Genomic DNA, 68,524 nt, shown 5'->3' on the forward strand with positions numbered 1-68,524 from the left:
ACTTTCCAGGGACACAGGATCTAATGCTCTGGTTTTATTGGCCAATGAACACAGCCTTGGGTTGCACCCCAGGCCCTGGGTAAAACGTGGCAGCCCCCAGTCTCTGTGCCAGAATGAGAAGTGATGACAAAGGGAGTAGATGTTCCAATCTTCCCAGTGGCAACCCGTGTGAACGCCTTGAATGGGGTTCTGCCTCCACACGTGACCACAAGAGACTCACAAATACGTGGAATGCAAGGCCACGAACACGGAGCTCCACGAAGAATCATGCACATGTTAGTGGCTCTTTGTGGACGTGGTTTCCCTCAATTCCAGGTCATCCCCCAGGGGCTGAAGCTGGTGCTACCAGACCAGAGCTTTGGGCCCCGGCTTCCCGCTGAGGGGACTCCTCAGCAGCTCCGGGGACAATTGCATTCATTGCAGGGCAGCAGGGACGACCTGAGCACAGGAGTGGACCGGGAGGCCCAAACACTCACGCCCAGAAGGGGTGGGTGCGGAGATGGAGGGAAGAGAGTCAGGCAGGGTCTGCACAAAGCTGGGCTGCCTCTTTTCTGTGTGGGAATCACTGCAGATCTAGTAACAGTAACTGAAGAAAGCCCTTGGGGATGGAGGGTTGGGGTCTGGGGCCACATAGGAGCCATGATCAGACACTGACAAGGCCTACACAGGGAGGCTGCAGAGAGTGGTGTTAGGGAAGGTACCAGAATTCTGGATCACTTTCCTCTCTTTTACTTTCGGACATACCTGTGAACTCCCTGGCTTGCTGCTCCAGCTACAAAATGAAATTGTGAGAGACTTGGACCAGAAAAAACTTTTAATTCTGGTCTGGGATTGCCTGCTTCTAGGTAGTCCCACCTGCGGGAGTCCGGAGTCCCACTCAAAGTTTGTTGGATAGCCCCGTCGCCCTCAGCCAGCCCATGCTGGGGCTATGAATGTGTGCCCGGCTGACCCATCTACCCTCGTGGTCCCTGTTGAGACTGCAGCCCTACCCCAGATGTGGAGGGTGTGGGGATCAGGACCGCCTGCATCCCAGACCCACACTGCCCCACACACTCAGGAATAGAACCCAAGTCTCCAACCCTCTACCCACAGCAGGACTTGGGTGTGCTGCTCTCCTCCTGCAATATTCTTCTCTCAGATCTCTGCGGGGCTTCCAACAGGTCTCTGCCCCTGCCCCTCCACCACTCCACTCACATGATGCCTCCAGGTCTCCCCTCTCGCAGCCCCAAGACACAGAGCTGCCAGAGGGCCTCAGGGGCACCAAGGCCATGGCCTCACTGGTGGTGGAAGTGGGAGGCCGCCAGCCTGCCTTCGTGTCTTGAGAACTCTCAGAGTCACCAGAAGCTGGGTCCTAAGGCCTCCTCCTCCCGTGGGAGAAACGGGCTCCAGGGGGCCCATGATGAGGCTTCACAAACCACTAGTGAACCCTGAGTGGTGTCCCACTGCGGCTGATGGGACTTGGAGGCTTTGCTTCATGTCCACACTGATTGTTGTATAAATTACGCAGGCATCCGTGCAATGTTTCAGAGTACTCAGAGTAATTAAAAAGACAAAGGATCTTTTATTGTTTGTGGAGAGAAAAGTAAAATATTAAGTTCTGGCATTAGAAATATTCTGAAATTCCTTAAGGAAAGGAGCCTGACCGCCAGGCAACATCTCTGTGGACTGGTGGGGTGGGCCCGGTCTCTTTCCCAAGGAGGAACCCAGGCTAGCCTTCTTGGGCTCGGGGCTGTCCTCCGCAGTCACAGTGGAGTCTGTGTTTGGGTTTGCTTCGACAGAAGGTGGAGCTGAGTAACCAGGGCATACTTTGGCTGTAAACCCAGCCCCTGCTCTTCTTGTGAGGAGCAAAGGTGTGGCGTTCCTCCCATCCTGTCCTTCCGGGTGGTGAGTTTTCTGGGGAGGGGGAGCTTCACCTGGAGGGGACAGTTTCCTGGGCCAGGCAGGATGGGACGTGTACTGTCCTAAGTGTCAGGGTCCACCCTGTGGGCTGTGGTGGAGACACCCAGGGCAGGAATGAACTTCCCTTGGGCCTTCTCATCTGCCTACCTCAGGTCCTTGTGTTCAGGCCAGTTCTCTGAAGGTAATTCAGGGTCTTCAGGGTCATGTGCAGGGAGGGAGTGGTGACCGGGGGTGGAAGGCATCAGGGTGGCGGGCTCCCAGAGGTGGCTTTGTTGCCTTTGGCCAGTCCTGAAGACAGGGGAGGCATGCAGCATGGCATGGGCATGTTTGGAAGAGCACGCCACTTCTTTTCACATCTCCATTGAGCAGGGTCCCACCTCAAATACATGGGGATAGGGGAGCAAAAACCCCTGCCTCCAGGGAGCTGGCAGTACAGCAGGGAGAAAGTTCAGACAGAAAGGTAATTTCCATACCAGGCAAGAGGGTAAGGAGGGAAGAGCAGGGGAAAGCAGTGGAAATAGCATGTGCAAAGGTCCCTTGGCCAAGGGGAAGAAGGGCCATATAGCTGGAACATAGTAGGCAGGGAGGGACTCCTAACTGAAGGATGAAAGGGAGGTTAGAAGAAGGTTAGGTGGCCCAGACCCAGGGCTCTCTGTGATAAGAAGCTTGGATTTCCTGTTTGGTTCATGAGAAGCCACAAAGGGATTTAAGCAGGGGATGACAGCATCGGTTTTACCTTCTAGGGCCCCTCTTGGGTAAGAAGCCATGCCCTATAACCCTGGTCTGCGTGAGAGTGAGACGGAGGGGATAGGCATTGAGGGGCACCATGGGTCTTAGCACAGGACAGGAGGAGCTGGAGCTGCTAGTCCAGGCCACGCCGAAGGCTCTGGTCCTGAACTCTGTTAAATGAGTGATCACAGCCTGAGGAAGTGAGGGAGATGTGGGTAAGACATGCACCCAGGTCTGGAGTTTTTGATCTGTCCCCTGTGACTCATTTTGAGCCTGCGTTTAGGAAAGTTCTCTGAGACATTTGCTAAATGTTCACTTATACCTGTTTTTTTTTTTTTTTCATTTCCGCGGTGTTCTGGTTAATCCAATTTGAGAGGTATTTTCATAGGTGAGTACGAAATAAGGTTTCAAACCATTTGTTTTGCAAATAGATATCCAGTTCCCTATTACCTTTGATTGAATCCACCCAATAGCAGGATTGATAACAGGATTTCAGGATTGTTCCCCCTGTCCCAGTGAGCAGTACAGTAGGTCAGTGCTAGCTACGCAGTGTCGCGGTATCTTGTGCTAATGTGTTTTCACTTGAGACGACAGTTATGTTGCCTATGCTCACTGTCACCTGAGAACACTCCAGCTCCCAGGATCAGGGTCTGCCAGGGCTGGCCTCAGTCCCTTTTCCATCTCCCCATCATCTCACCCTAGGGGCCTGGCTAGCTCCCACCCCAGGGCAACACTTATGACCCTCCTGCTGGTGCCTTTCTGGGGGGGGCAGCGCTGGGGACCCTGCTTCAGCCACATATGGCCACCTCTGAGGGACCACTGGGATCAGGAAGTCCCTGCTGAGGCTACTTGATGCTGACTTCTGGCCACTGTGTTCTCTGCAGGATCAGGAGGCTTACCCTGGGGCCTCCCAACCAGGGGTGCACCTCCTTCTGAGCCCCAGGAATCCAAGCATAAGGCCAGGTTTGCCCAGAGAACCCCTCTGGGATCCCTGCTGCGGCCTCCTGCGACCCTGCATGGGCCCAGAGCTGGAAGGCCAACAGCTGTGCACCTGCAGTGTCTTCTCGCGGTGGCCCGGGTACATTAAAATGATCCCTGCCCGGAAGCGCTCCGAGGTGTGGGGCAGATGCGAGTCACACACCACGCCCGGGATGCGGGGGTAAGGCAGGTGCGGCCTGGCGGTTCAGGCTCAGCAGGTGTGCAGTAGATGGGGCCTGGTGAATGTGTATGGTTAGTGTTTAGATGGATGGTTGTATGGGTGTGCGAGTCTGCAGCAGGTATGTGTGTGTATATGTGTGCGGGCAGGTGGGCCTGGTGTGGGGCAGATGCGTGTGTACGGGTGCGCGCGCATGGGGAAGGTGGGGCCTGGTGGTTGCAGGGCAAGGGCGTGGCAGGTGCACGTGTGTGTATATGTGTGCGGGCAGGTGGGGCCCGGTGGTGGCGGGGCAGGTGCCTGTGTGTCTGTGTGTGTACGCGCGCGTGCGCGCGTGAGCCCGGGTGCGGGGCAGGGTCGCCTGGTGGGTGCGGGGCAGGATTCTGTGCGGACGCAGGCAGGTGTGGGCAGGCGCGGCCAGCAGGAGAGCCACGCTGCCCGGGCGGGGCGGGCGGGGCGGGCGGGCGCGGCCTGCAGCCGCCCGCGTCGTGCAGCTCGGCGCCCGCGCCTGGAAACAGGAGACTGCTGGGCCGGAAGCCCCGCCCGCGCGCGCGCCGCCTGTCCCCGCCCGGTGGAGCGGCTGCTGGCGCGGCGCGGCGCGGCTCGGAACGGCGGCGCCCCGGCGCAGGCGAGCGGGCGGAGCAGCGGACGGCGCCCAGGCCGCCCCACGCGCCGGGCTCGCGGCGGAGCGCGCCGGACTCGTCGGGGCCCGCGGCCGCCCGCGCCTTTCAATGGGCAGCTCGCACTTGCTCAACAAGGGCCTGCCGCTCGGTAAGGCCGCGCGCGCGCATTTCCGGCCGCGGGGGCGGGGCGGCGGGCGGGGTGGGCGGGGGCGCGCGGGCCCTGGCTTTGTGTGCGAGTGCGCGTGCGTGCCGGCATCCGCGCGCCGTCGGGGGCGGGGTCGGGGCGGGGCTGCAGAAGGCCGTGCGCGTGCGCGAGCCGCGCCGTGTGAATGCGCGTGCGCCGGCGCCGCCGTCACGCCCGCCCCGCCCGCCTGCTCGCCCGCCCTCCGCCGCCGCCGCAGCCGCCCGCGCAGGTGACACAAAGGGGCGCCGCACTCGGGCCCCTGACCCCTGGTCCAGGCCCCGCCACACCCGCGGCGTGCCCCGGCGTCCGGACCCGGCTGACCCACGGCCCCCTCCCGGGCCCGGCCCCCTGCCTCCAGGCCCGCGCGCACCCTGCGGGGGCCGGGCTCCTGGCGGTCGCGTGGGCTCGCCCCGCCTGGGCCTCGGGGGCCTTTGCCGGCGTCCCTGCTCCCCGGGGCCCCGGCGCGCCGGCGTGCGGAGCCACCTCAGGGGCCGGCGTGGGCCGGAGGGGCGCGGGCTGCGTGTGGGCCCCGAGCCCCGCGTGCCCCCGGGCGGCCCCGCACCGCGGTATCTCTCCTTTGCCGCACGTTTACAGTCAGGAGACCGCGCCGGTGGGGAGGGCGGCCCGGGCGCACGTATCCCAGCTCGGCGCCCTGGTCGCCGCGCGCGCCCTTCTCCCGTCGCCCCCGCAGTCCCTCGGAGCGGTGGCCTCGGCTCTGCTGCCCCCACGGCAGCAGTCCCCTTCGGTGTCCTGAAGGGTGACCGGGCTCCTGGCGGCCGCTCCGGACCACACGGGGGGCCTGCGGCCGGGGGCGGCGGGCCAGCGAGGGACGCGCCGGGTGGGTCCTGGCTCGCTGGCCCGCTCCGTGCCTAGTGCCCCTGTCGAGCCCGAGCGTCGGGGGCCATCTTGCAGTTCCTGGTCCACTTCCAGCCGTCCGGGCTGGGGCCTCGTCCACAGGGGCGCTCCCGGGGGCGGCCGGGGAGGGGCCGGCCTGGGTGGGCCCGCGGCCGCCGCTCTTCTTCCTCCCCGCTGCCGGGCCATCGGAGCCTGGGGCTCCCTGCAGCCACACCTGAGGCCTCCGCGTTGGAGATTAGATTTTTCTCTGGCTGGGTGCCCTGCCCAGTCCTCTGCCCGCCTGCTGAGAAATGAGGGCATCACCTCTGGGCATGCCCGGGAGGACGGCCTTCACACTGGCAGCATCTTGGAGAAGCCCGGAATCTGGCCAGCAGCCAGACCCTTTTGTAGCGATCATTTTCCCCGTGGTTTAGGACAGATTAACCTTCTGGATGGGGGAGAGGGCAGCCATTTGCCATCCAGAAGCTGAACAGGATTGGCTTTCTTCCGGGTAATCTGAATGGAGCACTCACAGACATGAAATCCTCACTCAGCTCCCACTTCTTGGGCTGGTTGGAACGTCCACATCCCCTTTTCCAGGATCAGCCTCCCCTTCAAGAGCAGTGACTTCATTTGTATAAAAGCATACACAAGAGAGTTCTTGGGAGCGGCTGGCCTCCAGCAGTGCAGGCCTTGGAGGTACCTGAATCTGTGCACACCCACCCCGGGGTCCTCCCAGGCCATCTGCTCTTGGGGGGGAGGGCATCCCCAAGGTTCTTGGAGGAGTGATCAGAGACGGTCAGAACACAGACTCAAGCCCATCCCTGGGATATCCCAGCCAAGCCGCTGACCAGTGTCTGTAAGGTGGAGATGGCCATGTGAGACCATCTAGGATCACAAGTGAGCATCTGCCAGGTGTTGGGGTCTGGTGTCAGGGCCACGGTGGGGACAGGGTCAGGGTGAGGGGCCTGTGCTTTCCGTAGCTGCTGTGTGTGCTCACCACCATTGTCCTGCTGTCCCTGGAAGACATCCTGGCCACGCGTGGTGTCTGTAGTTCCCCTTCTCTCTGCCCTTCAGAGTTTTACCAAAGTTGGCCACGGGTTCTCTCTGGACCCGGGCTTTGGTCTGTCCCCCCTCCTTGCAGCCGCTGGTGGTGCCTGCTATGTGCTCTGCTCCGTTGGCTTTCTAGGTTTCTTCTCACTTGGGTTTTAGCACCATCTTTGAGCACATGGTTTGCTTTGGGCTTCTCTATGAGATCTTGGGAGAGACGCACACCTGGGGCATCACTTGTGTCTGCTGTGTGCAGGCATGTCCCGTCCAGCCTCCCTGGGGGTGTCTATGTGGTTCCAGCCTGTTCTGCCTGGACGGCGGGTTGCTGCCCCCTCTCTCTGAGAAATGGACTTGTGGCTGTCTCAGCCCTGGGCCCTCTCTCTTGGCTGCATTTGGGGTTTCCCTTATAGCCTCTTCTTGAGTTTTAGGACACACAGGGGTGGGTGCCTGGAAGCCCAGAGCTGCTGAGGTCCTCCTAACTCTTCTGAGAGCCCCATGCCCTGGGAGGCTGGAGCCGCCCTATCTCTATCCGTGTGTACACGTGGCTTGGCTGTGGGGTAAGCTGTCAGATGTTCACTGGGGGGAATCCTGGGGCAGAGTTGAGCACATCCCTGTAGGAGAAGGGCCCTTGGGGCTCAGAAGTGGGTCTGGCCTTGGCACCCTACCAGCCCGGTGGCAGCTGAGATTGGCAGGGACTTCATGTGGCCAGCCAGCCATGAGCAGAGGGCTGGGCCCGTGACATGGCCTTTTTCTGCCCTGGCCTTTCACCTGCCCTGGAGCACCCAGCGCCAGTGCCCTTGGGGTGTTGCCAGGTCTGAGCAGCTGGAGAACGGCTGGTGGCTGGCTGCCTGCAGCTCTTGGGTGTGGAGGAGCTACCCAGTCCAAGGCTTGTATACCGTGAGGCTTTTTATCCTGTGGCAGATGTCTTTCTAGAAGACTCCTGGTTTCCCTGCACTGGTGGTATGAAGGAGGACCCATGGCAGGCTCCGGGGGAGGGGAGGCTGTGTCTGGCCCTGGCACCATTATCTGCATGGGTGGGGGGGCAGGCGGCAATGCACTTGCCTCCAGGTGCCAAACGGGACTTCACATCCCATGTTACTACTATCTGTGGAAGCTCAGCTGTGGATCTGCCCACGGGCTGTGCCCTGGTGTGGGGCCCGTGCTTGTCTGCCCCAATGAGCCCCCAGATGTCTTGAGGGGGGCACCAATGTTCTGCCGAGCCAGAGAGCTCACAGACTTCTCGTCACATGCCAATGCCAGGGGGAGGCCGAGTTTCTTTCTCTGGCCCCTTGGGTGGGGAGGGATCCTTTATGTCCTTGCCAGCCCTGCAGCCTGGCCCTAGCCTGGGGCTGGGAGGATGGTGACCGCCTGGTAGGACTGGAACTTGGAACAGTTGAGAAGAAACCCTAGTGCGGGTGGGGCCGCTTTTTGGACACCCCCAGGCACGGACTCTGGCTTGTCGGACCCCCGCTCCTTACCCCCAGGTCCCTTGTCAGTCTGCCTGCCTTGGGCTGCGGAGCCGTTAACTCTGGTCTTCCTGAGTCTGTGACGTCGGAGTGGTGCAGGGAGGTCCGGCCTTGGGAGATGCGTCCCCACTTGGGGTCTCCTCGCAGCAGCTGTTGAATATCACACGCAGAGGGCAGGAAGGTGACAGTCCTTCAGCCCCAGGTTCTCAGGCGTGGGATTCTGAGGCACCACCAGGCTAGCAGGACATGTGTGCACACATGTAATAGTGTGAGAGAAGAGCATGTGGGAGTCTTGGGATGAGAACATGTGTCTGCAGTAGACTTACTCACATGTGGGGGAGGGAGCGCCTTGCTGGTTCACGATGAGTTAAGGGGACAGCGCTGTGCCAGTGGCCATCAGCTCATCACCTGAGGGAGTGGAGCTCCTGGTCTTCTGGGAAAGGCTCCCACACAGCAGGGAGTGTTGTCTCCCTGCCGCCGGCTCTTCCAGAGCCCCTTCCTGGGAGGCTGTGAGCGATGATGGGAAGCCTGTTGTGGCCGAGGGCCTGGCTTCGTGGAGGTGGAGGGAAGGGCTAGCAGGGGCCAGCCATACTAAGGACTTTGTGTTTATGCTGAGGGTGTGATGAGCTCTGGGTCTCCTTTCTGAAGCCTCTGACTGGGGGTGGGGGGTGGGGTGCTGCTCTGGGGTTTGGGAGACCCGAGTCTGGGGCCCGAGCAGGTGGGAGATAGCCTAGTTTCTGAGGCTGGAGAAGCATCAGGGAGCACTCTAGTGGTGAATTCTGGGTGTTGAGTGTGGATGCTTTCAGAGTTGCAAGGGGGAGGCTTGACCAGCCAGGGATGGGATCCCAAGGTCAGACGGGGCTGGGTTCTCAGCAGCCCCCAGGGGTTCCTGCTGGTGTAGGTGCCACGGAGCTGCTGTGATTGGTCTGGGGAGGGGGAAACTCCTTGGGTGTCCCCAGAGTGTGCCAGCTGCACCCCCAATCCCTCTGGGGGTCGGGGGTGGAGCTGGAGGGGCAGCCTGGAGGTCAGGTGGGTGGGGCTGAGCCAAGGAGAGCTCCGCCCAATCGCCCAATCACCTGTAGGGAGGCCCTGGGGGCTGCGGTCCCTTCCCTTGCCTGTTGTCTTTAAAATGAACTTTGAGACGAGTTGTAGACTGGCAGGAAGATGCTGAAGGCAGCAGCACTGTCTGCAGTCCCTGCAGGCAGCTGCCCCGCCGTGGGACCCCTCCCGCTGCCACCAGACCAGCACCTGCCTGTCTGACCTGGAATTCTGTGCCCACGTTTGGGGTCCTGCAGCTGCCCCGTGCCCCACCTCCCTGCAAGGGCCTCCTGTGTCGCCAGCCATGCTGACTGCTGCATTTCTCCTACCACCTTACTGAGTTGTAGGGGTGCAGGTGTGTGTGCTTGGTCACCTCCCTCCGTGGGCGCCCAGCCCCCCAGGGTCACCACCTCTCAGAGCACAACTTATCATACAGGAATAAAGCCCGTACACGTGTCAAGGCGGTGGTCAGGATTCAGTCACTCCCTGTGAGCTGCGGGTGCTGGAGCTGCTATGTGCCCGGCACCTGCGAGGTGTGGAGCTGGTGCCCATGAGCCCCTTTTCTGGTGAAGCTGTGAGCCACCCAGGTGTCCATCCAGAGTGGGACATCAGAATCGGGCCGAAGGTGGCCAGGGAGGAACCCTGGGGAAGGGCTGGGGCAGCAGCAGCCTGCCACGGGCATGAGACACCCACCCTGCATCCCACCCTCCCAGACCCCCTGGCTGGTTTCTGAGCCCCACCCCTGACACTCAGGCTCATTCCTGGTGGAGGGGCTCTCCGGCCGGCTGTTTGGAGCAGGTGGCTCCCAGGAGCCTCATGTCAGCGGCTGTGGGACAGGCATCCGGGAGATGTGGAGTGGAGCTGAGGGCCACAGGCCAACCCAGGGTCTGCCCATCAACTGTCCCTTTGTAAATGTGGGCCATTCCCTGGGGGCAGACGGTGAGCAGAGAGACCTGGCCTCCCATAGGTGCAGGCATGAGTACCTCGTCCCTAACTGCCTGTCAGGCCTTTTGCTCTGGAAGAAAATGACTGCAGACGCTGTAGCTGTATCGGCTTCCTTGACTGGGGGGCATTTCTGTTTCGTTTCTGGGGGGGACAGGGTGCCCCTTGGATCTTCTGTAATGTGTAGCCCCCAATGGCCTCTTGGGGTGTGGGTCTAAGCCACCATGGCTGTGCTCCCTGTGGGGTTCAGCACAAGGGCAGCACCTGCTGCCTGGGAGGTGGGTGCAGAATGCAACCAGCTGTTGGCTGGGACCACCCGAACCTGCCCTCCACAATTTAAATGTGTTCAAATAGCAAGCATTTTGCAGTAACATCTCTGTGATTTTGCTGTCTGTTTTTTGTGTTTTATTATATTCATTTTAATGAATGTTCTTTAGTTTTTGTGATTTTATCCTTTATGGCAAAGCTGTCTTACAGATGGTTAGGCATGCAGCACAAATGCTTGAGAAAAGATGCTTTCAGTGAAAACCTCAGACCTGGTTGGGCCACGGTGACCAGAGGACCCGTGGCAGGTGCTGGTGGCCTGCTGGCCATGAGGCCCTGTCCCCCCAGCCCTGTCCTTAGCCCCCACACTGCATGCAGAGGCCTTCTCTCTACATCTGGGTGATGGCCACCCCATGTGTTTCCGTTGTCCTTCACTGTACCCCCTCTACCACCTGTGTTCGTGGTCGTTTTGCACCATGAGGTCACCTGGCAGGGCTTCTGTTGGGCGTTTTCCAGGAGCGAGGTGGGGTGTGGTGTTTCCATGCTCCCCAGCATTAGTGCAGATACTTCTTGTTGTCACTCGGTCTCACACTCTCCGGCACAGTCGGGTGGGTGGCAGGGTCCCATGTCACTTGCTGTTGCTGGGCTGGGCTCAGCCTCCCCCACCCTAAGATCCCGTCATGCTGTCTGTGGGGCCCTGGGACCAGGATGGGCAAGAGCCAGGCTCACCTTTGTGTATGTACAACCTGGGCCTGGTATCACCACGCATCTGCACGCTGGGTCCTGCGGCCTGACCTTGGGGCCCCACACCTGCCTGCGCTCCCCTGGGTGGGCACATGTCACCACCCCTGGGAAGGCAGCCTGGGACGCACCCTGGCCTATTAGGCTGCTTGTGCGCTTCTGAACCTCGGTCAGCTGTTGGCAAAGTAGCACTTCCTTTTGAAATCATTTTCACGAGAAAGGTGACCCGGGGACAAGGTCGAGCACGGGATGAGATGCCTCACATGTCCAAGGGGTCTGGATCTCCCTACCCTCAGCGGGAGGGTATGCGTGCAGATGCGAAGAAGGCTGCCATCTGCACACGCACCACTGACCTGTGCTGTCTGCTGGGGCCACGCCGACCATGGAGGACCCAGCGGGGGACTCCCGTTGCTGTCAGGCATGCCTGGTGCTTCCTTCTCTAGGATTTAGGAAGAAAACTGCAGAAAGCCTCGTGACCGCGTGGTTGGTGTGACCCCTTCCAAACTCTCCGTCGCCTGCACGTGCTGAGCATGATTCATGGGGCCCTTCAGGCTGAGGAGGGCTTAGCACCCTGGGCTCTGTGGAGGGGATGGCTGTGGTCTTGCCCAGCGTGAGGCCACTGCTGTCTTGTGGCTGCTGTTGGAGTAGGTGTGGGGCCAGTGCCAGAAAGCCGAGGAGCGTGGAGACCTGGCGAGGTGGAATGGACTTGGCTTGCAGGGCCTGGGGTTTTGTGGCATTCTCTCCTGCCTCTGCCTCGTCGCAGCCCCAGTCTGTCCGCAGCTGGTGTCCACCCTCCCTTACTGTCTGCAGGCGCCTGTCAGCGTGGGGTTACCATGGGGCCTGCTCTAGGGTGCTCTCTGCTGTGCGGGGGCGGGAGGTCCTGAGGAAACCGGGCCAGCCAGCCAGACCAGAGTGCTTTGTTGGGCTGAGATTGGTTGACCCCTGACCTGAGGCCTACATCCTTAGGGTGGCCTGTTTCCTTGGCGGCCAGCTTGCCGCTCCCCGTCCAGACACCTTGCACCCACTGCCACTTCCTACACCCATACAGGCCAGGGCCAGACGGTCCCCAAGGGTCCCTGAGAGCTCTCTGGGGCGTCCCCCTGTCACACAGCACCCCTTCCTGCGTCATGAGGTGTGAGCGACGTGTCTTGTTTCGCTGCTCATCGGGCATGTTCTTTGTGGAACAGAGTTAAAGGAGGGTCCATCACAGACGATTTCCCACATTTTGTATTTTCTTGAACCAGGTGTACTGAAGCTACAAGTTTGTGAGGAGAAGTTCATGTGTATCAGGAGGGGTCAGGCCCTTGGGGCCTTGAGCCCCTTCCTGTCATTGGTGCCTGACCTCAGAGCAGCACTGGCGTGGGTCTGACCTGGGCAGGGCATGTCACGGTCCCCTTCTGGGGGCCCACGCGTTGCCGCCCACCTGCCTTTAAAGGGCTCTTAGCTATGACTGCAGTGACAGGGACAAAAGGGGCTCTGACATCCTCTACTGAGGGAGGGTCCTTCCTCCCACAGAGGGAACAGCTCAGCCCCCAGCATCACAGGATGGAGCCAGTTTGGCCAGGCCTGAGCTGGCCAGTGGTCCCTGCCTGGTGGTCGGCTATGGCAAGCTGTGGCGGGGCATGGGGAGCGGAATGCTGGCCTGGGCAGTTTGGCCAAGCCCGGAGAAGGGCCTAGGCACGCAGCCTCATGGAACTGAGGGTCTTTGCGGATCCTCGGCCACCTGCCTGGACCCTGTCCTGCCATGTTGGAGCTTCAGTGCCCTCTGACCAGGAGGCCCAGTGTGGAGCCCATTGCAGGGATAAAGGCTTGTGAGCCATCCATGCCCTGGCAGAGAGCCAGTGTACTCAGCCACCTGGGAGCTGGTCAGGAGTATGGGTGCTTGAAACCCACAGAAGGAATCGAGGGGAGAAGCACTCAGACTGGCTCCAGCTTGGGCCCGAGACCCCCAGCACACACAGCTGCCCTCCTGCCCCGTACCCCCATACATCCTGGCATTGCTGCCAGCTGCACGTGGCTGGCCTGGCTGTGGCTTCCCCACAGGCCAGTCCGGGTCCTGTGTGGTTGAGCCCAATTGCAGTGTGGGTTCTCAAGCACATGCGCATTGGGGCGGGGACAGAGGAGCTCATTCAGAAATCATGCCTGCAGAAGCCCAGGCTCGCAGGGTAGGACAGCAGGACACCCACTCTTAAGTGTGAACGTGCTGCTTGCAGCAGGGATCTGCCCGGGTTCCGTGGGTTTCAGGCCCGTCCCTGCTGGGGCTTGTCTGCCTGGTTTCCATGTGGCCAGCATTTGGGGGCAGGGTGCAGCTAACCCCCACGTCCATCCATGCAGCCTCCTACCCTTGTGACGTTCCTGCTCTCTGTGGGGCTCCTGAGGTACACACCGGTGGTGTTGTGGGTCCTGGTCAGCGTGATGTCTAGCCTTGCCTTGGGGGCCAGCCCAGGCATGGGGTCCTCATGCTGGGAGCAGGGGTCCCATGTTTGGGGTGGATCTGGAGCGCTCCTGAAACCTCAGCCTATTCCTGTGCATGCGTGTCCTCTGTGCCTTGTCAGGCGAGCTGTGCCTGAGTCGAGTGCCTCTCCCTGGGGTGTGGCCTACAGGGACTGGCCAGGGGGACCTGTGTCCCAGTTGGCCTCCCCTGGTCCTTCCTGGAAGCCTCATCTGCAGTCCCCTTTCTCTGAGCGGTCACCGGCCTGGGAGGCTGTCGGCAGCGAGGTACTAATGTGTGGATCTGACCACCGACCTCACACGTCATGGACAGTGGTGGCACCTGGGGCGGGGTTCCTGAGCCCTTGCAGGGGACGCTGAGGCCAGGCCTCTAGAGGGAGACTTGCACCCTGGCCATGCCCCGCTGTCTGCTCGGACTACCAGGGGTAGCCCCTGTTCACTCGCGGGTCCCAGCCTGGCCACAAAGAGATGTAGCGAGAAGCTTCCCCCTTGTGGACCTTCTGGCGTCTGCAAGTTCCTGTTGGCTCTGGATGGATTTTTAACGTGTCTCTTGTGTTTAATTTTTAGTCAGACTTTGACCCTGGTGCAGGCTTCAGTGGTTGCTGCGGATCAGGAGCCTAAGAGCTTTGGTTCGAGACAATTAAAGACGTGGGATGAGGATCCAGTGACAGGACGCGGTTCTGCCCGGGGATTCTGAAGATAAAACGCTTTGAAAAGTCGAATTCATGGTCGTGGAAGCCGAGCCCATATTAAGAAATGTCAGGTTGGTAGGGGCTCCTGGAGCGTGTAGCCGCTCTACGCCAGTCCCTTGGAGACTGCGCGGCGCTCATGTCCGTGCTGCACGGGGCGGCCTGAGCACGGGGAAGGGGCCGGTGGACTCCAGGGTCTCCCTGTGGTGAGTGCAGTGGGTCAGGGTGGCGACACACCCCGCTGTACGCCGGCCACAGTGAGGCCCTCCCAGGCAGCAGAGCACAGCAGTTCCTTGGGGGTCCCGGACAGAGGCCTGAAGCCGCTGGTGGGCTAGGCCTCACAGGTTGCCGGTAGGTCTATTCTGGTTGTCCTCCCATGAGCTCCGTGTTACCGTGGAAACCTGAGGCCTGTTCTGGCGCCGACTGCGGGGTCAGGAGGTAGCATCCTCTCGTACGCTGCCCAGTGGGTCATGGCGGGTTCTGGCAGGGGGGTCTCTCGTACCTGGCGGCAGCTCCCCTCACATGATACAGCCTTTTTCACGGCCTCGTAGCTGTACCACGAGCTCCCCTCACAGGCGGTCCGTGTTCTCTAGAAAGTGAAGCCGAAGGATGCGGTGGTAGGCATTTTCCAGTTCACTCGGAAGCAGTGATGATCAGCGCGCTCCGAGCACGTAGATAACCCTCCCACAAGAGACATCGCCGTTCTCCAAGGAAGGCCGGGGAGAGGAGTGGCGCGGTCCCCACACACAGGTCTCCTGTGTTGTCTGCCCGGCTGCGGGTGACCTATCACTCTGCAGGGGCAGGAATCACTTTGCTCACCAGGGAGTGGGGGACATGGCCCAGGAGGCGTTCTGGCCTCACAGGGCCCGCATGGGGCCACCAGTGGAGTTGCCAGGTCTGTGCCGCTCACGTGGCGGAGGGGGAACCTCCTGCCCGGGGGGAGGCCACAACTGGGCTCCGGGCCCCAGGCAGCCCACTGTCCCCGCGCCCGTTCTCCTGCGCGGGAGGGCTGCCTGTGCGGTGGTTGGGCTAGTCTTGGTGAGGCCGTGGGTCTGGTCACCTGTGTATCCACTTGGTGCAGGACAAGGCAGGCTTACCTCTCCTACGGAAGGAGCTGTTGGTTGTTGTTATCTTGTTCCAGGCAGGTCGGGGGTTCCAGCTGCGTCCCCCATGTTTTAGCCCTTCCCCACCTCTGCACCTTCTGTGCGTGAGGGGGTGCCGAAGTTGGGGGGTGGTCCCATCAGTGTTTCTGGGCAGCCATGTGGCAGCCGCGGATGGAAAAGGGCCAGTGGGTGCTGTCTGGAAACCGGTGACGTCACAGTCTGCATGTGCCTGGTCAAGACGGTCCAGATCCTGGCGCAGGGCTGCCATGGTACCTCCACATGTGGCTGGGCCCCAAGTCCTGTGGCGGGGGTGCCGGTCGGCTGGGGTCCTTGTACGCTTAGGGTCGGTGAGCCGTAGCTGACACAGCTGGCTTTTAGGAGAGGTGTTTTTACTCAGGTTTGACAAGATCCCGATGGGTGGACACTTGGGACTCATGTGGCCGTGGGTGGTGGTGGGCGGCAGGGGAAGCGAGGTCTCTGCTGGGGCCACCATGGGCACTGAGCATCACTCCTGTCTCTGTAGGCGTCCGACCCCCGATCATGAACGGGCCCATGCACCCCCGGCCCCTGGTGGCCCTGCTCGATGGCCGGGACTGCACGGTGGAGATGCCCATCCTGAAGGACGTGGCCACGGTGGCCTTCTGTGATGCGCAGTCCACGCAGGAGATCCACGAGAAGGTAACTGTGCGGGGTGCTCAGGGGAATGAGGAGGGCAGGGTTTCAAGCATGTGCCTCCGTGGCTCCCAGGCCATCAAGACTTGGGGCCCCTGTCATACCCCCTGCTGACGTGTACCCAGGGCTACTCTGTGGCTCTGTGAGCCACTGCCATTGTAACCACATGTTCCCAGAGCATGGAGCCTGGCGCCATGGATGAGGCCAACAGCAGTGGGGGCCGATGAGCTGTGTCATCTGGTCCCGCCTTGGTCTCCCAGGTTGTCCCTGGCTGGCGGTCAAGTACTTAGGCCTGGGGTGTCTGCCCTTCTGGAAGCGGAGCTGATGCCCTGGGTCTAGGTCCGGGTCCTGGCGCCAGAATGGATGGGACGCAGCTGTGCCCACATACTGCCTACCATGCAGCCTGGTAGCCGCCACAGCAAGCCTTGAACGGGGATCCTGCTGTCCCGGGGGTGCCGGTAGGAGCAACAGACAGTCCTCTGCCCAGGAAAGGCCCGTTGGCTGGGCCTCAGGTCATCCCCAGCACTCGTTTCCTGCTGCATGTCTGTCCTAGGACTGAGGACACGGGCAGAGAGAAAGACTGGGCTTGCAGCCTCACGAGGAGCTGACAGCTCCGGGAGCAGCTTTGGGGAAAGTCTAGAAGACCCAGAGGGTCGGGGACCATGGAGCAGGAGGGGACGGGTCAGGAGGGGGTGGGGTGGGGTAGCTGAGGGTCCAGCCCTGTTGACAGAAACCTTGGGACCTGGTGGGGTTGGGGTTGTGCAGGAATGTGATGAGGTGTTACCCACCGGTCGGCTGTGGTCCCTCTGGAGCAGGCACATGCCGTGACGTGCCTGCCGGTGACACCCCTGGTGTGTGCCCCAGAAAGGCGAAGTTCAGTGTCCACCAAATCCTGCTCTCGAGTGTGGCCACAGCCCTGCTCCCCGGAAGCAGAAGAAGCCGGTGGCCGTGGCAGCGCGGGGGCGCCCAAGTGTCCTGGGCTGTGGGAGTATCCTGTGCGCCACGTGGCTGGCGCCTGGGAGCTCAGTGCTGTGTGCTTCTGCTCATATCAGCGACAAGGTCAGAGATGGAGCAGAGTAGCCGGGGTTCGAGGTTGGGGGTGCTCTCACTGCCGGGGGCTAAAGCTGCTTGTCTGCGCACGTCAGGCACGTTGGACAGACAGGCTGCAGAGTTGGGGAGGGCAGCTTCTGGCAACTTTCTGTGAATTTGAAACAGTTTCGAACTTAAAAAGATACTTAAAAAATCAGAGATAGTAAATGAAAGAGACAGATAGAAATGTTTAAAAATTGTGAGCAATATTAAAACAAGTTCTGTCAATAAATCTGAAAACTAAGACAAAACGGATGTTTTCCTTTAAGATTGTAATTTACCAAAATGATCTTAAGTTAGCATACGATCTAGAGAAGCGAGTCAGAGCCCCGGGGAGGGGCAGGGAGAGCCTCAGTGAGCTGGTGACTCTGCCTCGCGCCAGTGCATGGACGGCGCCCATCTGGAGAATGGGTGAGTGTGCAGGAAGGCCGCCCTGTGAGTGGTGCTCTGGAGATGAGCGGGAGTGAGCCCTTGCAAGACCCGTGCAGCCAGCAATACTGAAAGGGGTCATCCGAGAACTTGAAGGCGCTCTTGGAAATTAAACATGCGAGTGGAAGATTTAATTTTTTTTTTTTTTAATATTTTATCCATCTGACAGAAACCACAACTAGGCAGAGAGGCAGGCAGAGAGAGAGGAGGAAGCAGGCTCCCCGCGGAGCAGAGAGCCCGACGTGGAGCTCGATCCCAGGACCCTGGGATCATGACCTGAGCCGAAGGCAGAGGCTTTAACCCACTGAGCCACCCAGGCGCCCCGGAAGATTTAAATTTTAACAAGGAACCTGGAAGACGCAGTTAAGGGGAGCCTGGGAGGAAGACAAGGAGAGGAGGCTAAAGGGGAGCTCCTTGCTGGGTGTGGCCGAAGGCCTCGGGTAGCCCATGTCCGGGGAAACGCGCTTCCTTTCCTGAGCCTTGCTGCTGCTGTGGCCAAGTGACAGAGTCCAACCAGGGAGAGCACAGCAGAGCTCCTTTCTCTGTGGAAAACCAGACGTGATGGCTGGAGCCTGTGCAACCACCTGGACCATAAGGGGAACCATGTTTGGGATTGGCCGAGCAACAAGACAGAAGCCCTGGCCCTTGCTGGCTGCAGAGCTGACCCAAGGCCCTGGACCACCTGTCTGCAGGCTTTGGCTTAGAGGGAACAATGCATCTCTGTGGACCCTTGTAACTAGCTATACAGCAGACGCTGAGTGTCACAGAGGACAGACCGTGCCATCCTCAACACGTCATGCTGAAGAAATCTTCTAAGGTCAGTGGAGACTAGCTCTCACAGTGTGAACCCAAGACAGGGTTCGCAGGATGCTCTGCTGCCCCAGTGTTCCCGGCAAAGAGATGAGAATCAGACCAGCCCCACGCCAGGTGCTTTATAACTTCCGGGGAAAACAGCTTTCACCTAGTATTGTGTGTCCTACTGAACTGGAGCAGGGTGTTTCCATTTCTCTCTTGGAGAGCTCTTTGAAGACCTTCAGCCGCAAAGGAAGGGGTCCTCATGAGAGAGGGCTGCGTGGGGTGGGAGGGTGCTGTCTGCTGACCTGGAGCAGGGGGCCCCTAGGAGCACATCTGGGAAAGCGGGACAGCTGTTGCAGTGGGCAGTAAGGCAGCACTTCAGGGACATGCCAGGGAAAACCGTGACGAGCCAGTCCTGGGAGGGAAACGTGAGAGGAGCATCCAGGCACATGCAGAAATAAGCTCAGATGTGAGTGGAGGGTGGCAGGAGACCCCCAGCACCTGGGCAGAAAGTTGGACTGTGTCGGTGCCTGTGAACTGATGGGACAGACCCCCTGGGGAAGGGGAGAGGGTGGGGAAGTGAGGCCTGGCACGGCTGCAGGTGTGCACGCGTCACAGCAGATGTATTAGGGGACCTCCTGGAGGGGATGTGCTTCCTACCTGAGTGAGCGAGATACGTGGGTGCACAAAATGGGGCTGTGTACAGGGAAAGTGGTTTGATTCAGAGGCAATCAGAAATAATTGTGGCTAAAGAAAGAACAGAACATATGAGAAGTGGGTGGACAGTGGCAGTCCCTGCAATGGCCAGGGCTTGATGGTGGATGCTCAGACTCCTAGAAGAAGGTGGGTGACAGAGGGAGCATTTGGGCAAAGACAGAGTGACTGCTGGGAAGCAGGTAACACTGTCCCCACCCCATGAGCGCATCTAGAGGCGTGAAGCACCGCTCCTGCTCCGCGGGAGTCATGGCTGTGCAGACCTGAAGGGTGCGGTGTTCTCTGGACCTGCACGTGGCTGTTTGCCACAGGGAAGTGTCTGGAACCATAGAGACGTTTGTTGGAGGCCCTGTGCCACACTTTTCTGAGCTGAAGCCACACAAAATGACCCAGAAAGTAAGTAAAATCTACAGAAGTCACAGGATGCTTATAAATCATGCGTTTGTGTGTGAAGGATGTGAGTGGGGCACCCACCTCTGGGACGGTGTGCTGGGCCCTGGTTAGGGCCTACCAGCAGGCATCCTTCTGGCCAGCCGGACCTGGCTTTCCTCAGGTCCTGCCACTGGATTAATTCTGCAAGGTGGGCCCCATGCACCCCGTTCCGGGGCTAAGGACACAGGTCACCCACCTGATCACACAGCTGGTGGAGGGTGATGTGAATGGACATTTGCTGGTTTCCAGCTTATGGAGATAGACTGGGCCCTGGGGATTCCTGCCGACTTCCTCCCTGGGAGGTCTTTGTGATACCTGGGGCTATCCTGGCCACTTTGCAGTCACAACCAGGAATAAGAGGAACCTGCAAGGACAGTGGACCTAGGGGCTGGCCAGAGCAGTGCGGTGGCCCAGGCCTGCGTCCCTCTGGACAGAGCTGCCCATGCAGTGGGCTTCCAACCTGCAGCTGAGTGGGGCCTCCCTGGTCCAGGGTCAGGTTTGGGCAGCCACCAAGTGGGTTCTAGTCCTGGTTCTGAGAATGCTTCACTGGGTTCCATTGATTAAAAACATGCTTCGCAGAAAAACAACTAGGATGTGAAAAAGTTAATTTATCAAGAGATGTATGTGGGCAAGTCACTCTCAGAAATGCAAATTAAGTTGAAAACAGCGGATGCCAGTTTGTATGCACCACGTGTGGGGTTTTGCTCTCCGGCCCACCCAGGGCTGTGCAGTTCATGCCTGAGGGTGGGTGTACTGCTAGGGGCAGCTGGTGGCCGTCCCTGGAGCCTCACAGATGGATCTCCAGCACACCCGCTAGTTTTCACCCTATGGACTCAGCTCAAGGAAACCATGCATTTTTACCATGGCCCAGCCAACAGTGGAAGCAGTCCAGAAGCCCTAGCAGTAGGGAACATCCGGACGAATCATGGCTTGTCAGTGTCAGGGTGGAGCATGGGACAAAGTTGTGATTTGGAGACCGACTACTGCCATGGCTCAGTGCTCAAGAGAGAGAGAAGGCTGCCATCTGCACGCACACCGCTGGCCTGTGCTCTGAGGCTCTTTCTCCCCGCCTGTTCACAGCTAAGCCTCCTCCCCATGGTCATCTCAGGAGGAGGCCCACATGTGTCCCGCTGCCCAGGCCAGAGACTCAGGCTCACCTCTGGAGAGTCCCTCTCTACAGTCTTTCTGTCTGAGTCCAGGTCTGCTGCTAATCGTGCTGGCCCGGATGCATCTTTCTGTTCCCAGTGCACGGCTCTGTCTGCCCACAGTAGGCACTGATGAATCTGTCCACTTGCCCCCCACTGCCGTGGCCACCTTCCTCTCCAGTCCACGCAGCTCAGCACAGGGTGGCCAGAGGGGTCTTCCTCGGGTCTTGTCAGCAAGGTCTGCTCTCTCCCCTCCATCTCAGGCCCTCACCGTGTCCACTTACTAGCTGCCGTCCCCATGCACTTTGCCCTGTGGGCACTCACCGCCACTCAACTGTCCCATGTGGGCCCGCACCCCACCTATACCAGGTCCAGTCAAGGTACCAGGAGTCTGTGCCTGTGCGGCCTTGATGTCCTCCCAGGAATCCAGGACTGACCTTCCTGGGATCTTTAGTGTGTGGGAACTGGGGTTGAGCTTCCTGGGATCTTCAGTGCAGGATCAGGAGCCGGAGTTGCTGGGACCTTCAGTGAGGGATCAGGAGCTGGGGTTCCTGGGAACTTCGGTGTGGGATTAGGAGCCGGGGTTCCTGGGATCTTTGGTGTAGGATCAGGAGTAGGGATTCCTGAGATCTTCAGTGTGGGATCAGGAGCTGGGGTTCCTGGAGTCTTTGGTGTAGAACAGGAGCTGAGATTTCTAGAATCTTCAGTGTAGGAATTCCTAGCAGGTGCTAGCAACACCCAACCATTCCCTTAATGTCAGGCCCGCCAGTGCTCCCAGGACCAGGGACCTACGTCACCTCTGTCCTGCTATTTAACCGTCTCTTCCTCCACCTATTTTGTGTGTTCCCTAAGGACAAGTGCTCCTGGCCCCATCTGCCATTAGAAGGGGAAGGGAGGTCATGCCAGCCTCAGAGGGAGCTGTCCACATTTTGGGTTGCCATTTGTCTGATAGAGACTCAGCTCTTGGGGAGAAGGGGATGAGAGGGAGAGCGAGCATCTCACTGTAGGCCATGTACCCCACACAAGACACTGCTCTAGGCCACTCAACACATCAACCCACATGTGGGCTGGGAGGGGTGTGGTGCCCCTGGCTCACGCATGGGGCCTGTGGGCCAGCAGCCCGCGCACAGCCCCTGGGGCGGCCTCCCTCACCTGCTGTTGGACGGGCCTCTGTCACCATCCTTGAGACTCCCGAGTGGAGGAGGACGGGGTGGCTCACGCCAGGTTATAGGTGCCCTGTAGCATTTCACTGAATGTGACGTGTCCTCGGCTGTAAGGCTCACTGTTGTATTCGCCAGGAGCGAGTAAAGCCCGCCCCTCAACCATGACAGGTCATGGATTGCGTCCTGGGCCCCTACCCTTGGGCTGGGAGATTGGACAGTGCACGCCCTCTGCCAGCGCCTGGCTGTCGTCAGTGTGTCCCAGGTGCAACACGACAGCCTTTTAAGGCAGTGCTCATTGCCCTGGGGCACAGGCCCACTGCCCTGCTGGACCCGGGACAAGCCCCTGAGAAGCTGGGCATCCCCGACTGGCACCCCAAGGCACCAAGGGTGGGGGAGTGCTGTGCATCCTGGGGACAGTGCAGCAGCAATGTGGGGCGTGGTCTGTACCGACCTGACCTGGCCTGGGGCATGGTGCGTGGTCTGCTCCACCTGGCCCTGTGTGGGGTGTGGGTATGGTCTGCATGGGTCCCGCATGGGTCTGCCTTTTCAGTGCTTGTCCTCACCCATGGAGAATTCAAGTTATGAGTCCTGTGGGGGTGGGGTCATGGGTGGATCCCCAACTTTGGGGAGGGTTTTCCCCACTGGGCAGTTTTACAGAGTGTCCTCAGCGCATGTCATCCAAACCCTGGGGAGACAGGATACCGACCTGCTCGTGGGGCTTCTCGCAAGGTGACCCAGGCCACAGAGACCCATGGACACCAGGGCAGGCGTCCAGGGCTGTCATGGAGCTCACGCCCGTTTGTGGAAGCTGCAGGGGAGCACGTGGGATGGGCGTGGGGGACAGTGGTGTGGGGGACAGTGACCCGGAGGCTGGCCCTTCCCCGGGGGCGCATCTCCGTCTGGGGATCCCGTGTGTGTTTGTGCTGGGACTGTTTGTTGCTGTTCACCCCCTCCACACCCACCGCCCCATAGTGCAACAGCGTGGCCCTCGCAGGGTCTGGGGCTTTTGGATGCTCTCTGTCCTCAGCATCCTGTTTCACTGGTGCCCACAGGGAAGGTGAGCCCACGCCCCTCCCTCCTCCCTCCCCCCACGCACACACACAGTGTTCTCCCCTGGGCGGGACCCTCCGCTGCTTGGGGAGGTGAGCCCAGAGCCAGCAGGGTTGCCCACCCTGATACCCCAGCAGGGGCTCCTGCCCTGGGAAGGCCACCTGCGGTGCAGTTAGGGGAGGAGACCGTGGGAACTATGGGCCTCTCAGGACTGTCCCAGCCTGCCTCCAGGCTGGGGTTGGGGGGAAGCGTTTGAAGCCCCCCCCAGGGGGTTGTCTGGGCTGGTTTGGGGCAGCAGGCACTCCCCCCACCCCCCAGGGGGTTGTCTGGGCTGGTTTGGGGCAGCTGGAGCCTGGGGGCAGCAGGCTAGCCAGCAGGCAGCCAGGCTCTGTCCCTGAGGGCCAGTGTCTGACTGGGTGGCTGCTGTCCTAACGGCAGGTGCTGAACGAGGCAGTGGGAGCATTGATGTACCACACCATCGCGCTGACCCGGGAGGACCTGGAGAAGTTCAAGGCTCTGCGTGTCATTGTCAGGATTGGCAGCGGCTACGACAACATCGACATCAAGTCAGCTGGGGATCTAGGTAGGGCATGCGCAACCTTTCCCTTAGCGGCTGCATCCCAGCTCTTTAGTCTTGTGGGCTGGCTTCGCTTTACACCAAGGATTGCATTGCAGCCCCTCGTTTGGTTGGAGGCGACTTGTGAGCCCGCTGTCGGTGTGTGGCCCGGCCCCCATGCCAGCGCCCAGGTCAGCACAGCTCGCGCAGGAAGCCTTGTGGGGGGCATGCACGTCCTGTGCGTCTGTAGTGGCCGAGGCCTGGTGAGGTGAGCATGTGCCCAGGGCCTGCAACTGCAGGGGGTGCCCCCGGTGCCTGGTTTTGCCCGTCCTTTCAGCCAGAAGGCTGCTGACAGCGCTGGAATCAGAGTGGCCTGGTGTCGGTGTCTGCCACAGACTTGGTTTACTCTGCTTGTGCAGATCCCCCTGCCCAGCACCAGCTCACGCTGTCGCCTGTCCCTGGACAGCCTCCCAAGGAAGGCGCCTGCAGCGTGGGGAGCCATGGCCTGTGTGTTTTCTGCCCTGTGGGCTCCTGGGGGCCTTTGTCCCTGTGCACCAAGTCTGCCTGTTTTGTGATGTTACAAGCCAGGGCTCTGCTCCTGCACCTGGGACAGGCAGGGCCATGCCCTGTGGTCAGCCCTGGTAGGTGGGGACTTAGAAGTCCCAGGACCTGGTCTGCGCTCTCCAACAACAGTTTTGTCCCCAATTCTAGGGGATGGCATAGCATGGTTCTCCTGCTTCCCACCTGTCCTTGCATTTCCCGGCAGGCTGCGTTTTTCTGGAAGGGAGTAGAGGTCCACCCTGGGCCCTCTCATGGAGCCCTGTGGGTGTGTTGAGTATTGTCTTGGCATTTGGAATAGCTCAAGGAGCATCAGAGCTCCTTCTGGCAAGCAGGGAGGTGACTAGTCCCCAGGCAGAGCGAGGAGATGGCAGGACAGGGCAGAACGAGGGTGGAAGGGGCCAGGCTTGGGAGAGGCGCATAGAAACGTGGAGGGGCTGGGTCCACCTCTGGACCATGAGGCCCTGGCGAACTGTTAGCTGCCAGTGGTAACCAGCCCATGCGGGCACGGGACGAGCCAGTGAAGCTCAGTACAGAGGAGAAGCCTGGACCAGCTCTCTGTGAGGCTGCTAGGGCTGATGGGTCTGTGGGAGCTGGGAGAATGGGACCACCCTGTCCAGTTGGCCTGGGAGCCAACGAAGGCAGGTGGGGTGGGGCCTGTGTGGGTGTGTGAGGCTGCGGAACGCTCTGGATGCCAACCAGCTCGTGACCCCTTCCTGGAAGGTCCAGTGGCCAGCAGTTCAGGCAGGGCAGACCCAGGTGTTGGCATTTGCCCAGGCGGCCTCTCTTGTGTTCTATCCTGTCTACTTGCTGGACCTATAGGCAGCTTCTCCTGGTGGCTTGGGGCATGTCCCCTGCATTTGTGTCATGGTCCGATCTTTTGTGAGGAGGGGGGAGTACCAGGACTGGCTTGGATGACCGCCCCCATACGTCTTGTGTTTCCCAGGCATCGCTGTCTGCAATGTGCCGGCGGCATCTGTCGAGGAGACAGCCGACTCGACCATGTGCCATATCCTGAACCTGTACCGCAGGACCACATGGCTGCACCAGGCGCTGCGGGAGGGCACGCGGGTCCAGAGCGTGGAGCAGATCCGGGAAGTGGCTTCTGGAGCTGCCAGGATCCGCGGGGAGACCTTGGGCATCATTGGACTGGGTGAGTTCAGCTCCATCTTCACCCTTTGCAGGGGCTCAGAGCCCGTGAGCCAGGGCTTGGCGGAGCTGCCGGATAGTCCTCCCGCACAGGGCCAGCGTGGGGCTGACCTGTCTGCCCACGAGTGCTGAGTGTGGATCACACGCACACATGAGCGAAAGGGCCACGATCCTATTCCTGTGCATACAGCCGTGCACTCATGCCTGTCACTCATACACTGATGGGTGCTCACCACACTCGGACATGCTCCCCCTGCCTCCCCCACGCCTCACCCCATGGTTGAGGGGAACTGGCTTTCAGGTGAGGGCCAGATGGCCCCAGCCCTGCTGTGGGTGGAGCAAGCTGGTTCACCCGCGGTGAGGACAGCCATCCAGGGTCAGTGACAGCCCTCTCCTCTGCCATGTTTGTGGTCCGTGTCCATCTCTGAACTTGAGATCTGTGCACCTGGGAGGCCCGGGGTGGGTGGGGCGGGAACTCACTAGCATCCCCTTGTCGCACTGCTTCCCGCCCTTTCTCTGGGGAGGCCCCTTGCCTGCTCCTACCCCACTTGTCCCCTACTGGGCCACGTGGGGGACACCTGACAGGGACGCACCTGCCTTAGTATAAGACACCAGGGCCACCGCTGTCCACAACGTGGGTCTCGTCCAGGAGAGCTCACTGTCTTGGTGTCTGTGGGCACACGGCCCCCAGCACTGGTCCCTGGGGGCACCCTGCACCTTGGGGCCTGGGGTGCGGTTGTTGGGGGCTGGTGGGGAGCTGGGATTGCCTGGCTGGCTGGATCTGGGGGCCACCTGGTCTCCTGAAGCAGTGTTGTTGGGAGACTCTGCAGGCCTGACTTCAGTACAGCCCCGACCTGGTGGGGCTGCATCTCCCCTGCCGAGGTCGTGGCCCAAGCCATGGTCAGGAGTCAGACGCTCAGTCTAGTCTGACACCAGGGCACCATTTTACACCATGGTCCGGGTCTGGGTACATGTCAGGTGCCGTCTGCTAGCTTGTGTCAGGAGGTAGACAGGAGGAGACAGCTGGTACTTGACCTCATGGTGCTGTGGGTTCATGTTTTGGGTAGAATTGGCAGGATGGCTCCACTCTGGCCTCACCTGGGGTTACTCACGGGCAAGGCGGTTCCCTGGGGCCTTGGTGACCCTGCCCTTGTGGCAGATGCTCTCTGGCAGGCAGGTGCAGACGGGACCATTCCATCCCCTGCTTGTTTTCTTTGTCAGCATCCTCTTGCTCAGAGCAAGCTCCAGGGGTTGTGGGGAGCCCCCTGAGATGTTAGAACCTTGGCCAACACCCCCCAGCGCTTGGCTACCAGGTGGCCCCTGGTGTCCAGTTTGGCACCTGCCTCCTCAGGCACGGGCCGGTGAGCCCTCTGGCCTGCACCCTCCCAGGGGCCACACCTGCAATGCTGCGGCTGTCACCCCGTACACCCCCCGGAGAGTCCCTCCAGCCCCCTTCCCTCTTCTCCAAATGCCCTGTCCGCCACACGGCTGGGCAGGGGCCCTGGGGCAGACAGGGCCTCGCTCCCCTCGGTGTCAGCCCTGGGTCCATGGGGATGCAGGCTGTGTGGGTGTTGCTCTGTCTGTGGCCATGATGACGCCAAGTCTCGCCCTGTCAGGCCGTGTGGGGCAGGCGGTGGCACTCCGGGCCAAGGCCTTCGGCTTCAACGTGCTCTTCTATGACCCGTATCTGTCGGACGGCACTGAGCGGGCACTGGGGCTGCAGCGAGTGAGCACCTTGCAGGACCTGCTTTTCCACAGTGACTGTGTGACCCTGCACTGCGGCCTCAATGAGCACAATCACCACCTCATCAACGACTTCACCGTGAAGCAGGTGGGTGCACCCACAGGCTGGGGAGCCCACTGCAGACCACCCTGCGCTTGGAGCTGTGCCGAGGCTCCCGGCGTTCCCACGGCTATAGCACATGTCGCGCTCAGGGTCTCGGGCCTCGTCCTGGGTGTAGCCTGTGGGTGTGGGCATGTGTGCACATGCGTGTGCGTGCGTGCACACCGATTGCCAGTTGCCCTGTACTTGTGTGCTGTACACCACGGTCTCTGCCGCCTTGGGGAGCATGAGGCCTGGCGCCTGGGGTCTTATCTGTCTGCCATTGGTGGGTATGGACAGGGGGCCAGGGTGGGTGTGGCCCTGGGGTACCGTTGCCAAGAACCAGCTGTGAAACCAGGATGGGAGAGCTGACCGAGGAGGAGCTGCTCTGAGCCCCACGGCAGGGGCAGCTTACTTGGTCTCTAGGAGTCTGTCCCCTCCATCCCCTCGGTGCAGGGGAAGCCCCCGTTACCACGGAGCCTGAAGGGGAGCGCCTTTAGGGCAGCTCTGAGGGCCTTTAGCAAAGGGAGATGAAGCTGCTATCCAGCTTTGGAAACGGGGGCCTCTGGTGGGGCCGCTGCACTGAGGATGCTGTCTTAGGGCCTGTGTCCCTCACTCCTGGCCACAGTGCGTCTTAGACATGCCGTACCCTTTCTAGGCTCTCCAGTGCATCCTAGGGGCCAGGCCAGGACCCTATGCCCCAGCCCGCACCTCACTGCCAGGAACAGGAGGAGGCAGGCTGCCGATTGGCGCCTGTGCCCCAGCCAGGCGTCCTCAGTGTGGGGCACGGTTCGCACAGACCCCTGAGCCCTCGTCCTGCCGCCAGCCCCTGTCTGCTTCGTGTCCCTGCCAGTCCCGTCCCCTGGGTGTTGGGGGGCTAAGTGCAGAGGCCTGTGTTGATTCACTGCTACGCTGTTTTTGTCTCCTCCCAGATGCGACAAGGCGCCTTCCTGGTGAACACGGCCCGGGGTGGCCTGGTGGATGAGAAGGCTCTGGCCCAGGCCCTGAAGGAGGGGCGGATCCGGGGTGCCGCCCTAGACGTGCACGAGTCTGAGCCCTTCAGGTGCCTCTTGGCAGCACCTGGGTGCTGATTCCTGGCTGCCGCCTCTCTCATGCCAGTCCCTCGTGCTGGCTCACGGCCCAATTTGGCCCCGGTCGGGTGTGAGGCCAGGCCTGATGCTCCCCTGCAGTCTGCGGGCCCCGTCCTAGGGCTTCGGGTCCAGCCTGAGGTCTGGCTGCGGGCAGGGGATGGGGCGGGGGGGCTCGGACCTGTGCTTCATGTAGACTATCTGGGGGTGCCCCGGTGCAGGGGCCCACCGACCCCTGTGCGGCCACGTCTCTAAGGACCCCACCGCTGAAAAACCCGTCTGGGGCAGCAGCCAGTCCTGTTGTCAGGAGCCTGTCACTGTGGGGACTGGTGCCCTCCCTATTGGAGGGCTGGGGTGCTATACCCCAGGCTGGGACTCCTCTCTGCTGCTGACTCCTTCCCCCTGGGCTCATGGCCAGTGTGACCCACCTGGGGTGCCCTGGTCTGACCCCAGGGTGGACTGTGGTGCCGGGCGGGGTTAGGTGCCTTCTGCCCTACCCTGACCTGCTTTGTACCGTCTGTAGCTTCAGCCAGGGGCCCCTAAAGGACGCGCCCAACCTGATCTGCACCCCCCACGCAGCCTGGTACAGCGAGCAGGCATCCATCGAGATGCGAGAGGAGGCCGCCCGGGAAATCCGGAGAGCCATCACAGGTGAGGGGGGCCAGCAGGACCGAGCATCATCGCCAGGCAGCCCTACCGGGGGCCCGTCCCACGCCATCCCCCCAGGGGCGGAGGTCAGCATGTGGTTTACACATGGTCTTCCCACGCAGCCCTTGGTCCCCCTGGTGCATCACACTTAGGACACTTGCTCACGGTCACCCTGTGGGAATCTAGCATGTGTGCCCTTCCTTACCCCAAGTCTGGCTGTGCTGGTGCAGCTGGGCTGGACCTTGTCTGCTGTTCCCTGAAATCCCTGGGCCTGGCAGACATGGGGCCACAGGGGAGCTGAGGGCACTGCTCTGGCCTGGGGGGAGGTCTCTGAGCTGTCAGGGGACTGCATCCAGACAAGGGGAGGAGAGTGAGAGGGAGGGAGGCCCAGCTGTGGGGACCTTGCAGCCCATGCAGCCCCCCCAAGCCACCGCACTCCCAGATGCAGCCGTGTGACATGTCGCATGGTGCTGCCCTTCGCGTCCCCCGCTGCGTCTCCAGGCCGCATCCCTGACAGCCTGAAAAACTGTGTCAACAAGGACCACCTGACTGCTGCCACCCACTGGGCCAGCATGGATCCTGCCGTTGTGCACCCTGAGCTCAATGGTGCCGCCTACAGGTGAGTGGGTGGGGTGGGCTCAGGGGACACAGCACTTCTGTGATGACTAGGTGGAGTCCTGGGGGGTGGTTTCCTGGACATGCGTGCTCCTGTGGGCCCCATGGACCAGAAGGTCTGGGGGTGAGAGCTGGACATGTCAGACCTGGGGGGGTTAAGGCGAGGGAAGAGTAGGGGGGGTGGTCCCACCAGGCAGGGCCTTTGGGAGCAGCCCCCAGCCATCCTGGGCCTGAGCCGCGGCCACAGGAGGAACCCTGCCAGCCTCACACGCCTTCCCTTCTCCCAGCAGGTACCCGCCAGGTGTGGTGGGCGTGGCCCCCAGCGGCATCCCGACAGCAGTGGAAGGCATTGTCCCCAGCGCCATGTCCCTGTCCCACGGCCTGCCCCCCGTGTCCCACCCGCCCCACGCCCCTTCTCCTGGCCAGACCGTCAAGCCCGAGGCAGATAGAGACCACGCAAGCGACCAGTTGTAGCCCGGGCGGAGCGCGGGCCGGGCGGTGCCCTCGGACAGGCGTGTGCAGAGGCAGTGCCTGCGGTGGACGCGGCGCTCCAGAGACTGTCCAGGCACCCGGCGAGCAGAGGTGGTGCCGGCCTCCCCGCGTCAGCCGTAGTCGTCCTGTCCCAAGGGCCAGCCGCTGTCCTGTGTCCTTTGCGTCCTCGTTAAGCAGAAGAAGTTAGTAGTTAACTCTATCATGGATGTTCTTGTCTGTGTACAGTCTTTAGAACATTACAAAGGATTTGTTTGCGTAGCTGTCGACAGAGAAAGCTGAGGGAGCGTTCAGCAGGTTGGTCTCAGACTGTGTCCCTTGTGTGTTGGAACGCGCCCTGAAACGAGGCAGTTGGCAAACTTCTCAGGACAACGAATCCTTCCCGTTTTTCTTTCTACGCCACACAGTGCATTGTTTTTTCTACCTGCTTGTCTTATTTTTAGAATAATTTAGAAAAACAAAACAAAGGCTGTTTTTCCTAATTTTGGCATGAATCCCCTTGTTCCAAACGAAGACGGCATCGAGCGGCTGCCAGAGACAAGGCCGCGCCTGGGCCACAGCGCGCTCCGGCCGTTGGTGTCTGTCCCGGGGACGTGGGGCCCAGCGTCTGGCCTGTGCGGGTGCCGTCCTGCTGATGTGGTAGGCTAGCAATATTTGGGTTAAAATCATGTTTGTGACTGTAACCATTTGTATGAATTATTTTAAAGAAATAAAAATCCCAGAAAGAGCCGGCAGGCCCAGTGTCTGTTTCAGTGGCTTCGCCTTCCAGGGATTCTGGCAGGCCCCAGTCCTGGCTGCCACGGGTGGCCCTGGGGAACCCTGGGTGTCAGTGGTCCTGGTGGGGGTGGTGGGTCCAGGCTCGGAAGCTGCTGCTGTGGGGCAGCGGGCGGTGTGGGTGCAGGTGCGAGCAATGGCGTTTGCCAGGGCGCAGCCCCCTCTCTCCCTCATGTGCCTCCCCGGGGCCTGCCTGGGGCAAGAGCAGATGCCGCGGCCTTGGCAGATGGAAGTTCTGGAAGGCCCGGAAGGCTGCAGGGACCTCTGATCCGCCAGCTCGCAGACATGCGTGAAGCAGAGTGGTCTTTTCCTCACAGCAGCTCGGGACTAAATGGTCATCCTCATCCCAGCCGGCAGTTTTCATGGGTTCTCCTGGAAGGCTCATTGGCGCCCTCAGGTCCTGCACCTCTACCCTGCACTGGCCCATGGTCCGAGGGGCACCCGCAAGGTCCAGGCTTGCTCCCGAGTCTCTGGCTAGATGGCGCCCTAGGGGCAGGGATGGGCCTCTCCCAGGCAGTGTTCCCCCCACCCCTCACCCCCCTGTGCCCTGGCCCAAGCCACCGCTATGCCTCTCGGAGCTCACCCATCAGCGGTCTTTCCCACATGGTTGCACCAGGGGAGGCACTGGGGACAAGTGCCCTTTGAGAGAGCTTATGAGGAAACGCCTTGGTTTTGTCCACATTTGATTAGGCGTCTGAGGGGGACAGGATTCTCGGCTGGGAGCTGCCTTCCCTCTGCGCACATGCCCTTCCATCGTCTTTGGGCCTCTGTCGTCCCACCCGGTGTCCTGGCCGGGTTTCCAGACCCCGTGCTCCTCCATGGGCGTTCTCTCAGAACTCATCATCCTTCTGGAGCTGGGGGCTTTGTGTCTCCACTCAATTCTGGGCTGTTCTTGGCCTTTCTGTCTTCGGTTGTTTGCCTTTGTTCTGTTTCTCCCAGAGGGAGACAGGCAAGGAGAAAGCACAGCCTGAGCAGGAGAGCAGCCCTGAAGAGCAGGACCTGAGCACCTGGACGAAGAATGACAGATTACGTCCGAGGTCGTCGACGGGCAGAAGGAATAAACGAGAGGGAATTAATCAGGTGGCAAAGGACCAACAAAGTCAACAGTTGGTTCTTGGAAAAAATTAATAGAATTGATCAAAGTCTGCCAGACAGATGAAGACAGAGAGGCTGCCCCCAAGGTCATGGACACCGGAAATCTCGGGGAAGTGAAAAGCCACTTGCCCAAACCAACAAGGAACATGCAGAGTCTTAGTATCTATAACCTTAAGGAAATTGAACTTAGAAACACTTCTGTAAAGAAATTGCAAGTCTAGATGGCTTCTATCATTAGCCTCAACAAATGCTTAAGAAAGAAAGAACTCATTTCACACTTCACAGGACAAGGAGGAGGACATCCTCCCAACACAGTTTGTGAAATTGACTCGGACTCTGAATTCCTGAAAGAAAAACCACCATGTAGAATCGTCCTGAAGAGTGTTCCCAAATGGGATGAACTTGCAAAGTGAATCCAGTTGGTGCATGGGGCGGGCTGCCTGGGGCATCTCCGTGGAGTCGTGTCCTCCCTGGGAGCAAGGGCAGGCTGCCTGGGGCACCTCCATGGGGTCGTGTTCCCCCCAGGAGCAGGGGCAGGCTGCCTGGGACAACTCTGTGGGGTCATGTCCCCCACCCTTGCCCCCCGGGAGCAGGGGCAGGCTACCTGGGGCACCTTGGTTCCCAGCTGCATCTGCTCTGGTATCCAGGTTTCATTTCCCAGCTGCTAGTAGTGTTGTCTGCTCATGGCTCACAGCTGGGTCCGCTCTGGGTGTGGTCCTCAGCTGGGGAGATCTGCCTGTCCCCTGGGAAGCCCACCTGTGGACATTGGTAGAAAGATCTGCTGTTTGGCTCAGTTCAGTACAGTTCTGAAGGTCTGCCAACTCTGATCACCTGTGGACCCAACTTCTCCCCCTGCAGTAATAGTCCCTGTTTCCCCCTCTGCAGCCATTCCCTTTCCTTCTCCCTCTGTGGCCGTGCTCCCAGCTTCTCCCTCTGCAGTGATGCTCCCCTGCTTCTCCCTCTGCAGCCACTCCCCTGCTTATCCCTCTGTGGCTGTGCTCCCAGCTTCTCCCTCTTCAGTGATGCTCCCCTGCTTCTCCCTCTGCAGCCACTCCCCTGCTTCTCCCTCTGCAGCCACTCCCCTGCTTATCCCTCTGTGGCTGTGCTCCCAGCTTCTCCCTCTTCAGTGATGCTCCCCTGCTTCTCCCTCTGCAGCCACTCCCCTGCTTATCCCTCTGTAGCTGTGCTCCCAGCTTTTCCCTCTACATCCGTGCTCCCAGCTTCTCTCTCTGCAGTGATGCTTCCTGTTTCTCCCTCTGTGGCCATTCCCCACCACTTATGGGAAGCTGTGCTCCCAGCTTCTCCCTCTGAGGCCGTGCTCCTAGCTTTTCCCTCTGCAGTGATGCTCCCTCTGTGGCCATGCTCCCAGTGCCCATAGGGTGCTGCTGGGACAGTCTGTGGTCCACTGTGTGCAGATGCCTGTCTGATGAGCCTTTCCCGGGCAGGTGGACTCCCTTGTAGCCACAGTACCCCCGCTTCAGCCCCCCTCCCCCAGCACAGATGTAGACCCACAAGGAAGGAGCAGGCAGGTTGGCAGCAGCTCTCCTGATGATCAGAGACTGGAAACATCGTCTTGTGAACGCTCAGGGGGAGCTGGTGTGTCTTACACAATGAACCAACCCACAGCAACAGAAACCAACAGGGCAAACCCACTAGCAGCAAGGAGGAAAGGGGTCTAGTCACCAGTCCCTAAAGTGAACCCCCCCACCCAGTCCCCTTGCCCCTAGCCCTGCCCTTGCCTGGTCGCAGTAGGGTGCAGCTCCCAGCCCAGGTGCCCGCCCTTGGGGTCCCCCACTGGGCTCCTGGCTCTCAAGTGCTGCGCAGGTCACTGGAGGTGCAGCCAGTGGCCTGTGGTCTTGGGGGTAACCCCATGGGTGGTCCCTGCCTCACTGTGCTTGAGACCACTACCCTTGGCCCCGCCCAGCAGGTGGGTTCGCTTCCCTGCTGAAGGCCACCCAGCCCATCTCTGTCCAGAGGGCCACCCCATGAGGCCAGCCAGCTGCCTCCTGGAGCCCCCTTGGAAGGCTCCAGGGCCCAAACCAGGAGGCTGAGATTGCCAGACCCCACGTCTCCCCCCAAACCCCCACAACCAAGTCCTGTGGATCGCTTCCATGAGCCCACCCGGCATCTGCTCAGGGACCCACCCCCTGACAGTCAGAGGAGCCTCTGCCTCTGGGCCCCGGGAGCACACAGAGGGGCTAGACCACAACGGGAAGGGAGTGGGATGCATTGGGAGGAAACTGCAGCCCGCTTTGCTGGTGCCAAGGCTGTGGGTGTGGCTGGAGGAGCTGGAGAGGGGACTTCCAGGGTTGGGGCTGTGGGGGAGGTCTGTGGGAGATGCCATGCTCTGCTCTGGCCTCCGGCCCACTCAGCAGCCCTTAGACCAAGGCCCCTGGCTTGGGGGCAGGAGGCAGAGCGTGTGGGTCCCCACTCTTCATGGCCCTGTGCCTTGGTTTCCCCATCTGTGCAGTGGAGACCGTGACCACAGCACGAGACCGGAGCATGAGGAGAAGGTTGGAAGGGAAGAGGCAAGCTCCCAACACTCGCCAGCAGGCGTCGGTGTAGGAAACCCAGCATCAACCGACCGCAGGTGCCAATAGGCTGATGGGCAGCCTGTGTACGACTCCGCACAGGCGCTCGGGCCCCTGGCAGACTCTGGGCCATGGCAACAGCCACAAGGCTGTGCGGGGGCGGGGAAGACTGACAAGATAAAAGACTCCTTCTCTCCAACCGCACAGAAGTTCCTTACAATTCCAGCCGCAATTCCACCATCTTATCCCCAAACGGGTTTGGAAACACAGGGGTCTGGGCACAGCTTTCCAGAAGTTCAAGTCCGCCCTTTTCTTTTATGAAAGACCCACATTAGTCTGGGGAAGGCTTTTGGATAAATGTGGAAAACCCTCTGGATGTGTTTCGGTGAGCAAGCGTGGGCACTGATGTGGATGTTCTGTTCACGGACTGGCAGGACTCCCACTATAGGCCGCGGCGGCTGCTTCACTCACGCTGCTTGGACCCGCAGGAGGGCTCACACAGGGAGCAGCCAAGGCAGTCCTCAGGGGAGTCAGGGCCTGGAGCCAGTGTGCTGCCCATATGCATGTGCGTGTGTTTGTGTATGTATGCGACTGTGCCCCTCCCGTGCTGAGCCCGGCTGGCTGAGCGTGGATGGGGCTCCGGGGTGGGCAGGGCAGAGGTCCCCACTGGGAGGGGGTCTGCTGCCCTCAGCCCCCTGTCCTCTCTGACAGGGCTGGAAGGGGATGTCTGAGGGCCGCTTTGGGGGCTCAGGATAGTGGATGGACACACAGCAAGGGCTCTGTGAGCACCGGCTGGGCCCTGGGCAGGATGTGGGGCTGGGGGGTGACCTGAGCAGGGACCAGGCAGGGAGGCAGCCTCCCTCCCTGCAACCTCAGCCTTCCCCAGGCTGGCCCAGTCCTGCTCCCGCCGCCCCCTCACTAGGGCAGGACGGTGGGTGTCGGGGCCACATCTGCTAGAGCGTTGGCTGCACCGTCCCCAGCTGCTCCCAGCCAGCGCCAGCTGGGTTTCCAGAATTGATTTTTCAGCAAAAAGCATCAGGGAGAAAACGGAGACAAGGGCCAGCTGTATGGCTCTTCTGGGCTTGCTGCCCGGGTGGCCAGCGCTCTGTGCATAAAGGAAAGCACCTGGTCCACTGGGCCAGGGGCTGGTGCCAAGCACTCGGAGGGGGACCTTGGGTCCCCGTGACCAGCACCCCTCCCCCACGCTACCTTACAGACCTCTGCCCTTGGCACAGGACGTTCAGACAAGCTGGGGTTACCAGCCAGCGATGGCCCAGCCGGTGGCCACAACCCTGGCCCAAGCCTGAGCACTCACTGAGACAGCGTGAGCACCTGCTGCCCCTCCAGTCCACCCCTCAGGAACAGCCAGAGGGGTGCCATGGGCACAAATGACTCAGAATGATATTTGAGAGGCAGAAAAAGATGGGGTGACATCACAAGACCCCTCAGCAGCTGCTCTCAGTGGCTAGTGGGCCCCTGGTCTCCATGCATTCTTACACTTGGGAGCAGTAAGCACCCGGGGCCTCCTCTCCCCATGGGCAGCACTGGGGAGTCTGTGTAGGATTCCCGGCTGGGGATGAGTCACTGCACTTTCCCCCAGGCCTCCGTTGAGCCTTCCCATTTTTGGTGTTACAAACCAGCCTCTGGCTTGTCCTTGAGTGGTTGTTGTGGGTGAACACATTCATCCAAAGTGGGTTCCCAGGACTGGAATTGCTAATTCAGGAAACGTCCATGTGCAGTCTGGGGAGATAGTCCCAAATTGCGTGCCATACAGATTAACCAAAGTATACTCCCACAGCCACCCAGGCACCGCAAGATCAAACCACATAATTCACATCAGTGGGGCAGGTGAGAAGCTGTGCCTCTATGCACTTTTATTGGCTTTTCTCCTAGTGCTAGTGAGACTGCATACAGCCTATGTCTCCATGTACTATTTTCAAACTGTTTCAAACTCTATTTTCTATTTGGGAAATTATGACTTGTTTTTTTCTTATTGATTTGCAAGTGCTCTTTATTTATTAAGGAAATCCAACTTTTATCTATAGTATGAGTTGTAAATGCAGTTTCCTCATTTGTTGTTTACTTAACTGTTTACACATTTATTATCTTTCTTTGCCACTGGATGGCCAGCCCCAGGAGGGCAAGGAATGTCTGAGTGCCCAAGCATATTGTCCCCTTCACCCAGGAAACTGCTTGGGCTCTCAGCTAATTTTGTGTTTTCCAGAGCATGGGCAGCTCCATGGCAGCCAGGCCAACGCTGGGCTCCGGTCCAGCCTGTGCACCCCTCCCCCATTTTGTTCCACCTGGCTGTTACAGTGCATCCTCCCAAAACCCACACCACATCCACACCAAAACCCACATACGCACACCCCCCACCTCACCCCACCATGTGAAAAGGGAAGGTTCCTCCTCCTCATGGCTCTGCTCCTCCTTCGCAGTCTCCTTCCTCACCAGCCTCTGGCCCAGGGCTGACTATGTGTCCAGGGCCCCGGCCCAACTGGAACCACTAAGAGTGACCCAATTCCAATTCTCCCTGATGCTTTTTGCTGAAAAATCAATTCTGGTGGGCAGCTGGTCCTGCCCACTCCCACCCTCTGCCCAGCACAGGAAGGCCTCCAGTATCTCAGGTCCCCTAACAAGACCCCCCACAGCCTCAGGACCCAGCTCTGGCCTGGAGCTTCCAGAACCAGAACGAGAACTCTACTCCAAAGAAAGCCCGTGCCCATTACGTGGCCTTGGCAGGGGGCCTGGCCACCTCTGTCCCCGCCAAGGCCATCTGGTGAGTCCAGGGAGCTGAGGGCTACTGCTCCCCTCCTGGGTCTCCCCAGCCAAGCCTGGCACGGCCCACAGACTGTTTTTTTCCTTAGCCATTTCCAGGATCCTCCATTGGTGAAAACACTCACCACTTTTATTGGAAGGCTGCCCGCCAGCCCAGCGTGTGGGCTGTGGCTACGGGGCCTCCCCCTATCCAGCTACCGGCCCCCAGGACAGCTACCAGAGCTGGTGCCCTGAGCAGCTATGGCCCTGGGGGCCGTGTCTGCCGCTCTGCTCGGTGGGAACACTGAGGCTGGAAGCCAGGAAACTTGTAGGGGGAAGGGACGGAAAGGGGAAGGGGGAAGCCCCTGATGCCACTAGCAGGTTGGACGGCGTCTCTCCCTCCTTCAGGGCGCAGCCTGGCCCGCACCACAGGACTCTGTCTGCCTGTCCCCCGCCTGCACAAACCCCTCACACCCGCCACTCAGGCCAGGCAGCCCTGTGGCCCAACTTACCTGCCCAAGCAGCAGCCTCACACACCTTTGCTCAGCCCCCGGTACACACGCCCGGGTCGGGCTTGGGTGAGTTTGTGTTCCTGGCCTGGTGGGGCCTGGCTCCTCTGCCCCCTAACTGAGACCCCCATGAAAGCCCTGCTGCCCCTCAGGGTACTCCTCCTCCTTGTTTCCCCCCAAGCTGGGCCAAACCCTGAGTCTAAGGGAGCTCTCTTCCGAGGGCACCTTGAAGGCTTGCTGGCCTGGTTGATGCTCCTGGGGGCCCATCTCAGGGGCCACCCCTCTTGCTCAGAGATCCTGTTAGCACCAGGGCACCTTGTCCGTGAGGAGGCTTGCTGGGTCCCTCTGTCCCAGCTGAGCCCCTGTGTGGGCAGGCCTGCAGCAGGGGGCATGGAGGCTTGTCTGGGGCTGGGGGTGTCTGCCGCAGGTCATCCCCCAAGCTCTGCCTCCCCACCCCTTCCTTCCACAGTGGCTATCACCTCCAGCCCTCATGGGGGGGTCTCTGCCCTGAACCAGGGTTCCCACAGCAGGGCCGGGCTGGGGGGGTGGGTGGGCATAGCCCTGTTGTGGTCACCGCTGTGGTCACTCTTGATGGCAGAAGTGAATGGATGGGTGAATGGGGCCAGCAGTCAGTGGGGGTGGGGATGGTCACATGACCCATGGCCACGGTGGCACATAAGCCAGGTGACCTTGCCTGCTGGGCTCTGCCTGTCCTGGCAGAGCCGTGGCAGCCCTGGGTGGGCCCAGTGGCCAGGTCAGGGACGCAGGTGCTGAGGTGGCTCGGATGGACCAGGGGTCAGCCGCTGGGGCCCTCTGCGGCAAAGTGGGTGGGCAGTGCTGGTCCACCCTGCGGTGGGCTCTTTCTAGTTCCAAAGGCCAACTCCTCAACCCAAGACACCCTGCGAGGTGGCCAAGGCTGGGCTGCTGCTCATGGCCCACATGGTGAGGCCGGGGGACATGGAGTGAGACCCTCTTCCTGCTCAGGCCCCTGTCTGGCCCTGGGCAGGGCAGGGTCACCCTGGTGGCCCCCGGCCCGGGGGACAGAGAAGGAAGAATCCACCAGGAAGAGGTATCACACCCAAAATGAGAACCACATGCTGGGGCCTGGCGGCTCCCCAGGCCTGGGCTAGTCAGCAGGGCAGGGCTTGGCCCGGACTCCCACCCTCTGCTCCTGCTCCCAGCCCTTCCCCCACCGGGCTGTCCCTGTGAGCGCTCAAGGTAGGAGACCAGGGACCAAGTCACTTCCTACTATCCTGCTTCCCCTGGGGCCCAGAACCTCGGAGACCCCCAAAACCTGCTGGTCACTGAGCCCTGAGCCTCCCCACCCCCCGCCCTGTCAAAGCCTGCCCAGCATCAGAGCCGGGGGCAACTTGTGGGGGCCTGGGAAGTGGGCAGTCTGGAGTGTATAGGGGTGGGTCGTCCGGATGAGTGAGGACAGGTGTGCCTAGGAGGACCTGGATGACACCAGAAAGCATTCAGCCCTTCCGCAGCCAGCTTCCCGCCCCAGGCCACCATCCCTGCACCTGCAGGGTAAATACATCAGGGCACCCAGTGGGGGCTATTGGGGACAGTTGTTGCTGGACTGTGGCTGACCTCCTCGAGGGAGACTCGGGGTGGGGCCCTCAGTCCTAATGCCCATCCAGAGCCTCCAGCTGCCAGGCAACCTCCTCTCGACAAAGCGTCCAGCTTCATGGGCACAAACTGCCGTTCAGTGAAGACAGGAAAATGAGACATAGGGACAGGCAGGCACAGGCCCCAGGATGCAGCTCTGACAAGAGCCCCAGCTTGGAGGAACCTCCCGGGTGATGCCAGCACCGGCACCGGGTTTCCCCCGGGCAGCCGTGCCAGGTCTCCCCATGGTCCCCTGTCCCCCACCCCATGGCGGCTTGTCCAGAGCCCAGACAGGCAGTTCAAGGGGCACAGGTGAGGACAGGGCACAGGTGAGGATCGGCCACGTCTCCTGCCCCAGCCACAGGGCCTCACCCAGCCGGGTGCTCCAGAGAACTGCGGCTCCATGAAGGCCCAGAAACTGCCGGAACTGTTCAGGAAGGCAGCTGTGCACAAAATGTGTGTTCAGAAACCAGGATCTTCCCAATTCGAGCAGCTTCCAAGAAGAGAGGACAGAAGCCGTGTTTACAGCAGCAATCAAAATGATGGATTGTCTCGGCGCGGTCTGGGCCTGCTTCCTGTCTCTGGGGGACAGAGCTGCCAAAGGAGGGACGCTGGAGCTCAGGGCGGCATCCCCTCATCGCGAGCGCATCTGAATGTGATGCAGGCTGGAGACCGTCTCTCACTAGGTACGCTGATCACAGGTTTGGTACTGAGCAGCCAACGTGGACACATAACTAAGGAATTGTGGAAGAAAAAAGCCGCAAGAAAACCACACATCCCTGAAGCTGATGAACATCCTCAGGCGACAACCAGCGGGGTCCACATGGCGCTGGCGTGTGTGTACCTGGCTGCTGCCACCGGAGGTCATGACGGTGATCCACACGCACAGGGGACCAACTCCACGGGGGATGGGGACCAACTATACGGGGGATGGGACGGCTCTATTAGGGGGTCGGCGACTGACTCCACGGGGGACGGGATGACTCCATCAGGGGGGATGCGGACCAACTCCACGGGGGACGGGATGCCTCTATCAAGGGGATGGGGACCGACTCCACAGGGGACGGGATGCCTCAGAGTTTAGTCAGCCATAGGCGGGAACTAAGCTCCAGCACGTGTGTGAGCATCCATGAAGCTTGAAAACATCGTGGGAAGGAAAGAAGCAAACATACAGGTCACCTACCATGTGCCTCTGTTTACAGACATGTCTGGGATGGGGACGTCCCCAGGCATAGAGGGCAGCTGAGTGCTGGCCAGGGGCTGAGAGAGGCCACTAAGGGAATCGGACGTCTTTGGGAGTGATGGAATATTCTGGAAGTAGATAGACGCAATGGTTGCACAACCTCGTGAATAAACTAAAAACCACTGAATTAAATACTTTAAAGGTGAATTTTATGTCATGTGAGTCATATCTCAATGGAGCTTTTTTTTTTTTTTTTTTTTAAAGCAAATGTTCTTCTTCCATCCGTCTTTTGGTGGCAACCATGGGCGCCTATGGTGAGAGGGAAGCTCGCGCCAAGGCCCAGCCCTGGTGATGCCACAGAGGAGAGCAGTTTCCCCAGTAACATACGGCTCCCTCTGACCTTCCTCCTGCAGGGACTCCGACCTCCCATGCGGTTTTGCAGGGCTGTCCCCCAAAACATTCTGTCCACACACAGCCCCTGAACTGCTGGGCACAGGCCTGACCCACTGGAGGACCCCACAGCCCTGTCCAGGGTGGCGAGCTTGGGGAGCTGCCCAGGCCTTTGCTGGGCTCGTGGAGGGGAAGCTTTGGGCTGGAAAGGGCCCACCCAGGGTGTCCAGTAGGGTAGTCGGGAATCCCCAACTCATCCCAGCTTGAGTGGGCATAGCCCCTGGCCTGGTGGGAGCCCCACCATTCATGCATAGAGCACATCCCCAGTGCGGTGGGGCTCGGGGAGCAGGGGGATCACAGCAGGGACTGAAGCCCAGCCAGATGGAGGAGGTAGTGGTGCCCTGAGCAGCTGCACCCACACAGCCCCCTGGGGCAGATCTCACAGGGTGGGCGGGAGTTGGGGGCATAGGCTCAAACACAAAGGCTCAGTCTTGTGCAGCTTGTGCTTGTGCAGAAGGAAATGAAGAGCCAGGGAGGAACCATGCCACACAGGGGCCTCTGGAACTTCCAGAAACTTCTGACCTGTAGATGCGACCAGTGGAACCCACCAGGAAGCTGAGATGCTTGGGCTGGGGAGGAAGCACCACCCAGAGGCTGATTAGGGGACTGGGGTGGGGGGGTTCATCCACCAGTAAGTGCTCAGGCTGCATCTGGTCCTGAGGACCTGAGGGTCCCCAATACAGTACCCTCCACAACAGGGAGGGGAACACAGAGCCCCACCTTCTTGCTCCCTTTGCCCCCTGGCCTTTCTCCAGCTCAAGCCCAGGGATGTGGTGCCCCGCAAACGGGAGGGCCCCCACATCCAGCCCTGCCCTCTACCTGCCCAGGCCCTGCCTGCCTTCCCCACCGGTCTGGAGCTAGAGCTGGTCCTGAGCAGGGGTGGTGATGGGAGGGCTGTCCACACCTGGCCTGCAGTTGTTGGGCCTCAGGCTTCCTGCTGAAAAACACGGGGCAGCTAGAGCCTGGCGGCTGGCGCTGCCCTGATGGGGAACAGCTGTGAGTGGCGGGGCAGCCAGCGGAAACCGCATTCCCTGAGCCATGAGGTCATGGTTTACATTCTCGGCAGACAGAGACAGGCCACGGGAGCTGGACGATCCTGGCACTGAGCCAGCCGGCCCACCCACGACCTCCTCTTCAGGCGTTGGGGTCCCAGCCTCCACACCCTGGCTGCTGCTTGTTCTAAGGCCCAGCCACCTCCTAGCGGTGGCTGAGGCCCCTCATGCTGGGTAGGCCCCCGCCACTCATGGTCCCAGCCCTCCTGGCGCCCGCTCTCTGCCCCGGGCCTGGGGCCTGCTTCTTGGCCGCATCATCGCTCAGTATGACGCAAGCCACTGTCTCCCCTGGGATGCTGACCCTTGGCTTTGTCGTTCAGGACCCTGTCACACGGTCTGGACTCTGTTCTGAGCAGGGATCACCTCCTGTGTGTCGATGGCACGCAGATTGGATTTGGGTGGGTTTCAGGAATGTTCTGACACCTGCAAACACCACTCAGGTGAGCAGACGTTTATCCAGAGCGGTTCCTTCTCATAGGTTAATGCCCTCTCCAGGCAACTCCCAGGTGGGAAAACTGAGGCACAGGATGGCTAAGTCACTGCACCCCGCACACGCAGCTGGCAACCGGCAGAGCCAGGTTCAGAACCAGGGTCCACACTTGTCCTTCCTTTCTTGCAGGCCGGACACAAAGCCTTCCAGAGTGATCTTCAAGTTGGTTCATCCCATTTGAAAAGCTGGGAATCCAGCGGGGAGCGTGTGCGCCTGGGGACTCTGGGCTGCAGGCCTTCCTGAGACTCTGCTGTGTCTCTCCATTCGCTCAGGGCCCGTCTGCCCTGCACTGAGCTTGCATGGTTCTGCTCCTCTCCATTCCATATTTCTTGGCAAGTGCTGGACGGTTTCTGTTGTCCTGAGAACACCGCCACTCACCTTGCTCGTCCTGTCCGTCCCTGTCCTGGAGGGCTCCTCCGCCTCGCCAGACAACCGCCTGCCACATGGGGTCCACGAGAATGCGAACAGGAAAGTGGGCCTTGGAAGAGGTGGCAGCTGCAGCCACACACCTCTCCCATCCTGGAGGCAGAAGCAGTGAGTGGCCCATCCAGCACCCTCACATCACTCCCAGGTTCCTCCCGGGACTGAATGTCTCTTGCTCTCACCCTCAGGTGCTCACTGCTAAGTGACAAGTTGCCCATTTTCCTATATTGATCTAGTATCAATGTTTCTTACTGGGCTTTAAGTTTTTAAACTAGGGTCTGGTGTCTTACGATCATCTAGGCACGCAAAAAACGTTATCCATTTTTTCTGATGTTTACACCGCTTATTTGATTTTTTATTATATTTGGTAGAACCTCCAAGAAAACGTTGAACAGTAAAGGCAGAGGCAAGAATCACTATTCGCACCTGCGTTGGTTGGAAGTTTTGTGTTTTCGAGGCAGAATGATCTCAGCCAGTGCTGTATGCAAAGATTTTCATTTCTTTTTCTATTTTATTATATTACAAATAATGATTACTGTTACCATTACATTGAAGTAGATTACACAGATCTGTAATTGATTATTATATAGGTTGATAATCTGTATTATTAATGATTGCTGAACTTTGTCACATTCCCTCAGTATTTATTGATCTGGCTCTATGAATTCTCCGTGCTATTTTGTCAATGAACTTACTGAACTCAATCACTGAGCCGCCGCTGGAGCCTGGAACAGACCTACCAAGTCACAGTGTATAATTCTGCAGATACTGCATTGGATACTTTCTGCTATTCTCCTATTTAGATTTTTTTCTCATCTGCACTTATAAGTAATATTTGTCTGTAGTCTCCTTTTTTTTTTTTTTTTACAACATCAGGTTTTTAGATTAAATTATACTGGTTTTATGAGATGAATTACAGAGTTTTCCATCTTTTTATGTGTCTTGGAAAAGTTAAAATAACACTGGGACAACTTTTCCTCTGACTTAACTCAAAACATACTCAGCTGTGGACATCTCTTCCAGCTGCTTTTCTTCTTTCCTTCATATTTAATAACCTTTCCACTGTCTTATAGATGTCTGTCCATGTTTCCCCTTACATTGTAAGTTATTTCAATAATTGGTATTCACTAGAAAATTACTTTTCTGCTCCAGGTTTCCAGGCAGCTGCCCCAGATTTGCAAGTCATGCCGTTAGATCTCCCAGCTCCTCCCGGGCTCTCCTCCCAGCTCCCGGTTGCATGCGGGTTTCTGAATTTCAACATACACAAATTCTAAAGAGAGCTTGTCACTCCTTAACCAGGATTTTAGGCAGGACGAGGGGGTTCTATTTTATTTCCTTTTGGAAAAAACACTTTATCATCTCTCCTTTTTACTTGTTTTCTACTTAATTAATTTCTGGTTTTCTCTTCATAATTCCTTCTTTCTGCTTTTTAAGAAGTTCTTTTATTGTTCTCATTCTAATTTCCTAAAATGGGCACAACGTCCCTCACTTTCCTTCCTTCCTCTGAGCATCTGAGCGTTGTGTCAGTTGAGCTTCTGGGGTGTGCTGAGAGGTGTTTACATTTTCATAGCTTTCCCCGAGACCTTTCAGGTTCAGATTCAATTTCCGGTTTTATCTGAGCATTACCTAGGAATGTGTTTCTTAGTTTCTGAGTGGTTAAAACTGGGACTATGTATGTGACTTTTTGTTATTTATTTCAGGTTTTGTCAGATTATAATAAGATCATTTTCACTGACCTACTTTTTCATTCAAAGGTTTTCTTTCCATCCAAGTATGTAATATCATGGCCGTGTAGAAAGTCCTATGTCTTCCCTCGGAGGAATGTGAAGATCATAGTCTGCATCCAAGTCTGTTGTGTTTTTCAGTCGTTACTAGACCGAAAAATGAAAAGAACTAGTGAGCGTTCCCTTGTCTGCATTGCTCAGTCCCTGTGCGGCCTTTCAGTTTGGCTTTATGTGTTTCGTTCCTGTGTTGTGTGGTACATAGATGTTGATGACTTATGTTTCCTTCATTCTCAACATGTGCTCACTTACTCGGTGTGTACATCGGTGTGCCCCAGTGTGTGTGCTCAGGCTCCTGTCCTCTTAGTGCTGTCTTGACATCAATCTTGCATCCTCTGTTCTGATTCACCATCAGTTTCCTGGACTTCTTCTGGTATTCCCCTTGAATGCGGGATATGATGACATTTGTACTAATATTTCCATGCTCACAGCAACTACTTCTGGGCTAGTATAAGATGCCTGGGGTGGAGTCCTTCTCTCTCCATGACCCATGGATGACATTTCACTGTTCTCTGCTTCCAACATTGCAGATGAGATCTCCAGGTCTTGTTAAGATTTTCTCTCTTGAAGTAACATGTTCTTCCTGTCAGCAAGCATGTAGTTTCCCCGCCCTGGTTGTCCCATCCGCCCACAAGGTTCCAGGACTTCATGGGTTTGCAAGGATGTGGGAAAGGACAGGCAGAGGCTCCAGTGGAGTGTGTGGGTGCTAGCGATGGAGGCCTTCGGCCCTCTGTCGTGCTCTCAAGCCCTCCTCGGGTCTTGGTCAGTAACGTTTTACTGGAACACAGCCATGCACACTCGTGCGCATTTGCCCACGGCTGCTTTCTCAGTGTGGCAGCAGATTGAGAGGTAAGACAACACCCCCTCCACCACCGGTGCTTTAGAGACTGGCAGACCCTGAGCTGTGTGAAGTGACCTCCGTGAGGTCGAATCCCCCGGCCCCTCTGACCCCAGGGCACTGACCTCTTTCCCTTGCTGGGAAGTAGAGAAAAGAAGGTGAGGGCCCTGTCTGGGTGGAGGCAGGGGGGAAGTCTCCAGCTTCCATGAGCCTCCCAGGGGGCAAGTGCACCCGGACAGGCCTCCCCCGTCTCTTGCGCAGGACCACAATTCAGATCATGGCCCCAAAGCTGAGTTACCGCCTTCACAATGGGAGTGGAAGGCAGGTCGCCCTCCTCCACACACACCCTGCTGGGCCCTGTTAAGTCCAGGGGCTGCTTCCCCAGGATGGGCTGCCCCCCGGGATAGCTGAACCGGGCGTTGAGCTAGAACACTCACCACTTGTCGTCATCCCAGACCCGAGGGGCCTGACCAGCGGCTGCAGCCACACATCTAGGGCGTCTAGTGTCCTGACTGCCAACTCCTCCCCTATGGAGGCAGGACCCTCCAGAGAAGGAAGAAGGGAGACTGGAAGGCGTTGTCTGCGGAGAACCCCCAGAAGCACGGCCTTGCCCATTCAGACAGTCATGAGCACTGTCGGAACTTCTATAACTCCATCTGTGGTGTCTGTGCCTGGCTGGACAACCTCCCCCGCCCCCCGGCGGCTGACCTTGGGGACTCATTGCCCAGGCATTAAGGTAGTGACAACAATAGGCATGACCTGGGACCTGGCTCCTCAGAATAGACACTCCCCTCCCACAGGATTCCTGCCCAAACCAACTCTGGGAAAGAGGATCAGCAGACATATGCAAACGTGGGATGAGACAGGACACTGACCAGTGCCCTTCAAAGCCCACCAGCACTATTCCTTCTTTCCCTTTCAGAGGCTGAGAGGAAAGGGACAGCTGATCCTTTCTTTAAATCATTGAGAAAAAGGCTTTCTACGCTTTTAGATCTCCTTTGGAATCCCTAGAAGGCAGGGAAGCAGACACCTTAAGAAGTGCAGCATGACAGGGGCGCCTGGGTGGCTCGGTGGGTTGGGCCTCTGCCTTCGGCTCAGGTCATGAGCTCAGGGTCCTGGGATCGAGCTCCACATTGGGCTCTCTGCTCAGCAGGGAGCCTGCTCCCTCCTCTCTCTCTCTGCCTGCCTCTCTGGCTACTTGTGATCTCTGTCAAATAAATAAATAAAATAAAATAAAAAAAAAAAGAGAAGTGCAGCATGACAGCGCCCAGAACCCGCAGGACGTCCTGGCCTCTCCCTTGCCTGTCTCCCAGCCATCTCCCAGAACATATAGGGCATCCTGACCGCTCTCCTGGCCATCTCCCCGCTGACCGCTAGGTGGACTTTCCATGGTCTGAACAGGAGGATCCTGAAGAAGGGGCTGCAACTGGCACAACTCCAGGGTGCCCCCTGAATCTGGGGTCCGGGACCCCTCATGAGCAGTGCCCCCAGACGCTTGTGGAGGATCAGGGCACCCAAGAGAAGCAGGGTGCTGCAACTCTAGGAGATGGTACAGACACCTGGAAGGGGTGAAGTCACGGGGCTCTGGGTGCTGAAGGGCAAGGGGCCCACCAGGCTGGCCCGGCTGGGTGTGGTCTATAGGGTCACCCACTGGGGTCAGTGGGCTCAGTCCAGCTGCCTCTGGGGGAGAAGATGACCCGGGACAGTGTGGGTCTTCCCTTAGTGCCAGGCCTACCCAACCCCGAACCTCACAGCCAGACCTGGAAATGAATGAATCAGGATGAAGAGGTGGATAGCCTGGGCCTGCGGAGCAGCACTGGGGGTGGCAAGGGGCGGGGGTGCCGCTGGAGTGGGGCAGGCTGTTGTGGGGACTGGCCTTACCAGACAGCCCCCAGGCTGTGCTCTTCCACGCGTGGTGTATGGCCCCAGGCCAGGGGAGCCAGCGCTGACCCACATTTCCACTGGGCCCAGGCGGAAAGTCGGCCACCAGCAAGCCTAGAGCCAGGGTGTCCAGCCGCAAGGCTGTGGGACCGCCAGAGCCTGCTCAGAATTTCCAGGCTGGGAAGCAGGTCCCTGAGTGGAGAGGAAGGCCTTCCCCTGGTCCTCAGGGGCTACTGGCCTCCGAGCTGGGGATCAGGCTGAGCACTGCTGGGAGGAAGCTGTGTGTGCGCCGGTTCACTTGGCCCTGTCAGGGAGCCCGACCCGCTGCCTGCACCTCCAGGCCTCCCAGGGCTGGGGACAGTGTGGGCAGGGGACAGGGAAAGAGCCACTGGGCTGGGCACCGCAGCTCCTCCTCAGTGGGGCTGGGTCCTTTGGTGTTCCCTACACCTCTGAAAGGGGCCCCCTCCCTTCAGTCCCCCAACCCTCACAGGGCGAGGCTGGACCACTTTCCTGACCAGGAGGGAAGGGCCTGGACTTGGTGCCACAGACCCCAGAAGGGGCCAGTCCCCCTGGCTATGCACCCTCGCCTCACCACCACATCACCCCTCCGAACCCAGGGCTGTCCTTGGAAGGTGCTTTTCCTGTGGAACTAGCTGCTGGCACCCTAAAGCCTGTCAGAGCCGGCCTCCAGCTCTGGCTCCGCAGATGACTTCTCTGGCCTGTGCGGAGCGAGGAAAGACCTGCGGGGAGGGAGAAAGTGAGAATGAACACAGAGGTCCCCGCGTCCGAACCCGCTCCCAGGAGGCACGGCCAGCCTGGCTGCCAGCGAGGCCTGACTCAGAGCTTGGATGGAGCCCTGGGCGCAGCACGGCGGCTTGGCTGGGCCTCGGGGTCATGAGGCAAGGGGTGATCTCAGTGCTCAAGCGTGTGGGGGCCGGATGGCCATCTGGTGAGCCTGGTCCCTCCCACGCCCTGCAGAGGGAGAAACTGAGGCCCCAAGGGGGTGTGGCCTGCACAGGGTCAGGACGTGGGGAGCCAGGGAAGGGCCCAGCGTCCCCCCCGGCCCCGGGAGTCCCCCCCTCAGTGCTGGGCGTTTGCTGTCCCATCGGAGCCTAGCATGGGGATGCATGTGGGGTGAAGCCCACAGGCCAGGAGGAGGGGGCTGGCTGTCCTGGGGTCCCCTGCCGCCCCCCTCCGTAGAGAATGCGCGCTGGGGGAGGCAGGCGCTCGCGGTTTCAGCCTCCCTCAGGCAGCACACACAGCGCACACGGTCTCGCCCCACGCAGCGTTGGTGCCAGGAGCTTCCCGCAGCCCTCAGGACCTTCCTTATACACTTCGGGGCCGGTCCCTGACACCCAGCTCCCAGGGTCACCCCCAAGAAAAGGTGCTCCAGGGTGGGCATCAGGTGGGAGCAGGGAAGACCCACCTGCCTCCACTGTGGGGTCTTCGGGGGATAGGACCCCCCTCAGGGCTGTGTGTCTGCTCCCTGAGCCAGGCGGGGGAGGTAGGGCCCCAGGCAGCGCTGGGACAGAGGCTGGGGGCACAGCCACAGGGACCACGTCCTGGACCCCCTGGCGCAGCGTCCTGGCACAGGGCTATAGACAAAGGGGGCCTTTGCAGGGAGCACAACTCCTTGGCCCTGGGACTGGTGTGTGCTGCTGGGACCTGGGGCTTGCACACCCCGGGCATGAATGCCACCACCTGCCTGTCCCTTGAGCCGCCGCAAAGACCCCAGGGCAGCTCACATGTTCCCCAAGTGTCCACACACCCTCCAGCCCCATGTCTTCTGGAGTCATGCCACCCCCCTCCCCATGAGCCTGGGGGGCCCCCGTGATGCATGAAGGAAGGTTAACAACCATGCAGCCCCCTCCGGGCTGGCACTCTGGATGCTGGCCTGGAACAAGCTGCCATGCTGGGAGGAGCGTGGGCCATGCACAGGCCCGCCGGGTCCCCCCAGTGTGAGCCTCTGGCACTACACCAAGGGGCCTCCTGCAGGGGCCCCAGAGGAGCCAGGAGTAGTGGCTGGCAGGACCACCCCCCCTTCCCCCGCTCCGCTCTACAGTGTGGGCTCCGGGGCAGAGCAGACGCTGTTCGGTTCTGATGCAGAGGGTTTGGGTGGTAGGTCATGCACCAAAAGGTAACTAGAGCCGACCCCACCAAGGGCCGGGCAGCCAGAGCTTCTTCCAGATCCTTCTGGAACTGTGTCCCTGCAATGCTGGGTTCTGAGAGCACACTACAACCAAGGAAGGCTTCCTGGCCCGAGCCCAGCTCCTTAGGGCTCCAGGTCTTCCAGAACCTTCTGAGGGGAGGTTTGACTGCAGTCTGGCCTGTCCCTGGGATTCTTGCCCTTGGGCCCACCAGGTTCTTTATCCTAAGATTTGCCCTCGGTCCCCACTCCTCACCAAACTCTGGGATGCCGTGTGTCCTTCTACTTTGCAGATTCAGAACTGTATTTAAGGAACGTTTTCTTCTACTCTATCTCTGAAAACATGCCCGCGTGTTTCACTCTCGTTGGGAAATACCAGCATGTTTGTTGTGAACTGTCCATTTTCTCATTCCTTCTTTCCCATCCTGTCTCACTCGGCTGGAGACCCCATGCTCTGCCCCCATGTCTCTGAGTACGCCAAGCACAGCGCTGGTCTGGCAGCTGGGGGGCTTGTGGTACTGTTGTGGGCAAGCGGGCTCTGCATCCGTCTGCCTCCCTGGCAGGTGCGTCCCTGCTGGAAGCCTCTGAGGACTGTCTTCTGTCTTCCTCCAGGCTCTTTCCCAAGAGTGTGGCCCATGGGAGAATCCACCAACCCGTCCCCCCAGAGGGGCTGAGGGCCATCCTTCAGCTTTCATTTTCTCATCATAAAATAGGATAAAAAGCAGCCACAGGCTAGTATAATCATCACCAGGGCCAACACCATGAGCACCCCTAGGACGGCAGGGACATGCAGGGAGATGCAGCTCTCCTGAGGGCCATCGGTCCGGGCGGGACAGGACATATGGAGGACCGGACACCGACAGAGGCGTCCTTGTCACACTTCTTTGTCACGCACACCCGCGTGCGCCGGGCAGCTGGGCCCACCGCCCTGCCGGCCCCACCTCACAGGGAGCCGCTCCCTGTCAGGTGCCACTAGAAGCAGAGGCCTGGTGTGGGGCAGCCGGTTCTCCCCCTCACCAGGTGGCCCAGGGAGAGACTTGCTTCTGGGTCCTGTCGTCACAAGGACAGCAGGGCCCACACAGCATGCCGCCCCCCTCGGCCAGGAGGTGAGGCACAGGGAGCCGGGGTCTTCACCAGCCCCGCCTGACAGTCAAGCTAGGGCACTGTGTCTGCTTGCTGAGCTTTGCTGCACAGAGGTTAGGCGTCCCCACTCCCTAGTAACCCCTAGTCCCCGGTCTCCCCAAACGCAGCATATCCATGAAATTCCCAACGCCCCCTCCTGCCCCGGCACTTGGGCACCACCCAGCATTTGTCACTGGAGCCTGAGCCCATCCTTGTGCCCGCCTCTTGTGGGGCTCCCTTCCTGCCATCTGGCAGGTCCTACCGGGGCCGCTGGCAAGTGGCATTATACATGGTGGCCGTGCCTGTACTGCTCAGCCTTGCTGTTGCTTTGCGCGCTGGAGAGGTAGAGCTCCTCCCCGTTTTCAGCAGGGCCAGGGGCGGGGGGGCGATCAGGGAGCCTTGCCCCAGCCTGAGGGAGGCCGGTGGGGCGGAGGGTGCACCTGGGTGGGTGCGGGTGGAGGAGAGCCTGGGGGAGGGAGGGGACCCAACTTTGGCTGGAGTCCCAGGGCCTTAAGCAGAGGCTCAGTCCCCAGAGAACCAGGGCCACCAAGGCTAAGATGGTCTGCAGAGGTACGGAACATTCTGGGGAGAGATAGGAGGATTGTCTCTCCAGGGGATCCTGCGCATCTCCTCCCAAGGGCGGGGGTCCTGCGGGCAGCCCTGCTGGACCAGCCCAGGGACAGGCACTGCCCAGAGCAGCTCACTGTGTCCCTATGACTTCCACCCACTGCTCTATAGAGAGCCCTGCACAGCCTCAGGCCCTAAAGCCCAGAGAAGGAAAGAGATGGATCAGGTGGCCAGCCAGGGAGCAGTATGGCTGGGCTTTCAGGTGGGACCCGTGTCCCACGGAGGACCCCCCCATCCCAGGGAAGACCCCTGTCTCGGGCAGGACCCCCATCCCAGGGAGGACCCCCTGTCTCAGGTAGAACACTCTGTCTCAGTTAGGACCCACTCCCTGTCCCAGTTAGACCCCCTGTCTCACGTAGGACCCCCTGTCCCAGTCAGGACTCTCTGTCTCAGTTAGGACCCCCTGTCTCGGGTGGGACCCCCTTGTCCCAGGTAGACCTTTAGTCTTCCAGAAGCACCAGAACAGAAGCTAAAGCCAAATTTTGTCCCGTTACTTTCTACTTCCTTCCACTGTGGTGAGAGAACTTACGCACATTATTTCGCTCCCTTTAAATGTGTTGAGACTTGTCGTTCAGGCAGGTGTGGAGAAGGTCGGAACAGGTAGAGGCCACAGGCGTGTGCGGGATCCAGCCGGCTTGTAGAGTTACTCAAGCCTTCTGGGCCTCTGTTGCATGTTCTTTCCTTCTCTTTTCGATCTCGGTGCTCTATCCATTATTAAAAACAAGCTATTGAAAGTTGAAAGTCTCCCACTTGGCCCTCCAACCACAGGGTCTGAACGGTGTGGATGTCCCATAAGAGGGATTCTGTCTGCAGACAGTCCAGTCCCGTACACGTAGTTTCCTCTCCCTCATGATTTTCATTGTCACGTCTGTTCTCTCGCATCCCTTACCCTCCGACAGTACCCAGCGCACATGGCACCGCTCTCCGGGCTGAGCGGCTGTTCATGGCCGCAGTGAGCCTCCCTGCACGAGCAGCTGAGCTTGGGAGGGAGGCCAGGACTTTAGGTGGGTTTTCAACAGCACAGGTGCGTTCACATGGTGATACGTTCCTGACGGATTTACCCCTCCTCATCTCCAAGTGTCCCTCTCGGGTCTCTAGGAACAGTGTTTTTCCCGAAGCCATCCTGCCTCTTGGGCACAGCCTTGTTGGCTGCGCACGGCTCATTGTCCATCGTGCGCTGAGCTTGCTCGTGTCTTGGAGTGCGACCCCCGTCTCCTGCAGACATACAGGGACATCGTGTGTCTCTCGTCTGTTCTCGCTTTGCTGCTTGAATCTTTTCTGTTCCTCTCTACTCCCATATGGGCTTCCTTTGTGTTAAATAAGTAGTTTCTAGTGTCCCATTTGAATTCACTTGTCATTTCTTTTGTGTTTCTAAGATTTATTTTGTTAGTGGTTTCCCTGGGAACTGTAATTAATTTCTTAATTTATAGCAAGCCCCTTCCCAATTAATACCACTTTATGCTCAATAGCATACAAAAACTTTGCTGGTACACAGCTCTGTTCCCTCCTCCCTTAGAGCCGTCGTGACCTATAAATCACACACGTGCACATACCTTGCCCATCAAGACATATAACCGGTAGGCCTATCACTGTGTGCAGGTGTGGGGAGGAAGGCACCCCGTACGCAGAGCACGTTCACGCTGCCTTCCACACTGACCTCCACCTCTGCCCTTGGCTGCCCCATTCCTGGGGTTAAAGCCTTTGTCCATACTCCCCTCATTGTGGTCAGACCCTTTCGTGTTTCTGCAGAGCAGATATCCTTATCTGGGATGTCTTCATTTCTCCTTCAGTTTTGAAAGGTAGTCTTTTCACCTGGAGAATTCTCCATTGCCATTTGGTCTGTCCGCACCTTGAACACCTGTCCCACCGCCTCTCGTCTCCGTGGCTTCTGCTTCCAAAGAAGTCAGCTCTGAACCCACCTACGGATCCCTTGCACGTGGGGAGCTGGTCTTTCTGTGTCTCACAGGGTTTGCTTGGGAAGCATCTGGGTGTGGACCTCCTGGCATTTTCCTCCTTGGGAGCCGAGGCGCTCCTTGGGTGCACATGGGAGTGTTTTTCCTCTACTTGGGGACGTCTGGCCACTGTGGTTCCAAACAGTGTTTCTGCCCCATTAACTCCCTCCTCTCCTGGGATTTCTGTGACCACAGGTGGCACGTGGGACCGTGCCTAACGAGTCTCAGGGCCTCTATTCGGTTTCCTTCACTGCTCTGTTCCTCAAGCTGGGCAGCCCCGTCTTTCTACCTCCTTCTAGCTGATTCTTTGCTGCTCCCACGCTGTGGACTAGCTCCAGCAAATTTCTCAGCTCCGGAATTTCAATTTGGTTCTCCTTATCATTTCTATTCATTCCTAATGTTCTCTGTTTGGTGAAACATCGTCTCATAATTTAATTCTCTGGACACACTTCCCATGTCGAAGTCTGTGGCAAGTGCAGCCCCCAGGACACTGCGGACATTCTTCCTATTGGCTGCTCCCTGCCTTCTGTGGGCATGGGCCACGCACTTGTGTCTTCACATGTGAGGTAGTGTTTGGTGAAAGCTGAAGATTTAAAATAATATAAAGCGCCAATCCCAGAAGTCAGATCCTACCGGCTCCTCTCGCTTTGTTGCTTTTGTTGCCTGTTGAGTGACTTCTCTGAATTAATTCTGCAAGATCTGTATTTTTGCCACATGTGGCCACTGAGGCTCTGCTTCATTAGCTTAGTGGACAGGTAACGACTGGACAGAGACCTCCTGAGATGCCCCGGACCTTGCTATCACCTCATGGCCCTGTGGCGGGGCAGACTGCGGGTGCTGAACCATGGCCTGCATGCACCCCTTACTGCTGGTGCAGAGCCTCTGGGCTAGTGGGAGGGAAGCTCAGGTCTTACCTGAACACGTGCTGCCCTAGGAATTTGTGTGGCCTTCTAGACCCCCGGGGAATACATTGGTATTTTCCACGGCTCTCTGTGGATGTCCCATCTCTCAGACTTTCCTTCTCAGCTTTCTGGTGAGTCTCGTTTGCCCCCACTGTTATCCACACCTCAGGCCAAGGCAAAGTTCATTAACTGTGACCATTTCCAACCATCACCCCTGGGGAAAAGTCTTTTTTTTTTTAATATTTTATTTATTTGACAGAAAGAAATCACAAGTAGGCAGAGAGGCAGGCAGAGAGAGAGGAGGAAGCAGGCTCCCCATGGAGCAGAGAGCCCGATGTGGGGCTCGATCCCAGGACCCTGGGATCATGACCTGACCCGAAGGCAGAGGCTTTAACCCACTGAGCCACCCAGGTGCCCCTAGGGAAAAAAGTCTTATCTGCGGGGTAAGCTCTGGACCAAGTCAAATGCAGACAGTTCTGCTAATGGGGTCTTTCAGGAAACCACGAGACAGAAACTGGGACCCTTTTCTAGGAATGCTGCTTTGGCTCCATCCAGGGACTGACAGGCTGCTCATTTTTAGGCTACTAGACAGCTGAAGAGTGGGGGACGGACCAAGTGAAAACACCTCGTAGCTTGGTGAAGACATGGAGACAAGAGAACCCTGTGCCCCATTGGTAGGAAGGAGAAATGGTGCAGCCGCCATGGAAAACAGTGTGGAGGGTCCTCAGGATTTTAGATGTGGAAACACCATCCAGCCCAGCCTCCACATCTGGGTATCTACATCCAAAGGAACTGGGAGCAGGGTCTCCGAGGGATGTGTGCACCCCTATTCACTGTAGCATGACTCACAGTGGCTAAGACAGGGAAGCACCTGAGTGCCCACTGACAGATGAATGGGTACCCGTACGTGTGTACACATCGTGTACTCAGCCTCAGAGAGGAGGACCATCTGCCGTCTGTCACCACCTGGTGAGCCTTGAGGACGCTGTGCCCAGTGAGAGCAGCCGGCTACAGAAGGACAAGTCCTGTAGGATGCCACTTGCATGAGGTACTTAGAGGAGCCAAAATCACAGAGACCGGCGGGCTGCCAGGGGCCGGGAGTAGCAGGAACGGGAGTCACTACTGAATGGGCACCGAGGTTCAGAGTCACAAGATGAGCGAGGGCTGGGATGGATGGTGGGGACGGCCCTTCAGCAGCGGGAACTTGTTTAATACCACTGAGCTGTGCACGTAAAAACGGTCAGGAGGATAGGAAACAAAACAAACACTTTAAGGCTTGCTGTTCTCACCAAGATTCAGCCAATTTTCTGGATTACAACCAAAAACAAGGAACTCTCCAAAGTCTATTGCAGCCAGGTTGGTCTCCAGGTGCTGAAAAGGTCCATGCGGCCACTCTTAGCTGTGTTCTCACTGCTCTCACAAAGGAAAGCATTTCCAGAGCTCCTCACTCTGTGTCCACAGAGGTCCACAGAGGTCCTGCCATCTTCATTTGGATGAAGGCACCATGGCCACTGCTGAGAGCAGAAGACCATGTCCATGGGAGGCAGACCCTGCCTGTATCTACAGCCAAATGGAAGCTGGTCCCCTCCTAGGCCTGCAGCTCAGCTTCCGCAGCCCCATCTCCTCAACAAAGTGGGCCTGGCAGTGTTGCCAGTCTCTCCCAGGTGTGCGGGGCTATCCAGAGGCTGCAAGGCCTGTCAGGTGCAGACAGGGATGCTTGGGACAGTCCTGGGCTCACGGGGCCCCTGCAAGTCAGGCACGGTCACAGGGATCTGCCTGCAGGGGAAGCCCATTGGACAAGGCGCCCACGGCTCGGCAAGAGAGGAGGGCAGGCGTGTGCTATGTGGGGCTCAGCTTGCTAGCACCCGCCCCTTCTAGTGCCTTCCTGGACTGCAGAGGTGGCAAAGCTAAACCCGGGATCCAGGATTCCCAGACCCAGTTGGGCTCCACATACCAGAAGGGCTCTGAGAAACCTGGCTCCAGAGCAGAGGTCAAGGGTGCAAGTGAGGCAGGGGACTGGGCAGGTGGGGCCCGGCGGCCATCCTGCACACAGTCCTGGAAGTCATTCTTGGAAGCTCAGCCTTCTTAAAGGCTCTGGAAGCCACACCCTGCTTACATTAGTCAGACTCGCTCTGTGGGAGCCCTGATTGGAAACAAAGCCATGAAGAGACAGGGCCAGATGGCACTCGCTGAGACTTACACACGGGGACCTCCAAGGAGCTGCCAGGGCAAAGGCCCTGGGGTGGAACAGGCGGGATGTGTCCGTGCACAAGGAGGGGAGCTGAGACAGCAAGCTGGGGAGACCCCCTGGACGGCCGGCCTGTTGCTGGACTATTCAGACCTTTAGGACTGAGGCAGCCATTGGGAAAGGTGTGTGTGCAGAGACTGTGGTGTTTGGCAGGACCGAGGCCCTTGGTAAATGTCTGGTGAGAGGGCAAATGAGCAGACAAATGTGTGCCTGTCTAACTGGCGGGATCCCCCTGGGGAGCCAAACACCAGTGCTTGAGACAGCCTGTCCCCGGGTGGGGTACCAGGCAGGCCTGTGCCACACCTGGAGAGGGCTCTGAAAGGACCCTTGTTATACCAGACCTCAAGGGCCCCCGCACCCCATGGGGGCAGCCTGGGCTCTGGGACCCGGGGGCAGTGACACAGCCCAGGGGGTGCGGATGAGGACACAGAGCTCACCCAGCTCTCCCCTGCCTGCCAGGCCTATTCTCAGCAGCCCACAAACACAGACTTCTAGAAATCCCACACAGCTCTCCAGGGCCAGTGAGATCCCACCAACCCACCCCTCACACTAGGTGGAAAGGACGTCACAGCTGCCCAACCTCAGCCAAGAGGCTGGCCCGTCAATTGCTCATCCTTACTCTAGACTAATTTGAGCTAAAACAGACACCTGAGTGGGGGGCAGTGATAAGGGGTGCCCACTGCCGCCCTGTGGAATGGAGGGGCGGACAGGACAGTTCTGCCACTGGAGCAATGGGGGGTCTACGGAGAGCACAGTGGTTGCAGACAAGGAGGTCGGGGTGCAGACAGGGAGGGTGGGGGTGTGGAGGCCTGAACGGCAGCCGCCGTCCTGAGTCCCACTGCCTGAAACCAGCTGAGTGACTGATCAAGAAGTGACTTCCAGGAAGGGACCCTGGAATTAGAGTCAAGCAATTAATGCAGCAGCACTCGCCGAATTAACAGAACCCAATTTACAGAATGTACGCGGTCTGCAGCCCCTCCCCCACACCCAGGGGAGTAGGGCTTGGTGGTCAGGCTCACTTCTGGGCCCCCAGCACCGAGACCCAGGAGGTACTCCTCAGGGTTAATGACTGGATGGCTTTCCCTTGGTGGGGGGGGAGGGCACTGCCTAAGTCTGGCGGGACCTTTGTAGTGGGGTCTCTGTGGACAAGCGCTCCTCAAAGCCCCCTCAGGAGATTCTGTGATTCTTGAAGGGAAGCAGGACCTGGCAGTGCTAGGTCAGCAGCTGAGCCGACTCCCTGCTGGCCAGGTCCCCACCTGAGGCCCAAGGAGGGGCCACAGGTCAGCTACCTTGGCCTTCAGTTCTCCTTCCCAGGTCCCATTGTATCCCAAGAATCCCCTCAGGCATGTCCTTGCAGTCACCACAACGGAAGTGGAGCCCCTCCCGGGGGAGCCCAAGCAAGGAAGGGGGGCCCCTGCCTGTGGGCTTCAGGCCAGGGTCCTCTGGCAGCACATCCCACCCCCCCACGCCAGGGTCCTTGAGTTGCAGAGGCTTTCCACATGGGTATGGGGGTGCTGAGATCAGAGCCCCCTATAAGATGGGGCAAGCCTGAGGCCACGGCCACCCCTGGACAGTGCATGAGCAAACCATGGCAGGGGAGCCAGCTGCAACATGGCCCTGGGCCCATCTCCTGCTTTCTCTCCCAGAGAAAGGCCCTTGCTTCTCGAGAACAAGACACAGGTGCACGGACAGCACTTGTCTTCGCTCACATTCTCTCCCAGGTGTATGAGGCTTCTCCAGAGGCTACAAGGCCTGTCTGCCCAGGCTGGGCTCCGCTCCGCTCAGTAGCTCCTGCCCGCCGGAGGGTCAAATGTGGAGGCCCAGCTGTCTGCCCACAAAGCTGGGCAGAGAGAGCTGCGCAAACGTAGAACCAGGCCACTCTTTGAAAAACGTAGTTGTTTTTCATGAAACATTATGCTATTTATGTGAACGTGTTTTCATTGGTATGCAAGTTAATATGTGTTCTGAACATTTCTGTTTAAATTTCGAATATGGGAAGTATTGACGGCTCTAACCACACACATAAAAGCTCTTTGGGGTTCTCAGTGATTTCTAAGAGTGCCGGGGGTCCTGAGACCAAAAAGTTTGAAAACGCTGTGTGAGGATCCATGTTCAGCCTGAGGACCTGCAGTCTGTTTGGCTACTTGGGCTGCTCTCTGTGGCTGTGTGTGTATTTGAAATACAGCTCAGGTCTTTGGTCATTCGTTTTTGTTTGTGTTCTATTCCTGGTGATTCTTTTTTCTCTGTCCCTCGGTCACCCAACCCCCCCCCCCTCCACGCCGGCCTTCCCATCTGGAATGTTAACAGTTCCAAAAATCAGAATGCTTTCTGTTTGAGCTTAAAAGCTCCCTGAGCAGTTCTGATAAGAGCTTCCCTTCTGTTCCCAGAGCCCACGATTAGGGTTCTAGAAATATTTTAATGACCGTGAGCAGTGACCAGCTTTGGTCATGTCCCCCTGCCAGGCATCCATGGAGCTCTACCCCACCGAGGGAAGCGGGGTGGGGACCCTGAGCCACCTCCCTGCCCCAGAGAGCCTTTCCAGAGCTGGGACAACTCTACCCGCGTGGTTCTGGCTCCCCTCTGGAGGGACAGCATCAGGATGCCCTTGCCAGCCATGTGGACGGCAGCCATGTGGACGTTGACGGGCTGTGTGTGCCCAAACCCAGCACCCCAGGCCAAGGGATGCCTGAACTAGGAGCCCCCACTTCTCCAGCTCATCTCCAACACGGGGACTGACGTCAGGCCAGGAATGTGGCCCCTCAGTCCCACCCTGCCTGGAGGGTGTAATATGCTGGCACTCCCCAGCCCAGTTTGCCTCCCAAGCCTCCCAGCCGCGACTGTGGCAGCACCTCCCGGGAGACACTAAGCCGGGTTTGTTGGGAAGGGGGAGCGGCCCGGAGAGGAGCAGAGGGCGGGGAGGCGGGAGGGAAAGACAAAGAAAGGGGTGCGGCAAGTGGCAGGCGCCTGAGGGAGGAGAGTGACCTCAGCTCCGGAGAAGCATCTGCTCGGCGTCAGAGCGAGGGCGGACGGCACTGGAGGAGCCCCTTCTCTCCCTCTCCCCGTCTGAGCTCCGGCTCTCTGCGGCACTGTGGCCGGCTGGGGGCTGTCCTGGGTGTAAATTAGAGCTCTGGGCTCTGGGTTCCCGCAGGGACCATTCGCTGCCACAGACCAGCCGCCAGCCCTCCCGCCACTCCTGCTGGGTGAGTAGGTGTGTGTGTGGGGTGCACCCCTGTCCCCATCTGGAGGCGCTGGGCCTCCTGGCACTTTCCTGGGCGCGGCAGCCCGTAGCACCCCAAGTGGGAAGCCGGCGTTTGCTGGGGTCATCCCGGGCACCGCGTGCCTGAAGTGCACCCTCCAGATTCCCCGGACTCAGGGATGCTGCCCCCCCAAACTCCCCGCCCCCCACCACCTCACCCCCGCCACCCCCCACCCCCCCACTCCGCATGTCTGAGACCAAGCCAGGACTCTGAATCTGCTGGGCTTGGGATCCAAGAGTAACCTGACCCAGCTTGGCTTTCAGGGATGGGACGGGGGTCCCCCTGAGCCTGATCTGGGTGGGGGTGAGAAGGCATAGGTGGGGAATGCTGCACTCCAGGAGGTCCTTGCCTCTGCCCCCTCCCCAGGGACCTGCGGTGCCAGCTAGTGGAGCTCTCCCTCTGCTCCTAGGTCATGGGAGCCCCAAGTCACGCCACCACCTGGGGCAGGGCCCTCTGGGCTGTCCTCCTGACCACATTTGGCTCTGTGGCCAGCCAGCCGCTGGGGGGAGAGTCTGTCTGCACAGCCCGGCCCCTGGCCAAGTACAGCATCACCTTCACGGGCAAGTGGAGCCAGACAGCCTTCCCCAAGCAGTACCCCCTGTTCCGGCCCCCCGCACAGTGGTCCTCCCTGCTGGGTAAGTGCAGCGGTGCTGCCCAGTCCCGCCCAACCCGCGGCGATCCTCGCCCCACCCCAGCGCTGCACCGCACTTCCCCGTGGGCAGGGTGGGCGCGCTCATCACGTTTCCTGCAGTGCCAGAAATCTCTGCTGCGCACGTCCTGCCAGGCTTTGGCCCTGCCCAGGGGACACGCGCCCCTCCGCCCGCGGCTCACACGCCCGCCTCGCGCGCAGGGGCCGCGCACAGCTCCGACTACAGCTTGTGGAGGAAGAACCAGTACGTCAGCGACGGGCTCAGGGACTTTGCGGAGCGGGGCGAGGCCTGGGCCCTGATGCGGGAGATGGAGGCGGCGGGAGAGAAGTTGCAGAGCGTGCACGAGGTGTTCTCGGCGCCCGCCGTGCCCAGCGGCACCGGACAGACGTCCGCGGAGCTGGAGGCCCACTCGCGACACTCGCTGGTGAGCCGGGCGGCGGTGGGGGGAGGAGGGGGGTCGCGGCTGCCTGGCTAAGCGCCCGCCCTCCCCCCAGGTGTCCTTCGTGGTCCGCATAATCCCCAGCCCGGACTGGTTTGTGGGCGTGGACAGTCTGGACCTATGCGACGGGGACCGCTGGAGGGAGCAGGTTGCTGTGGACCTTTACCCGTACGACGCGGGGACCGACAGCGGCTTTACCTTCTCCTCCCCCAACTTCGCGACCATCCCGCAGGACACGGTGACGGAGGTAAGGGGGAACGGAGGGGAGGGGCTGATGGAGGGGAGGGACCAGAGTTCCCCCCCCACCAGGTGGCTCTCGGGATAGTGCCCCTCCTGGTCCCTGACCGCAAGACGCAGGTCTGCACGCGGCCGCTCTTCAGGGCAGAGGGCCTAGGCGGCGCACCAGACTGCCAGGGCGGACCCCGCGGCCCCACCTGGAGACCCCGCCCTACGGCCCCACCTGCAGACCACGCCCCGCGGCCCCGCCCCATGCGTGCTCACGTAGGCCGCCGGGTGTCGCCTGGCCGCCGCGGATACGGCTGCTCTCTCCGCAGATAACCTCCTCCTCTCCCAGCCACCCTGCAAACTCCTTCTACTACCCCCGGCTGAAGTCCCTGCCCCCCATCGCCAGAGTGACCTTGGTGCGACTCCGGCATAACCCCAGGGCCTTCGTCCCGCCCGCCCCAGGCCCCGTGGGCGCTGGCGGGAGCAATGAGATCGTGGACAGCGTCTCAGGTGAGCGCGTTGGCGCCCCGCCGCCAGGACCCCTGCAAGCTCCGGGCGGGCAGAAGCATGGCCATCGTGGGCACCAGGGAGGCCCTGATGGCCCGCAGACTGCAGTGGGGAGAAGCACCTCTCAGGTCTGCGGGCCACACAGGGACCCGTGACAGGGCAGCTGTCAATACTGACCCCCATGTGTGAGGTCCTTCTGTCCCACCTGCACAATAATCCTTAATGGCGAGTGGCCACCACACTGAAACAGGAAAGGACACCTGGGGCCAGAAACTGTCCCAAAGGGACCTCTTTGAGGAGTTAGTGTCACCTCTACACACTCCACTTCCCAAGGCCACACTGGTAACCTGCTGCCCATGGGGGTCAGTGGTCCAGGGACCTCGCCCCTCCGTGTCCACCCACTCCAATGATTCTCCCAGGGGAGTCCCCGATCTGGCTATGGCAGAGCTGGGAAAGGTGCTCCCTCCCAAGCCAGGCTCCTGGGTCTAATGTGCCCTCATGGCTAATGGGGGCCTTGTGAGAGGGAGAGGTGTGGGGGGAGGTGATGTTAGGGTGTGCATGGGGCGGAGTCAAACCAGCCAGAGGCTGTGTGAAGAAAGACAGGGCCCCAAGTTTTGGGCATAGGAGGCTGTGGGCTCTAGGGTTCCCGGGGTTCAGCATCAGATGGCAAGAGCTCTGAGGTTTAACCCTCCCCTTAGGATGCTGGGGACCCTGGGGGTTCGGAGCCCTTAGTGCAGCACAATGGGGGTCTGGGGAGATGTGGGGTTTGGCTGACCAGTGAACTCTTGTACATTTGCCCAGGAGTGAGTGGTAAAGCAGGCCCCCGTCAGTGGCGTCCCCACATGTGACCTGTATCACAGCTGATGGTCAGGAAACCACTGAATGGATCCCTCTCTGTTCCCCTCCCTCGTCCCCTGGCAGAAGGGACAGTGGGGGTCCAGCCGCAAGCGGGTGTGGGGGTTCACCCACCCTGCTTGAAACACATGGCTCCCTGCCAGCCCAGCTGCACCAGAGAGGGCCCCTCCCCTGGTCTCCTGGTCCCCGCTGCCAGAGCTGGCATCCCAGAGTCCCCAAGAGGGGGAGTCCCTGGAGGTGTCTCAGTGGGGGATTGCAGGCAATGTGATTGGTGGTCTTGCAGCGGGCTCTGAGGCATGCTGATAAATCCCCGCTCCTCATGATGCCCACGTGGGGCTGGTCTTGTACAAGAGACACACACCCGCTCACAGGCCTCTCTTGTGCTCGGTCCAGTTGCAGAAACGCCGCTGGACTGCGAGGTCTCCCTGTGGTCATCCTGGGGGCTGTGTGCAGGTCCATGTGGGAAGCTGGGAGCCAAGAGCAGGACTCGCTACATCCGCGTGCAGCCTGCCAACCACGGGGCACCCTGCCCTGAGCTCGAAGAGGAGGCCGAGTGCGTCCCCGACAACTGTGTCTGAGACCCGAGCCCTGCAGGCCCTCCACCCCTCGTGGTGGCTGAGCCTGTTGGTTCAGTGGACCATGTGGGGCTCTGTCTACCACGTCTCTGAGCTCCGGTGCTGACCAACCCCCCCAAAGAGATGGGCCTCCAGTGGCTGGATGGAGCAGGACCCCGGGGGAGGCACCTTCTTTCAACGAGCTCTCCCCTCGGGCACCCAGTCCTCGGACCCACTCTCCTTGGGGAGTTCAGCCCTGAGGTTACATTGCGCTCCACTCCACTTCCTGCTGGTCAGAGGTCGTCTTTCATGTGGACTACGTGTCCACAGGGCCCACAGCATCCACAGGTCCACCCACAGGAGAGCTGCACACCCAGCCCCAGGAGCCCCAGGCTACCGCGGATATGAAATACCTTGGACTTGCTGTCCCTCGGGGCACCAGCACCCACAGGCCGAGACTGCCCCGGACAGGTCACGCAGGTCAGGTGGATAAAGGAGAACAGGCTCTGACAGCTTGCCTTGGCATTGTCACGTGACCCATCTCCCTGCACTTGAATAAAGACTGTTTCCTGACATCAGGGGCCCTTGTCTTGCATTTCCTGGCAGGGCCCTGGGAGGGCCACTGTTCCACCCCAAGTAGGGTCTCCCCTCCCTGGAGGGCATGCTGAGATTCCTGGAAGGACACTGGGCAGCCTCTGAGTGGCGTGAAGGAGGTGTTCACACACACCCAGCACGCGCGGGGGCTGCCGGCGGGACTAGTGGGGACTTCAGAGGAGCAGCGAGGCCATGTGCAGCCGCCCACAGCTGTTCCCCGAGGCCGGCTGGTCCCTGCGCCTGGCCACTGACCGCCAAGCCCCACCGCCTCATACAGCTTCCCTGAGGACTCACTGTTACTCCGCCTGGGCCCTTGTCTGAGGTCAGAGGTCCCCACCTCACCTACCAGCATGGATCCCATGAGAGTCCCTGAGCCCTGGGCTGGGCTGGCCCCTCAGAGAAAGACCAGGAGATGGGGAAAGCCTCCTCTCTGTTCCTAGAACAGTCTTCCTTCTGCTTGGACACACGCAGAATCAGATCCAACAACCACCCCCTCCACCCTTTTGTCCACTGCCCTCTCCCCCCCACCTCCCCCACCCCTGTCCACCACCCCCTCAATGTCCCCTGCTGATATCTGGTTACTTCTATGCAGAGACCCCTCTCACCTCTGCTTCTCTGTTTTCTCTGACACTTCTCCCATCCATTCTCTTGAGGGGCAGCCTCCGGTCCCCACATGCTTAGACCTCCTGCTGAGGAGCCATCCACACCCCATAGAAGTAGCTCATGCAGGACACCATACCCAGCCTCGGACACATCTAGGGCCATCCCTCTTCTGTCTCCTACTTGGTCATTCTCAGCAGCCAGTGTCTCCCCCTCCTACCTTGGGGGTCATTTCTCTTGGCCTCCCTTTCCCCATCACGTCCTCCTGCTCCTGTGTCCACTTCCACCCACTCGCCTAGGAAGGACTCTCCCCACTTCTGGTTCCCAGTGTCTCCCTCCCCACGGGACTCCCTGCTTTGCTGCCATGGGGGGCTCCATGTCCACTGCACTGCTGCACCCAGGGTCCACGCTCCTTGTTCTTTGGCCTCTCCCTCTCAGCAACCCCTCCCCCACCCACCTACCCTCCCCACATGTCCCCGCTGGATAGGCCGTTCTCCTTCCCTATCTCTTCTGATGGAGCTCCTCTACCCTGGACACCTCTCCACACTGTGCTCCTATACTCGCCCGACACCCCTCCCCACGGCTCCCCTTCACCCCGCTAACCCCTCCCCATGACCACGACCACACCCCCCTCCCCACAGCTCTCCTCCACATCCCCCCTACCCCTCCCCGTGAGCTTGATCTCAGGCCCCTCCGCCCTATATTGTTGCTAACCTCCTTGTACCCATTTCTCTCTCCAGAAGAGATGTATGTCCCCAGTGGTCGCCTTGACCCTCAACCTAGGAGAGGAAGCAGTGAAAGAGCGGCTTGTGACCCTTTATCCCCCAACGGGGAGTAGATTTCCAGCCAGCACCTCAGGTGTGTCCTGCCCAACAGACTGGGGGCTGTTGCCTAGGAGGAGAGACTCACCTGAAAGATGTTCTCAGCAGACGGTCCCTGAAGGTCTCTAAACACATCATCCCAGGGCACAACCGAGATAACTCATGACACCTCGCTTTCCAGGGCTGGGGTGCCCGCCTGTGCTCCTCACTGAGAGCCCGGAAGGACCTGGAACATGCAAGAAGGCCCAGCCCCCTCGCAGCCATGCCTCAGCCTCCCACAGTCTTGCCTCTCCGCCTTCCAGGGGAACCCCTCTCCGGGTAGACTCCTTGGGAGTGCTGCAAGCAGATGTTTCCGTCTGTCTGCTCAGGCACACAGCGTGCCCATGGGCAGCAGCGGGCACAGTAGGCCCCTGGCAAATAGCCTGGGGTGAAGGGCATGCACTTGGCAGCAGTCCACCCTGCGCAGCCCAGGCATAAGGCACAGCCACCGTACACCTGCTGAATGAATGAATGGAGAACACAGTCATCTTTGTTTCTCTTCCAAGAGGCCTGATCCTGAGCCCCTGCAAATACTAGACCAAGCAAGACTTCTTCCAGACACGTGTGATACGTGTGCATCACGGAGTGACTGAGGACAGGAAGCAGGCAGTTCCTTGGGGGCCGCGGCAAGAACCGGCAGGAGCTGGGCTCCTCCAGGAGGCTCTGCTGGCCTAGGCGCCTTCAGCCTGGGGTGTCTGAGGCCCTCCCGGGCACCGGCCCAGAGTGGGACTGGCCCTTCAGGGGCCCACCCTCTCTTGCATTTTGGATCTGTGTAGCGAATGAGCCCATTCCTCAGTAGAAGCCCATACTCACACGGGCATGAGGCCAGGAAACCCCTAATTATAGGCTTTGCTTGGAGAGTCCTGCGTTGGTAACGCCCTGAGCACAAGTCTTCCCAAGACCTCTGTGGACTCGGGGCTCAAACACCCACCATAGCATGGACTTACCCTCAGAGCTCACCAATCACATGAGGAAAGCCAGCAAACCACAGAATCAAAGCCAGGAAGTCACGGATGGGTTGATGGGGGAACAGGACATGACTAAGCCTGTTGACTGTGTGATCCGAACCTGCACTCAAAACCCCAAAGTACAGAGTGCCCAGGGGGCTCCGTCAGTCAAGTGTCTACCTTGGGCTCAGGTCATGATCTCAGGGTCCTGGGATCAAGTCTTGCATCGGGCTTCCTGCTCAACGGGGAGCCTGCTTCTCTCCTGCCTCTGCTGCTCCCCCTGCTCATGTTCTCTCTGTCGCTCTCAAATAAATAGGTAAACTCTTTCAAAAAGAAGACCTCAGGAGTGTACCACAGACCTGAGCACCTGGCCTGACCACAGACCTCAACCTGAGAAGCTGGACTGGGCTCCGCCGTCAGGGACAAGACTGTATACTGTCTGCAGGGGCTGGAGGGTCCTGTTGGAGCCCTAGCAAGGGGGTGGGGCGGGGCTGATGCTGGGATCCCCCTGCAGCTCCCAGCCCCTTCCCTCCTTCAGGAGCATGGCGGTGCGTGGGGCCGCTGGGGGTGACGAGCATCACTCTTTGGGGTCAGAACATTTACTGCCCCGAGATGCTCCAGACTCCAGAGCACAAGTCGACTTGGAGGGGCCTCTGCAGAAGCCACGCCGGAGCCAGCACCCTGCAGATGGCCCCCCAGAGGGTGCATAGGCCCCGCAGGCAGCTTAGAACCCTGGCTGAGTTAGGCACTGAGATTTAAGGGGTGCAGGATAAAGCCGTAAACAGAACCTACATCAGACGCCGGTGCTGCAGGGCCGGGGTGTGAGCTGCTCTCCTTTTGAGGGTAGCCAGAGACACCCTCACTGACCAGCCCACCTCTGAACAAAGCTTGATGGAGGGGGAGCCGGTGGTGACCGGGGATGAGTGTCCCAGCTGGATATTAGCTAGAGGCGCAGGCCCTGCCATGTGGTGGTGTTGGGGGGGTGGTGCAGGGATGGCTGGGAGACCCAGGTGGGGCCCGGAGAGGAGGAGAGGCACTAGCAGGAGAGGCACCAGCAGGAGGCCCATTGGGCGGGCAGCGAGGGAGTGTCCGCTGCTGGTAACGGGAATCCTGTGAGGAGAAAAGAACTCGTCAGTGTGTGCTTGTTTTGGAGCAGCATGGAGGGGGCCAAGGGCAGGAGAAGGAAGAGAGTGAGTGGCCCCTGTTCAAACCCAAAGAGGGGATGGCGGGGGCCATGGAGATATGGTCAAAATGGTAAGAAGTGGATAAAATGGATAAATGGATGAAGTCTGAGTTCATTTTGATGTAAAGGCAAGAGAGAGTTGCTCACAGAGCAGCATCTAAGTCTATGCCCAGGGACGTCCACCTCAAGCCCTGCCTCACTCACAGCATAAAGTTCAGATAGGTCTGGTCCTGCTGGGTCAACTCGGAGAGGGGGAGGAGCAGGGGCCGGGTTCACTCCTGAGATCCGGGGGCTCCTTTGCTGAGGGACACTGGACCAGATGAGGGGGTCCCAGCCCCTGTGCTGACCACTGTAGGCCTCCCACATGGGCGAGACCCGTGTATGCTGATTCCTGGGGGATAGCTGGCAGGGCCCCGCGGGTGTCAGGACCAGGAGCCCGCATGTCGAGGACAGGGAGGGGGCTCATGAGAATCAATCCACTCGTTCAGCCACCACAGGCAGGTGATGGGCGTGGGCTGAGCGGTCAGATGGATCTTCCCAGTAGAGAGGGCAGACTGAAAACTCAAACCTAACTCCACTCCTGCCCAAACTCCACCAAAATTACAGAAAAGGGATGTCAGATCCGTAAGTCAGGTGCTTGCGTGGGGCTCAGTGTCTGCCCAGGCACTTGGGGGGCACATCCCCCCCCCCACACCTGCACCTTAAACTTCAGGTGAATGCGTCCGTCTGAGACCCCCACCCTTTTCCTAAGAGGAGGAGAGAACTCCCACTCCCTCCCCCACTTCCCCAAATAAGTAAACAAAACACCTGGCTGGTCCTGGAGCAAAGAGGAGTTGGTGCCCAAGAAAGTGAGCCTGGGAGCAGCTGGGAAAGGTAGGGCTCCCGGAGCTGCCCCACTGAGCTGCGGCCATGGCAGAGTCTGGGGGAGCCCAGAGTGCTCCCATGCTGAGCAGGCCTTGAGGATGGTGGCAGACGTCCCTCGCACCTCGGATCTCTCTGCAGGAAGCTTCGCAGCTCTGTGTGTGGGTCTCAGGCCTCCTGCCCATCGAGTCAAGCAATAAGGGCAACGCAAAAAGCGCTTAAATAAGGGGCTCCTGGGTGGCTCAGTGGGTTAAAGCCTCTGCCTTCGGCTTGGGTCATGATCCCAGGGTCCTGGGATCGAGCCCCGCATCGGGCTCTCTGCTCTGCAGGGAGCCTGCTTCCTCCTCTCTCTCTCTGCCTGCCTCTCTGCCTAGTTGTGATTTCTCTCTGTCAAATAAATAAAAAATATTAAAAAAAAAAAAAAGCGCTTAAATAAGAAAACAATTCACTATGGAAAATCAGCAGGAAAAAGGGCCCAAAAGCCTCATTCAGATAAGATCATAGATAATGAAAGTGTCTGAAAAGGAGTATAAAGCAGGTAAGAGAGAGGTGGGATGGGATGGGAAACAATCAGATCAATCTGGAAAGGAAGGACTGGTGGGGCTACAGCACCAGTCCCCCGGCCCAAGAGCTGAGGGAGGCAAAGCTGGGGAAAGGCTTAGTGACCTGGTGGCTCAGCCGGGGCTGTCGGCCGGCACCCACACACAGATGAACAGACGGAAAACGGCAAAGATACGGAAGGTAAAACTAGCGGCTCTGAGATATTTTCAATGAGATACTCTAAAGGATGTGATGTCCCAGAACTTGCTAAAATACAGAGGTACCTCCACACCCAGCGAGCACAGCACGTCCCCAGCAGGCCAGCTGAAAGCTGTCCAGGTCCGCGTGTACCCATGGACGTGCTGAGCTCCACACAAGAGAAGATCTTCAAAGGACACAGCAGAGCAGGACAGCGTTGGTCAGAGTGACAGGAACTCCTCGACAGCAGCAAAGGGAGTCTTAAGGCAGTCAAGGAGTACTTCTAACATGCTGAGAGAGTG

At 59.4% G+C, this 68,524-nt stretch overlaps 2 protein-coding genes across 6 annotated transcripts; both read left to right on the forward strand.

The window, feature by feature from the left end:
• Positions 1-4,146: 4,146 nt before the first annotated feature.
• CTBP1 (C-terminal binding protein 1) lies at positions 4,147-30,306 on the forward strand. Of its 4 annotated transcripts, none has more exons than XM_045990182.1 (10): positions 4,395-4,552; positions 13,942-14,137; positions 15,690-15,844; positions 23,094-23,238; positions 24,716-24,922; positions 26,535-26,749; positions 27,673-27,803; positions 28,352-28,479; positions 28,978-29,095; positions 29,379-30,306. In XM_045990182.1, the coding sequence occupies exons 2-10, from the start codon at positions 14,131-14,133 to the stop codon at positions 29,563-29,565; spliced, it is 1,293 nt and encodes a 430-aa protein (XP_045846138.1). In that variant the 5' UTR covers positions 4,395-4,552; positions 13,942-14,130; the 3' UTR covers positions 29,566-30,306. The 4 variants fall into 4 exon arrangements, with proteins under 4 accessions (XP_045846157.1, XP_045846131.1, XP_045846138.1 ...); XM_045990190.1 differs by lacking the exon at positions 4,395-4,552 and adding an exon at positions 4,782-4,817; XM_045990201.1 differs by lacking the exon at positions 13,942-14,137 and having other exon boundaries at positions 4,147-4,552.
• A 28,606-nt stretch (positions 30,307-58,912) lies between these two features.
• On the forward strand, positions 58,913-63,017 carry LOC123929615 (spondin-2). Of its 2 annotated transcripts, none has more exons than XM_045985515.1 (6): positions 58,913-59,152; positions 59,576-59,844; positions 60,060-60,283; positions 60,354-60,545; positions 60,853-61,033; positions 62,279-63,017. In XM_045985515.1, the coding sequence occupies exons 2-6, from the start codon at positions 59,622-59,624 to the stop codon at positions 62,461-62,463; spliced, it is 1,005 nt and encodes a 334-aa protein (XP_045841471.1). In that variant the 5' UTR covers positions 58,913-59,152; positions 59,576-59,621; the 3' UTR covers positions 62,464-63,017. The 2 variants fall into 2 exon arrangements, with proteins under 2 accessions (XP_045841471.1, XP_045841463.1); XM_045985507.1 differs by having other exon boundaries at positions 58,914-59,152; positions 59,619-59,844.
• The last annotated feature ends 5,507 nt before the right edge of the window (positions 63,018-68,524 follow it).

Source organism: Meles meles, chromosome 2, assembly GCF_922984935.1.
Source record: "Meles meles chromosome 2, mMelMel3.1 paternal haplotype, whole genome shotgun sequence".
In the NCBI taxonomy this organism is placed as follows: domain Eukaryota; kingdom Metazoa; phylum Chordata; class Mammalia; order Carnivora; family Mustelidae; genus Meles; species Meles meles.

Bases quoted from the DNA above. Each gene is read 5' to 3' on its own strand.
- LOC123929615 (XM_045985515.1), top strand. From the start codon at position 59,622: ATGGGAGCCCCAAGTCACGCCACCACCTGGGGCAGGGCCCTCTGGGCT. The intron at 59,845-60,059 runs GTAAGTGCAGCG...CCTCGCGCGCAG, and splicing joins ACAGTGGTCCTCCCTGCTGG to GGGCCGCGCACAGCTCCGAC. The intron at 61,034-62,278 runs GTGAGCGCGTTG...TGCTCGGTCCAG, and splicing joins GATCGTGGACAGCGTCTCAG to TTGCAGAAACGCCGCTGGAC.
- CTBP1 (XM_045990201.1), top strand. From the start codon at position 4,513: ATGGGCAGCTCGCACTTGCTCAACAAGGGCCTGCCGCTCG. The intron at 15,845-23,093 runs GTAACTGTGCGG...TCCTAACGGCAG, and splicing joins CGCAGGAGATCCACGAGAAG to GTGCTGAACGAGGCAGTGGG. The intron at 28,480-28,977 runs GTGAGGGGGGCC...CTGCGTCTCCAG, and splicing joins AATCCGGAGAGCCATCACAG to GCCGCATCCCTGACAGCCTG.